This window comes from Candoia aspera, chromosome 3, assembly GCF_035149785.1.
Source record: "Candoia aspera isolate rCanAsp1 chromosome 3, rCanAsp1.hap2, whole genome shotgun sequence".
In the NCBI taxonomy this organism is placed as follows: Eukaryota; Metazoa; Chordata; class Lepidosauria; order Squamata; family Boidae; genus Candoia; species Candoia aspera.
In genome coordinates this window covers 139,995,750-140,067,838 of record NC_086155.1, presented here as the reverse complement: position 1 = coordinate 140,067,838, position 72,089 = coordinate 139,995,750, and the positions used below count along the sequence as shown (strand labels likewise).

Here is a 72,089-nt window from a genome sequence, read left to right as displayed (position 1 = left end):
TTTGTGACTCTTGTACATTTAATTCATCTCCAAAATGAGCACATCTCATTTCTCCAAATACACTTGTCCCTTTTTTCCCCTGATAGAAATCCAGTCTACAGGTAGCATGTAAAATGCCACTTGTCCAATTAATAGTTAAGATGCCTCTCAGCTTATAAGAATGACTGAGTGCTGCTGTTCAGAAGTCTGGCTTTTTAAGTGACAAAGGCTGGTCATCCTTTATATAGCTTTAGTTAGAAACCAATTTGCTTCCTTAAAAAAATGGACATGACCTATGAGGTTAAGTTGAGACAAAAGAGAATGACAGCAGCCACTTACACCTTGTAGCAAGCACCAAAGTTCCTGTCATGAAGGAAACCTCTGCGTCACCATCACTATAGAAACCAAAGTAGGGATACAGTTTCAGAAAGGATTGTGAAGCCATGAACTGCAGCTCTGGTAGGTTTTTTCCATTCATTCTTGAAAACATAAAAACTAAATGTAGTGTTAACCCTTTTCAATAATCTAGACACGGATGAGGTTCAGGATGATTCCATCACAGCTCTATTCATTATTTCAAATAGCTCTATGAAAGTGCATTTATTTATGGATGTGATCATGGGCAAAACTAATGCCTGAGCTTAATGAAGTTGAATATTTAAAATAGAGGGCAAAGAGTTCTGTATGTAAGTTCACATACTACACTGAAAGAGCTTGCTAATCACAAAGATATTTTCATGCAGCAGGAATAATTGATCAACAGCATAAAGGCTTAGTCAAGTGTAGCTTTGGGGCAGACAATTCTACCTGCCCAGTGGTAGAAAAACTGCTGCACGACAGACTGCTGCTGTATCCAAAGGCCTGCTGAGTTTGTACCGGCAGGGTGGAAATGAGAAGGGAATGGCAATATATCAATCTGTCTATCTATCTGCCTTTTTATCCTTCCTTCCTTCCTTCCTTCCTTCCTTCCTTCCTTCCTTCCTTCCTTCCTTCCTTCCTTCCCTCCCAGTGTAGATCTGTTGTTATTTACCACATACATGTTTCTGTGAAAGCTACAGATCCTGTGATCACTTGGATTATTAAGTATTCTTACCTCTTACCTTATTAGATTTGGGATTTTTATCTTCTGATGGCTTTGGCATTCAGCTGGGAGTATTCAAGATGCTGAAACTGAATTGCAGCTTTGTGGGCCTCAGGCTAGGGTTCAGTTACTTTGTATCATCAACAAACTAATGTTATAGTTGCCTAAAAGAATTGTAAGTTAAAAAATAGACAAGAATTATTTAAAATGTTGTGATAGGCCATGTAAACTAGGAGGGAATCAGGTAATACTGGCAATTGTTTTAAGAAGGGTTGGGGTTTTAAAAAATCTGTGAAAGTTTTGGAAAAAGTGAAAAACTCTGCTTCCAGGATCTTCTCTTTTTTTTTTTTTATACCTTCTGGACTACTGGTCATGCTGTAAAGGTGGAATAAGTTTAGTTCTGGAATATGAAGGCCTTAAAACTGTACAATGAAGCTATTAAGGGTATAATTTTGAGTAACCAACTGGCATAGGGGAAAAGGGCTGCAGTATTTCTTTATTTATTTAATCTTATCACTGGAGGAAAGATACAAGTGTCTGTATTTTTATCCAGTAGGAGTAAAAGTAGAAAAAAGGCAATTTTGTAGAGGAGTATTGAGATTACCTTGAAAAAAGAATGAAAAGGCAGTTATATAAACTCCAGCTTAGCCCTGAGAAGGAGGAGGGGATGAAAAGGAAACTCAAACTGCCCCATCTTGATTCTGTTTGGTATAAGAGCAGGGAGAGAGAAATTCTGTCAGGCTTTCAAGATTCTGTTATTGTACCCTAAAGTAGAGTTCCAATAGTCCTTGGGGAGTTCATTGCCTGGCCTGGCCTACTTCAAAGAGCTGACAAAAAGCTCACTATCAGGAAAAACAGTGCTGCATGAATTGTGCTAAGACCTTTCCTATATAGTGATGGAAAGAGATAATGGGAACTGTAATGCATCCAAAGACCATGGTATTAGGGACTAGATCCTTTCAATAGTTATATTTCTTGACTTGGATGAGGATCTGTGTTAGCATTTATTTATTTAAATATTTTAAAAACTTTCCTCCATGTTGGGGTCTCTATATTTGAATTCGCATCCTATTAATGTGGCTTTAATGGTGGTAGGTCAGCCTCTGTGCCAATGTTCGGTGTTTGTATTATCTTCCTCCATTCTCCAGTCTTCCCTCTGACAAGAGTTTTGAGTTATATAAACTTTGCCATGATGAATAGCCTTATTTTTGAAATTCATGAATGGGTGAACAAGATCTTACTGGAATCACTTAACTATCATCCCTATCCTGAAAGACCCTGAGGCTAGGCTGCTAATGGTCAATATATATTCATTCTCATTACTCTTGCTAACTAAGCTATTACAGTGGTGAAAAAAATCCTTTTCAGGCAGCCTAATGGCTAGTTTACAAAATGCTACAATTTTAAGCTCTAATGTCTGATTTTGGAAAATATACAATAAGGCAGAATTATCTTCAGAATATGAATTAACAAATAGTACAACTTTTGGTACTGTAAATTCAAATTAATCTGTATATAAATAGGGATACAGAGACAAAGATACATCACTTTTTATCTGTGTACTTTGGTATACAAGTAAAGGGTAAGGATAGGTTTCTTTTATTCTTTTGTTTCATTTGGAGCCTTATTTTAAAATTCTCAGTTTGATATCCCATTTATTACTCAATGAATGGAACTATTTCAGTAAGATCTACTTGTATAAATCCTTTTTGCATCAAAGGTAGCATTTGGTCTGAATTTAGCATGTATTTTTGTTTTCATTATTGCACAGGATTCTGTGTTGGGGTGTAGCACATATAGATGTTATACATAGTAACAAGGAGTGACTTAAACTGTTGATTTGCATAAGGAGGCATAGTTTATTAGATCATACCTAGTAATTCCTTCACTAATGCACCCACCCATGCTTTAGTCACCTTCATTTTGAATGGAGTATTCTTCATTATCCTAATGTTCTTCTTGTCAACTAACGTCAGCTTAGTTTGCTAACTTTTAGGAATGATTCAGCTCTGGTATCTCATAGGGTTCTTATCAGTAGTGGGATCTTATATGTTAATTTTTTGTTCTCTTATTCAGATAGATGTTAGTCATGAGAACAGACATGTTCTGATGTTTACATCTCAATTGCAGAAACCTCCAGGGCTGGAGGTTGTGATATACAAAAATGTGCAAACTATGTTGTTCCTTTCAATATATGTCTTCTTTTTAAAATGTTTGTTATTACTTTGGAACTTTATAAAATATGGGTGGAGAACTTAATCTCCAGGGATATCCTGACCAGCCCTTACTGCCTGCTTAGCTATACCTCTTCATAGCTGTTGGGGTTGGATAAAAAGTCTCACATTAACATTAAGTGCCATGAAGAAATCTTTTCCTCCCTAGATGCAACCCCTAAATTTAGTTTTTCCTTCCTAAATTGTACATACAGTGCACAAAAAAATCTAGCTTTACTCTCTGTGTTGTACAACTACATCTTTATGTAGGTATGGGTGTAGTTCTTATGTATGCAAATAGGTATCTGTGTGTGGCTTTATCCCATCCAGTTATCCACATTTGCTTTAGTCTTTGGAAAGTTACTATGATAGAAGGATTTGTACCTCTTATAAAAGGTGTTAACAATCACAGAGCCAACAAGCAAGTGAACTTTAGAACTGCATTTCTGACATTTTTTTAAAGTATCTTTCTGTCTGACATATTCAGGATTTAATGATTTTCAGAAGCAACAGTGTCTTCTAAACAGATGTTAATATATGCAGTGCTATTAGTTTTAAGACAGAACAAAGTTTTGGGGCATATATAACAACTGTCTTTTCCTCACAAGAAAGTAATCACAATTAGCTTCCACACCCCTGGATATGCAGTAAAAGCAACTTCAGTGGATAGCCAGTCAGGAACTTGTCAAGAGGGCCACTGTTTTCTCTAAATATAAAGGAAGGCTAAAGAGAGGAAAAAGAAATCCTTAATATACAGACTACATGCCTTGTAGATTTAAGGCTCCATTCTAAAGCCCTGTAAGGGTTGAGTCTGACTCTGAGGCTGAGGAAGGGGAAATCGAAACCTATGCTAGGCAAATCGGGGAAACTGAAACTTGGAGTGATTCAGCAGAGCAGGAAAGTCCTGAGCAGCTGATTGGCCAAAACTAGGAGCTGGATTCAAAGGTGCCAGTCAGCGCAAGGGAAAGGTGAGCCAAAAAGCGCGCCAAGCAAAAAGAAGCTCGATTGGTTCTGGAGGAGAAACACCACGAAGGGAACAAGATAAAAAGGAGCCAGCGCAAGGACCAGGTTGCCAGAGATAAACGTTCCACTGAGCTAACAGCTTCCTTAGGAGAAGAAAAGCCGGCACCATTCTCGGAGCCCTGCCCTGTAGCGGCTATGGAACCAGAGCCTTTTCAGCCTTCTGAACCTTGCCTTGCTACCTTGCAGCGAAATCCAGTCAAGTCTTGCCTTACCCTTTTCCTCAAAGCTCAGTCAAGTCGTACCTTGCTGTCCTGCCAAGAAGCTCAGTCGAGTCAAGTCCTGTGGCCTTGTCATGAAACCCAGTTGAGTCAAAGCTTGCTGCCCTGTCACGAGGTCCTGCCAAGTCCAGTCTTGTCATCTCACCACGGAGTCCACTCGAGCCTAGCCTTGTCACCTGGTTGTGGTCCATAGCTGCATTTTGCCTTGCAGTCTTGCTGTGTCCTCCAATTGAGGCTGGTTCAGTCGCGTTGCTGTCAGTTTCTGCTGAGTCCTGTCATGCCTCCTTGCCTCAGCCTCCAGTCGAGTCCTGCCTAGCCACCTTGCTGTGGGTCCCAGTCGAGTTCTGTCCAGCCACATCACCTTGCTCTCCAGCTGAATCTAACTTTGCTGTCTTGCCAAGCTCTCCAACATTGCCCAGTTGGGCTTGAATTGAATTATTAATTTAAGGACAATTATTGATTGTAAATAGTTCTATTGTAAATAAAGAACTCCATTTTACTTCCTACTCATCTCATAGTCTAAACAGAACAAACCCAAATGAGAAATATGACCTCCCTACAAGGTGGACATAAATAGGTGTAATACCAAAAAATATAGATACCAGATTGGATCCAGACTTGCTCATCTGTGAATGAAAGAACATTTCTCTTTGTAATGGGAACTGGGATCCTGTAATGGTATGTGGGAATGACCTTGAGAGACAGGAGGAAGAGCCACACCCTAGATAACCATCTTGCAAAAGGTATCTCAGCCCACAGAAGTAAAAAGGGTGTGGGAAGCATCTCAGAAGGGACCCTCCCTAGTTTTCTGGGAAGTAAAAGTAAAGGAGAAGATGCTGATGCTAGGGAGAGTGGAAGGCTAAAGGAAGAGGAGCCAACCAAGGGCAAGATGGATAGATGATATTCTAGAGGTGACGGACTCATCCCTGGGGGAGCTGGGGGTGGTGACGACCAACAGGAAACTGGCGTGGGCTGGTCCATGAAGTCATGAGGAGTTGGAAGCGACTGAACGAATAAACAACAAAAAAGTAAAGGAGGGGAGAAGTGCTTTCAGACTTTCAGATTCAGTTACTGTAACCTTACAATAAAGGTAGTGTTAGTCCTCACAGTTTGTGCACCTTGTCTGGACTACCTCAAAGGGCAGACAGATCCAACAGAGACTCCCCATTGATTAGGGGACCAGGCTGGCAATCTTCTTATATTATCCCTTTCCCTGAAACTCCCCTTGCCAATATCATGCTGTCCTGAAAGGGCTCTCAATCAATGGGATGTAGTGTTTGGGACTGCAGAGTAAAGTTAAAATCAAAGAAAATCACCAGCCTTTTCCCATCGCCAGTGGAACTCTGTTGGGTGCAAGTCTGAGTCCAATCTATCAGATGTAAGAATCAAAACAGGAATTTCATAAATGGCTTCTATTTTGTTTAATGACAGAACACTGAAAAAAATACACATGTGAATAATGAAAGGCTGCTGTTTTCAGTCTTGGGATTCAGTGGACTAAATGTATTTAATGTTGATACATATAGCCAATTAAATTGTGACTGTAAAGTCTTGTGCTAACATTTTTGCTATTTCGAGTGTCAGACTAAGCAGGGCAATTCAAAAGATGCCATAAAGATCTCATTGATTATGGTCTCTATTCTTAATTAAATATGTCCAACTCAGAATAGGTTCTTCTGAATCTACAATTGCTGAATGTGCAACGCTCAGCATAATAGCATACACGCTGGGATATGAATATACAGTTTGGAATGGCCAAAACCATTTAGGTTTCACTTTTTAAATATCTCATAAAGATATATTCTTATCATTGCCATTGTCAGAAATATTTGTCTTTGTTTCTCTCCAATGCAACATTGCCACACTGCTTCACATAAGCTGCTAAAGATCTGCTGCACACAGTTTTATAGAGAAGCAAAAGAAAATTCCTCAAGCCTCTAAGTAGAGGCAGATGAATAACATGTCCCCAATTTGCTTTGCCAACATGATCTGTCTGTTACCTGATAGCAATGTTAGTCTTAAACTCAAGACCAGTCCAGATTGTGAAATGTAAACGAATAAAAATAGGCAGAGATAAGAGTTGGGAACTGTAGAAAAGTAGAAATCTCTTTTTTAAGCTGGAAAGGTTAGGGGCAGATAAAGCCTTGTTACATGTTGATTCTGTCTTCACCCTTTAATATGGAGATTGTGAAAGGGGATTGAAGGTGTTGTATAGCTCCAAATAAAAACCTTTCCTGAAGGCCTGCAAGCCTCAAATAGGATAGCTTGCTTGCTTATGTATGGCTATATGCATGTGATTTGCATGCTGTTCATTTCCAAAAAGGCTCATTTGAGAATGAGCTAAACAAAAAGCATTAACTCCCCTCCCCACCACACACAATGACAACTTCCTAGCATTGACACATCAAGAAATACAGTCCTAGCAGCAACAATGACCCACTGCATGGAAGGGTCATCTATATGATTGATCCCCACAAACTTTCTGGGACAAGCTGGTCTGGTGGCCACATACCATTTCTTAATGTTATTTTCTAAGAATGCATCTTCTTTTCATGCTTAGTTCCAGGAAACTGATGCAAACTAATGTAATCTGACAGGTAATTTCTGCTGAAAAGTACCAAGACCTAGATCCCTTTAAAATAGAGGTGGACAATTCACAATACATAGCCTGCTAGCAAACCCTGAATTCCTTGTTTTGGTGGGGTGGGGGGAGGAAGAAAGGGGTCCCAAGATTATGTCTTTGAAAGTTTTCAGTGTGACTTTGATATATTTTTTTAATTTTTAGGGGAAGAAAAATAATATTCTTGGACTTTTTTTAGTTTAGATCAAGTGTTGCATGTGAATTTATAGAAACAGAGTACGTTAAACCTTCAGATAGCTTAGCATACCTAAAACAGAAGAGATTGCATCTCTTTGCATATCTAGAAAAAACATTCTTAGCATATTTAATTCAGAAATTCTGCCTGTCGCATGATGCTAGGTCCGCCACACCTCTATATTCTATGATCTGCAGCTTCCAAAAATATTTGGAAGATATTGATAGAAATTTGAAAAATAAATAAATAAATAAATTTCCCTTCGTATACAAGGAGCAGCCCCACCCTGTAACTCACCCAATCCTCTTGCACAAGGCAGAGCTCTGTAACTGCAGGACTACTGTATTTCTGGAGCAGCCACCAGTAAATAAGGCGGGTGGTAGGATGGCATGTTGTCTTGTCGTCTCATTGGAGCTTTTTGTGCAGATTGTCTCTTTTGGTCTTTCACTTAGAATGGATTAACAGCCTTTCTCAACCTTTTGACCCTGGAGGAACCCTTGAAATATTTTTCAGGCCTTGGGGAACCCCTGCACATTCAGGCTCAAATATAGGCCAGGAGTTACAAAAGTACTATATTCGTTTTGTGTGCAGGCCTGTCTATATGCACTAACAGTGTTCTTAAACTAAAAATAAACAATGAAACTTACCTCTTTAATGTGAAGTTGCCCGAATTTGAAACAATTTTTTAAATAAATTGTGATCTCCCAGGGAGCCCCTCGTAACCTCTCTTGGAACCCTAGGGGTCCACGGAACCCTGGTTGTGAAACCCTGGATTAAGAGAACTATGTTGCTACATTCAGGTTTTGGAAAGGGGACAAGTTATTTTGGGATAGTATGTTTTTTCACTGCAGGTTATTCATAGAATGATATTCTTTCTAACGCTGCCCAGGAGTCTGCAGGAAGCAGATATAACCAGGATATATACATCTGAACAAAACTTCATAGTATTCAGAGATCTGAGATGTAGTGACAGAGGTGAGAGTTAAGAACCAAAAATTGCTTAAGTATCTTGCTTGTGACTACCTTCTCTGTTGACTGAACAGCTCAATTTTTTAAAGTCGTTTTGCCTATGATTACATGATATTTTCACACCATTTTTAAAATGATTTTTTAAAATAAAGAATTGCTTGCTTGTTGTATTGCAATCATTGTTTTGTTGTTTTAGACCACATGGATCTGTATTAGATGAAACATGTGAAAGTGATGCTTGAACTTTTATGTATATTTTCCATCTGAGAAAAGGAATTGGTAACCCCTAAGAGCCACAGAATCTCATGTAGGGATGAGTGTTCTTAGATGCAGTGAGGCAGAATATGAATCACCTATCCTTCACTGTACAGTATAACTCTTATTATGAGGTAGATGATCACTGAACTGAATATCTATTGTATACCACAATATTCTAAGGTGCATTGAGCTGCCCACAAGCGAAAAGGTTATTTTGTTGTTTATTCGTTTAGTCGCTTCCGACTCTTCGTGACTTCATGGACCAGCCCACGCCAGAGCTTCCTGTCGGTCGTCAACACCACCAGCTCCCCCAGGGATGAGTCCGTCACCTCTAGAATATCATCCATCCACCTTGCCCTTGGTCAACCGCTCTTCCTTTTGCCCTCCACTCTCCCTAGCAAAAGCATCTTCTTCAGGGTGTCCTGTCTTCTCATTATGTGGTCAAAGTATTTCAGTTTTGCCTTTAATATCATTCCCTCAAGTGAGCAGTCTGGCTTTATCTCCTGGAGTATGGACTGGTTTGATCTTCTTGCAGTCCAAGGCACTCTCAGAATTTTCCTCCAACACCACAGTTCAAAAGCATCTACCTTCCTTCTCTCAGCCTTCCTTATGGTCCAGCTCTCGCAGCCATATGTTACTATGGGGAACACCATTGCTTTAACTATGCGGACCTTTGTTGTCAGTGTGATGTCTCTGCTCTTCACTATTTTATCGAGATTTGTCATTGCTCTTCTCCCAAGGATTAAGCGTCTTCTGATTTCCTGACTGCAGTCAGCATCTGCAGTAACCTTCATACCTAGAAACACAAAGTCTTTCACTGCTTCTACATTTTCTCCCTCTATTTGCCAGTTATCAATCAAGCTGGTTGCCATAATCTTGGTTTTTTTGAGGTTTAGCTGCAAGCCAGCTTTTGCACTTCTTCTTTCACCTTCATCATAAGGCTCCTCAGTTCCTCTTTGCTTTCAACCATCAAAGTGGTATCATCTGCATATCTGAGATTGTTAATGTTTCTTCCAGCGATTTTAACTCCAGCCTTGGATTCCTCAAGCCCAGCATGTCAGATGATGTGTTCTGCGTACAAGTTGCATAGGTAGGGTGAGAGTATACAGCCCTGCCATACTCCTTTCCCCATCTTAAACCAGTCCGTTGTTCCGTGGTCTCTTCTTACTGTTCCTACTTGGTTGTTATACAGATTCTTCAGGAGGCAGACAAGATGACTTGGTATCCCCATACCACTAAGAACTTGCCACAATTTGTTGTGGTCCACACAGTCAAAGGCTTTAGAATAGTCAATAAAACAGAAATAGATGTTTTTCTGAAACTCCCTGGCTTTTTCCATTATCCAGCGGATATTGGCAATTTGGTCCCTAGTTCCTCTGCCTTTTCTAAACCCAGCTTGTGCATCTGGCAATTCTCGCTCCATGAATTGCTGAAGTCTGCCTTGCAGGATCTTGAGCATTACCTTACTGGCATGTGAAATGAGTGCCACTGTTCAATAGTTTGAGCATTCTTTAGTGTTTCCCTTTTTTGGTATGGGGATATAAGTTGTTTTTTTCCAGTCTGATGGCCATTCTTGTGTTTTCCAAATTTGCTGGCATATAGCATGCATTACCTTGACAGCATCATCTTGCAAGATTTTGAACAGTTCAGCTGGGATGCCATTGTCTCCTGCTACCTTGTTATTAGCAATGCTTCTTAAGGCCCATTCAACCTCACTCTTCAGGATGTCTGGCTCTAGCTCACTGACCACACCATCAAAGCTATCCCCGATAGCCTTTGTTATCCTTCCTATACAGGTCTTCTGTATATTCTTGCCACCTTTTCTTGATCTCTTCTTCTTCTGTTAGGTCCTTGCCATCTTTGTTTTTGATCATACCCATTTTTGCCTGGAATTTGCCTCCAATGTTTCTAATTTTCTGGAAGAGGTCTCTTGTCCTTCCTATTCTATTGTCTTCTTCCACTTCCGTGCATTGCTTGGTTAAAAATAATTCCTTATCTGTTCTGGCTAACCTCTGGAATTTTGCATTTAATTGGGCATATCTCCCCCTATCACTGTTGCCTTTTGCTTTCCTTCTTTCTTGGGCTACTTCTAGTGTCTCAGCAGACAGTCATTTTGCCTTCCTGGTTTTCTCTTTCTTTGGGATGTATTTTGTTGCCGCCTCCTGAACAATGTTGCGAACTTCTGTCCATAGTTCTTCTGGGACCCTATCTACTAAGTCCAGTCCCTTAAATCTATTCTTCACCTCCACCGCATATTCCTTAGGAATATTAGTGAGCTCATATCTAGCTGATCTGTGGGTCTTCCCTAATCTCTTTAGTCTGATCCTAAATTGTGAAAGAAGAAGTTCGTGATCTGAACTACAGTCAGCTCCAGGTCTTGTTTTTACCGAGTGTATAGATGTCCGCCACCTTTGGCTGAAAAGGATGTAGTCAATCTGATTTCGGTGTTGTCCATCTGGTGAAGTCCATGTATAAAGCCATCTCTTAGGTTGTTGGAAGAGAGTGTTTGTTATGCAGAGTGAGTTGTCTTGGCAAAATTCTATCAGCCTATGTCCTGCTTCATTTTGTTCTCCCAGGCCATGCTTACCTGTAATTCCAGGTGTCATTTGACTGCCCACCTTAGCATTCCAGTCTCCTGTGATGAAAATAACATCTCTTTTAGGCGTGTTGTCCAGTAGGTGCTGCAGATCCTCATAGAACTGCTTCAGCATCTGTGGTTGGGGCGTATATTTGGATCACTGTGATGTTAGATGGCTTGCCCTGAATTCGAATTGAGATCATTCTATCGTTTTTTGGATTGTATCCAAGCACTGCTTTAGCCACTTGACTATGAATTATGAAGGCTACTCCATTTCTTCTGTGGTCCTCTTGTCCGCAGTAGTAGATCTGGTGGTCATTTGATGTGAAGTGGCCCATTCCAGTCCATTTCAGTTCACTGACGCCCAAAATGTCTATCTTTAATCTTGACATCTCCCCAATAACCACATCCAATTTGCCCTGGCTCATAGATCTTACATTCCAGGTTCCAGTGGTGTGTTGATCCTTAGAACATCGGATTCGCCGTTCACCACCAGCACTGTCGGCCGCTAGCCATCCTTTCGGCTTTGAACTAGCTGCGTCATCACGTCTGGGGCTTGTGGAACTCATCTTCTGTTCCTCCCCAGTAGCATTTTGACCATCTTCCGACCTGGGGGTCTCATCTTCCAATGGTATACCGACATATCTCTGGTTGTACTGATCCATTTAGTTTTCATGGCAAGAATACTGGGGCGGGTTGCCATTACCTTCCCCAGGGATCCCATTTAGTCTGACCTCTCTGTCATGACCTTCCCCTCTTGGGTGGCCCTTCATGGTTTAGCTCATGGCATCATTGAGGTGCTCAAGCTCCAGCACCATGACAAGGTAACGATCCTTTGCTGAAGAGCGAAAAGGTAGAGTGTAGTTAAATGTAAAAAAGTGTAGTTAAGAGAGAAATAAGTGAAATAAAATAATGGATGAACCTGGAATACAGTGGCTAATTTAAATCAAATTTGGATTTCAGTAGATCTGTAAACATGGCAAAGTGTTGGCCACTTTACTTTTCTTTTTAATGATGATGATGATGATGATGATCTTTTTCTGTGGAGAGGAAAAAAGAGATAGTAGAAGCACACTACAGTTGCTTTCCCAAGGTTACAAGTATCTTAGTGTGTGGAATAATAAAACCCAGCTGCTTTTTAAGAAATACATATCTGAAAATGTGAAATAGTATAGAGATGTCACCTACATGTAAATTATTTCATGCTGACCATAAGCCCTTCCTTAATCCCAGGGTCAAGCTTGGGCACTGTTAAAAAAGCAGTGAAATCATGGGAATGGCCTACTGATAGTTTCTCCTTCCCTCACTGAACTGGGGATAAGGAACGGAAGTAGAACAAATGCAGTTAGACTGATTTAACTTGACAGGCTAGACTCCTAGTATGTTCATTTTTGTCAAAATATGGTCCACTTTATTATGCAATGCTTCTGAACCAAAACTGATTCTCCATGCACCCACTTTCAAGTGTTCCTGTATTTAGTAACTTTCTACACATGTAGTTCTGTTGTCTTGGGCTACTGAGTTAGGGTTACCTGATGTCTGGCAAAAGGAGGACATGTCCTCCTTTTTGTCCCCGTATCTTCTGTCCAGCAGGTCTAGCCTTAAAACCAAATATTGTCCGGCCTATTGAGTTTCTAACAAGCTTATCTCTTCCTGAGCAGCTTTTATCTGTGAAGGGGCGCTTCCCTAACAAGAGCTAACTGCAAGTTAACTAGCTCCCTCTGTGACCTTAATTAGTTGATTAGAACCCTTGGCCTGTTTATGCTGCTGCCTGAAATTGACAAACCCTTAATCGGTTAGGCACTGAAGGCTTTTGCCTCCTAACCTCTCTAGCACATTCCTGCAATTGAAATACCAGTCTTTCTGATGCTGGAAAAAAATACTTTCATATACAGTACATGTAGGCCTAAGTACTCTCCCAACCCCCCACCCCATTTTTCACTGTAATTTTTGTCACGGATGCTAAGAAAGTTAAACAGTTAGTGTGTCCTCCATCCCACCCCCCACCCCCCCATTTGTCCTCCTTTGCCTGTTCAGATATCTGGTAGTCCTACACTGAGTTAGGCTTTCTTCTCTTTGACTGGCATGTTAAATGTGCCCCAGAGCTGGGGGCCTGAAAGTGTGAAGTATGTTTAACAGCAGCACCATTTGATTTGTCTGCGTTAAGCTCTGGTGCATAAGCAGCACTGTGAAGGTAGCAATTCTGTTGCTCTGTAAAATTTAACTTACCTGCTTCCATTGTCTTGGTGCAGAAGAAAGCTGTTTAGGTTTGCTTGGGGAATAATCAGATATATGCAGTGATAAGACACACATATAAAATAGCCAGTACCTCTTTTATGTACACCTGGTTCTTATATTAGTGAACTTTGTTTTTAGAGTCAATTTTCCTTCTGTAACACACTATATTATATGGAGGATATTTGCATTGGAATTTTTAATCCTTCAGAAAAAGTTTTTGGCAAAATTAATATAGTTTTCTAGCTGTAAAAATCAAATGTATGTAATGATACTCTACTAAATAATTATAAACAGCTATAATATAAACCATCATCATAAATTAAATCCACAAAGAATGATCTAGACAAAGGTAAACACATTTAAGTTCTAGTAGTTTCAACAGAGAAAAATAATGTAAGTATACTGTTGGAGAAAAATCTGTGTGATGGATCCATCCCACTTGCAACTTGCAAGTTTTCTCTCCCTTCTTAAGATGAGGTTTCTTTTGTCTGCTCAAGCAGGACACCAGAGGACTTCAGTCTCCAAACACTTTATGAAGGGTTTGCAAAGCCAGATCAGGCACACATGGATGTTTTCAGTAACATTCCATGAGGAGACTCAATAAATAGGAAATGGGGGTGGGGGTGGGCTATTTATAATCAAGCAACAAGGAAATATAAAATTTTAAGTGTGATTGGTTACAAATTAAGTATAAAAAGTCAAAGTTTTAAAATAGACCCGAGTTGCTATGCTGTACCCATTAAATGTACTGCTAAATGGTAAACTTGGACATGGTGGCGCTGCGGGTTAAACCGCTGAGCTGCTGAGCTTGCCAACCGGAACGTCGGTGGTTCGAATCCGCATGACGGGGTGAGCTCCCGTTGCTAGTCCCAGCTCCTGCCAACCTAGCAGTTCGAAAACATGCAAATGTGAGTAGATTAATAGGTACCGCTTTGGCAGGCAGGTAACGGCGTTCCGTTTAGTCATGCCAGCCACATGACCACGGAAGTGTCTACGGACAAACGCCGGCTCTTCGGCTTTGAAACAGAGATGAGCACCGCCCCCTAGAGTCGGACACGACTGGACTTAATGTCAAGGGAAACCTTTACCTTTACCTAAATGGTAAACTATAACTTCAGCTAGCTCTAGATGCTCTGACTAACTTCCTCCTATCTAACCATAAATACAATATAGAAACTACTCTTATGTACCTACTTGCTTCTAGTGCTGGCTAAATATCTGCTGCTACATGCTAAAACATTTATTAATACAGTATTTAAATGGCTTAAATTATTTCATAACACTAAATGAAATCATTAGTTCCTAATACATTTTAGGTTGGCAGGACTGGCCCAAACTTTTTACGGAACATTTCTGGATATCAGATTATTATATTATTTATATGTGGCATGAGTATTATACAGTGTTATTTTACTCATTGTTGCTTAATGTGCTTTTATTTATTTTAAAAAATCATACATCAGCTTAGGAAGTGGCATTTGTCTTGTTCTCTCATTAGGCTTCCAGATATATAACTTGTAAAAATAATTATTTCACCATTTTTTTCTATACCATACTGAAGAAGACAAGGGTGCAAACCTATTCTTTTATGTCAGGTCACCTTTAAGGGAAATCAAATTTTTAAGAAAGTGACTAACGTAAGCTTTTAGCTAAACCTAGAGGCAAATCAGTAACTTGATACTAAAATGTCATTCTGTTGCGTGTTCAGGAGAGTGAAGTGAATAATAGAAGAGAATTAATCCACCCATCCTCAGTCAGGCATCCATCTGGAATGCAATTTTCCAAATTGCTATACATTAAGATTTTGCTAAGGAAGACTACATCAACCAGCCAGGAATTTGAAGGGCATTTTAAGCTACATGCACAACACTTTATTTTAAATACAACTTGTAGTATTCTTGGAGCTACACTGCAGAAAAATCTTTGAGAATCAGCTACAAGTAACAAAAATAATGTGGATAATATTTTATAATTTTATTAAAAGTTTTAAAAAAGAAGATAAAAATCAATACAAACTAATGAAAAGTAAGAAAGGAAAAAGAAAAAGAAAGAAATCAGACAGAAAGCTAAAAAATGCAAGAAAGGAAAATAGTAAAAGAAAAAAAGAAAAGAAGAAAAAAGATACAAAGAAGTGGTTTCTGACCTTCTTTACAGCAGTTTTAAGTACAATTATAATTTTACCTCTTTCTCTAAAGTTACATCATGTCTCTCTTCTTTCTATAATATATCCTGTCTAATCATCAAAACTATAAATCGTAAGTTCATTTTTTCTGTTTTCTGCAAAAAGTCCGTAAGGGGTTTCTATAATGTGGATGATCTTACCGGCATGTCATAGGGCACATTATGGTCTTATAGGGCACACCGTAAATAGTGATGGAGCAATTGTCACAGGCTTGTTAAGCCTCAGTATTGCCATTGTTAAGAGTAGTCCTGGAAGATACTGAAGTCTTTCCTTTAGCTATAAAATGTAAGGGGAGTTTTATAGCAATAGGGAAGCTTTTATTCAGAGCAATTTGCCTGGCATTATTTAACTTCTAAGGAGATCTCCCAACAAACTACTGAGTAACCCCAGGACTCTGTGAGACAGAATTTGAAAAACTACATTATTAAATGCAATAATTAGAGGGAGGGACACATTAATTGAATCAAAAGCATAAATTTCATTTTAGTGACCAATGATTAGCACTGTGGCTTTGAATCCCTACATAGCTTTTTTTAACGAAAGCAGAAACAACACTGAAATGAGAATCAGTTTAAGTATTCTTTTTGTCTCTCTTGGATCAAACCCAGTAATATAGCAGACTTCAACTTATCCCATAAACATTCCATAATATTGAATAAAATCAATAATCTGTCTTTTATTAACAATATATCAAATTCCTTCCCATTTTATTTCACCATACCTACCTGCCAGTTTCATTTTCATTTCCTCTAAAGATGTATCTTTCATATTGCTTAGAAAGTATGAGTTATGAATTCTTTCTGTACAAAAAGTCTACCCAACTGACTTGCTTATTTCAGTTTATGGCAGTGTCTTCTTATCAGTAGGTATCTTTAGTATTGCAAAAGTGGATTAATGCAGCAGACCAGTTATGCTTTAGAGTTTACTATTTCTATAGATGCCTTTACAATGGACCTGCTCTGTGCAAAAACCTTCATATTGTAGTAGGCTAGTTTATGCATGCCCAAGCATACTAAATCCTCTGGGATTCCTCTTGTAGTAACTTTCCTTCTGAGCCTATGTAATTGATCAGTAGATTACACTTCATTCTTTTCAGCCATATCTTGTTATTTATGATGTTGCAGACTTTCAAAAGAGTAACTGGTAACAGACCCTTTCAGATTAGTCAATTATGGTAGAGTATTACTTTACTGGTCTAAATTTTACAACAGAACCAAACCTTAGTTAATGTTTGCTATGTTCTAGAATACCTTTGTTAAGCAAATAGTATGCATTGCATTGAGAAGATGTTTGTGCAAAGGAAAGCTACCTGAATTTTAGAACAGATTTGGTAAAATTATGCAACTGGAACTGTATATAGATTAGGATACTGAAACCAAATGAAAGATTTTTGAAGATCCAGTGCATTAAGTTATTATGATCACTTTTGTTCAGTATAAACATCAGGATTTGTTTTATGAGAGTGATGACAAAATTATGCCTTTCGTTGACTTCTGACACAAAGCTCATTTTGTATAGCTGATTGACAAATGCTTAAGCAAAAAAAGCAGAGTACCAGTGCATTAAGGAACTAGCTCAGGCAAGACTTTACCATGAATGAACACTGGCGAACTAATAAAGCTGTTGAAGGCAAGTGTTAATCAGAAAGATATGAAATGTTTTCCAAAAAAAGATTTATGAAAACTGGCCTTAATATAGCCAATGTCTGCATAGCAGCAAAAGACTCTGTCTCTGTGTAACAGAGGAAGAAATACATTTCAATAATCAGTAATTAATATCAGAGAGAAAAACTCCCTTTCATTATTTTCTATCAGTTTTCTTACAAATTGCTTTACACATTATTTCAAAGAAGAAAAGAATAGTTGGGATATAGTGTTCCTGTACTTAGAAGGTGGCCAAAGGATACTGTATGTATGAAGGTCTTGTCTTTCATTATACAATTATCTCTCCTTTGTTTCCTATGATTCAGATAAATCCCAAGGAAACATATTATGAGGGAGCACTTTCATGTGGGAAAGTTTTTTTTTTCTCCAGTAATGGTAATGAGCAGTCCTGTCTTTAAGAAATTATTGAAGAATTTCTGCTAACCCTGGAGAAATTTGGCCAAATTGCCTATCTAACTTTTCTGCTGACAAATTTGATAGAGAATTTCAAAAGGCCATTTATGATTGCCCCTATTTATAACAACAGACTGTAACATTGAAGTAGAACTACAATTACCACAAATTCTATTTTACCTATTGACAAGGGAATGATTGTACATTAGGATCAACTTTCTGTTCCTCACCTGTATTGTTATTATTCACCACCTGTTGCCCTTTTGTGAATGGAATATTCATTATATATATATATTCTGCATAGAATGTCTTCTCTAGAAAGGTTCACTTAGCTCCTAACTGAATGAGTGTCTGACAACAAATACAGTCTTCTAGTATATTAACAGGTGGTTTTAACATGTTGTTTTACATGTAGTTGGTGGGTATGAAGCAGGATTTTATTGCTTCTCTGCATTTATTCATTTATGATTGTCATTGCATGTTTATTATTTGGTTTTGGTTTTCATTTGTCAGCCATTTTGAGATAACATATTGAGCATAATAATACTGTAGTCATATCTGGCAATTCACAAAGAATGAGAAGTCAGCACAATATTCCTCATATTAGAATATTCAGTAACCTACATTCAGAAAGTATATGAATAGCCTGTGCTTACATTATTTAAGCTGTACAAAACTTGCTTTATGTTGGAGCATTATATTAGTTTACTCAAGGTTTTTGTTAAAAAGAAGTAAAACAAAACGGACATAATCTAATCATAATGGACATAATCTAATAATATTCAACCAATATTTCAGTAAAGATATAGACAGAAAGACCTGGAAATTTAAAAAAAATCCACCAGAAAAATATTTCCAAATAGATATGCTGTAAGTTATTAATTTTGGTGTCAGAGGAAAATTCTGAGAGTGCCTTGGACTGCAAGAAGATCAAACCAGTCCATACTCCAGGAAATAAAGCCAGATTGCTCACTTGAGGGAGCGATATTAAAGGCAAAACTGAAATACTTTGGCCACATAATGAGAAGACAGGACACCCTGGAGAAGGTGCTGATGCTAGGGAGAGTGGAAGGCAAAAGGAAGAGGGGCTGACCAAGGGCAAGGTGGATGGATGATATTCTAGAGGTGACGGACTCGTCCCTGGGGGAGCTGGTGGTGTTGACGACCGACAGGAAGCTCTGGCGTGGGCTGTGCCATGAAGTCACGAAGAGTCGGAAGCGACTAAACGAATAAACAACAACAAGTTATTAATTTAGATCACCTCTGCTTGAGTGATTCTGTTGCATGCCATTATTGTTTCCTAAAACATAACTCCCTCCCTCCTGAGTAGAAAAGTGTATTGTGTTTGCAGCCCAAAGCTGCATACAAATTACTGAATGGTTATTCTGCCAAAGAAAGGTAAAAAATGGCTATAGTAGATTTCCAACATGGTACAGAGAAAGCACAGACTTACATTAAGGAGGACCACCTGTGGAGTGAACATATGCCTGCAGCTGCACTTAGTGATAATGTTGATTTAAATCACAACCTAAACCACCCTCCAGATTCTGCTTTGAATTGTTTACCTGAAGAGAAACACAGGATTCTATTTTATATTGAGTACATCTAGATTGGCCTTCTCCAATCTGATACGCTCTAGATGTTTTGGATTGCAATTCCTAGAATCCCAAGTAGCATGAATGTTGGCCATGCTGACTTAAAATTTTTGATGTTCTTGCCCAACGCATCTGGATATCATCAGAATGAGCAAGACTGGTCTACCTAAAATTAATTAGTTACTTATTATGAAGAACCAAGTTTCTTATAGAGGTATACCACTGTTAGGTATCATCATTTAGGGACAATGCATCTTTGTATTTGATTAGGAATTCTTATTCAAGAGGAATGCCCTCTCTTCTCAGGTGTACTGTATTATTCTGGAGATAGTGAATGCAGCAAATCACTGTTGCTACAGGAAGTACTTGGCTAATTTCAGTTATTCCCCCCTGATGGTAATTTTTTAATGTTTTTAATGTTTCTGGTTTCTGTCCAATAGTTGCTGCATAAGGTGTTTCAAGTATATCTGTATCTCTCTCTATATATTTCAAATACAGTTCTCAGTTAATTAAATATAATATGATATGGCTTGGGGCATTGGGAGCTAACAGTTAACTGGATATGAAATTTCCAGATACCGGTAATGGTTAGCACTAGTGCCATGCAAAATCTGCCAGAACAGTATGTGAAGTCTGCTATAGGGACCCCACTTTTTTTTTTTTTTGAGGGGGGAGTATAACATTTCCCAGTACGGGCTGAAGGATTCTAGCTATTTCTCTTTCCTGGTCATTCAATGTATAGCAGCTAAATGCAAACTTTTTGCAATGAGTGCATTGATATATGCGGTCAATGTCAAATAGGAAATACAGTAAAATAACTAGGAGTAATGAGAATGTATAAACAAATGGTTTATGTTGTTTCATACTGACACATATATGACACTAATCCAAGAGCCAATGCCAGAGGCAACTGGAGTATATGTTATGAACTACTTGAGGTATTCCTTCTGGGACTGCTCATATGGTATGATTTCTGTCTCACTGCTTTCAGACTGACTTCACTGATCTATTATGAACCATAGCTGTGTTGGAAGAGGTAGATAATGCAGGGGAACTACTACTGAAGATGCAGGATTAAGTGTCTTTTACCAGGCTATTTAAAAAGAAGTAGGTTTATAAAATTCACGTGAAAATAAACTGATTTGATGATGTAAGTAATCAAAGGCTAATTTTAAATACTCTTTGCAGCAAATGTATGATCTATTGAGTAGTGTTTTGATATCTTTAATCTAAGCACTATTTTGGGAGTATAGATTATACAATTTGTAAATTTAAATGGAAGTCCCAATAGGGCATAGACCTTGAACTTTAATCACATTATTAAATTACATTGGATTCTGAGCCTATTTGGACAGAATGTTTTATCAGCCTTACAAATATCATAAAAATAATGCTAATGCTAATTTAATAAGTCAGTATAGGAATATTATGCATTATACTGTATATACATAGCCAATCCATATCAGATGAACAACAACACAGATACTTTACCCCTCTGATTTTAATAGTTCTGGGTTGTGCCCATGACAGATTGATAGATGGACAGAGAGATAGATATTAGATAGGCAGGTAGGTGGATAGAAACATAGATTCATTCATACATGCAGTATTAGATTTCATGTTCCAAGTATGCAGTAGAATTATTGGTAGCCTTAGGCAAGCCACCACTTCTTATTGTTACTTCCTCATTTTTAAAAACGCATTAAGAATGTTCTGTATGGATAAAGAGATCAAAACCTGTATACTATAGAAATACTGAATAAAGATTTGATGCACGTTTGTAATTAATAGTAGAAAATACACCCAATTCTTAGTTTTATTTGCAGTGTTATCATTGCGTTAACTCTTTGCATGAAATCTATTTACATTTGAAATTTAAAAAAAAGATATCTGAATATTGTACACTGAAGAAAAATATGAATACAGAGAGTATCTGGGTGTGCAAGTGTAATTTTGTTACTGATATTTGTGTTTTTCCACAGTGTGCCTCTTTTGTGCAGCTTTTAGTTAAGCACTAAGCTATAAACTAAGAGGTCCCAGGTTTCCAGTGCCTTTTACTATAAACTAGCCATAGTCAAACCACTTATGCTTACCTTACTATCTTATAATAATTGTTATTTATTTATAAATATATATGACACTCATTTTAGTGGCTTTAAATGGCTTACAAAAGTAATATAACATACGTAACATTCTAAAACCATTTAAAAATTCTAAACCTATTGTTAAAACTAAAGCCTAACACCCCTCTAAAACCAGCTCTAGTGGCAAGTTATACCACAGTATAGTCCTTCCCAGAGAAAAGACAGAATATGCTGTTGATGCTAGATACACTCTGCAAAATGTGCCCTACTGAGGACTGAAGAGGGTGTGGTGCTCTATACAGGAATAAGTGATGCTTCAGGTAATTTGGGTTTAAGATGCAAAAGGATTTGTATACCACAGTGAGTATCTTCTATTGGGCTTGGAAATCAATTGGCAGTCAAAGCAGTTTTTTTAAACATAGGGGTTTCATGATATTTTACAGATGCCACTTGTCATGTATTCTTGGCCAACTGCAATTTCCAGACCATCTTTAAGGGCTGCCCCATGAAGACTGTAGTGCAGTAACCCCAGGTTAATCCACAACTGGATAATCAGCTGAAATTAATAAAAGACACCTCCCCCATTTGCCATTACTGTTATGCATCTGGATGTACTAGTGCTGGATCCCGGAGAATTCCAGAAAAACCAGAAAGCGCATACCACTGGAAAACAAGGACTCCAGTCCCTTGAATAAGCAACAACTCTGTCTTATCTGAATTCAGCTTCAGCTTGTTCTCCACATCTTAATCTCTGCCCCCTGGAGATTCTTGAAACATCCACCCCCAAGCTTTCAGGAAAGGAGAAGTATAGTTTTATCTCCTCAACATGCAGGTGCAAATGAGCTCCAAACCGGCAAATGAGCTTTGGTAGTGACTTCAGACAGATATTAAATGATGTGGGAGACAAGACAGAATAGGATAATTTGCAGGGGGATAAGCAAATGTTTCTCAGGATCACCTTCTGATAATACCCAAAGAGATAGGGCACTCCCAACTCCCAGCACATTCCAGCCTGCTGAAAGCACTGACTTGCTTATCCAGATGTTTTAAGGATTCAGTGTTGCATAAGTGAAAGGCAGTTTGCCCAATGATTCCTCTGTTTTCTTTCCTCCTGTGCCTCCTATCTTCCAAAAAAATCTTTCCTCAGGTTTGAGAATTTAGCAGAAATTGTGGGCCATAAATTATATCCCAGGCTGTCCTGATGCTTTTGGAACTGTTTTCGCTTCTTAGGAAAAGAAACACTAAATTAATCTCTTCTGCTTCAGTCTGATTAAAATCCATTGCATTCAGGAACGAGCATCATTATGGCAATCCTTTCTTCTCACCCAAAACATTGTAGTTTAAGATATTTGTCCTCAAAAATTCCAGTTTTAGGATAGCTATGATGCTACTGTAAAAGGAAACAATAGCATTAACATTAATTGAAATGCCATTTCTTGGGTTTCATCTATTTATTATCTTATGAAGCTTATTTGGCCTTTATACATCAAGGGGCAGAATTTCCAGTATTTGTTGGAGGATGTGGACATTTTCCTTCCAACGTTACTTGTATTGCATGATAGTAGTTATCTGTTGAAAATCTAGATTACTAAATCAGAATGTAAATTAGAATGAGATAAAATTTGTGCAAGACAAACATTCATTTATCCACATTTTTATGCTATGTCTTGTAGGCAGAAACATTTTGTTGTTTCTGTTTGTGAATCCCTAAGCTGGAAGCAAGGCATGGGCACACAAGTAAATTATTTCTTTTTTTGAAGGATATTTAAAGTAAGTTTTCCTCTTTTTAAATGCTATTTATAAGAGTAATAGAGAAGAAACAGGCAGGCAGGCAGCTAGCTTTCCCTTTTCTGTTACTGGGAAGTGAAAAGGGATGATTAACGAGAGTTGTAGACAATGTAGTAGAAATGGAGGGAGGGGGGTCCATAGAAGTTAAACAAAAGTGCCTTCAAAAATTTAGAGTATTCCCAGGGATCTATAGTAGAACCTCGATTTGCCTGTCTACCCTTTCTAGTTTTGATTAAATTTATAAACACAGCACCACATATTTTCATGAGATTTTGTAGCCCAGGGGCAGAATGAGATTGACTGCACTGAAACTGTGAGGCTTGTGAATTTAAGGCAAGGGACAGGGAGAAATAAGTGCCTAATTGTTTTTGTGGAGCGATTCTAGGACCTCCTCTGTTCTGAATTACACATGGTTCAACTCTTTGACCTAACCAAGTTAGGCAGTGCCTGGTAGATCTCCTAAAGCTGTGCTGAAAGTTTCTATCAATGGCATGCTGGAACATTATCTGTTATGTGAGATGTGTGCTAACAACCCTGCTAAACTACATTAATTACTACTGAGGCCCAGATTTGTGGCAGTCTCAATTATATTTAACCCACCATCCTGAGGCTCACTTATTGTTTGGAAAGGCTGAACCAAAGGAGTTTGGTTTGTTGAATCAAAATTTAATGGTAATATTTTGTCATGAATTATCCTTTTTAATGCTTATATTTAGTATTACTTTTTCTTTCTTATCTGTGACATGTTAGCAGTTTGATACTTGCTTAAAGGAAATGCAATAATAAAATGCCACAACAGAATCAATTTCATATTTGTTCATTTTTTTTACATGTTCACAATGTATATCTTATATTAGGAAGCAATTCAGACATGTAATATTATAATGATGTCTATACACACACAATGTATTTGATATATCACCTGAAGAACTCTGCTCATTGTATGTTCTGAATATTACACTTTTTGCTTTTTTGATGTGCCTTTGAATCAGTGCCTTTGACTCCTGGTGATTGCTAGACCAGTCCCTGCATGTATGGGAACTTCAATTATTATTTAGAATTTTTGCTTTAGTTCTTTTGTTATAAAAATAGTTTTTAAAAAGCTGATATCTACTTCTCTGTCTGATCCACATGCCACCAATCTTCAGTAGTGCTAGCAGGTCACTTTCCAAAACTGAAAATCCAGGAAGGATGATCTGTTTTATATTTAAATTTTATGCATTTATTGAAATGAATTAAGACAGAAGCCAACATAACTGTTTCTGTTTACCATTATTTTACTCCTGAGAATATTTTAGGGATTATTCCATTCTTGGAATCAATTTATATCTAATTAACTCATCTCTTTTAGCTATATAAGATCCCAAAGCTACATGAGATTCCCAGAGTTCATGGTGGATGAATCTACAGAATTTGTTTGCTGATGTTTGAAGCAGTTGCTCACTTCAAGCACACCTGACGTTGTTCATTTTAAACTCGCAAAAGAGACAATATATGCCAGTCTGGGTCTAAATCTGAAGTATGCGTTTCCTAACAGGAACTAGAATTCTGTCACTGCAAAGTCTGTCTTCAGTTTTACTCTCAGTCTGCATGGGGACTGCTGTCTGGAAGTGGTAACTTTAAATCACATTCTAAGCGAGCTGATGATCTCTGTTGTGAGCTTTACCAAGCAGATAAGGGTAGGAAGACAGCTCAGAGCTCAGCTTGTTTACAGCCAGACAGGAGAAAACAGGGAGACACAAATGTGGGCTGACGGTTTCATGAAGCACAATTGGTTGACTGCAGATTCAATCTGACTGCCCTCAACTGAGCGATGATCCGTACAGTATGCAAAATTCACTTTCTTGCTGGTTTGTGCCCACCAGCCTTGTAGCAGCTTTTGCAGAACCCCTGGGCCATGGCTTTGAGTGGAACCAGAACTGAACACAGCTTTGTTGTACCCAATTTCTTCTGACAACAATCACATTATTTTAAAAACTTCATTGGTTTTAGTTGTCACTGGTTATATATAAGGGATTTTTTGGGTGTAGTGGTGGTGGTGTAAGTATAGCTTTTGTAATCCTATTGCAATACTAATAGTTTGCACATAGACATTATAGAGTGTCTTAAAACCCATTTTACAAAACAATTATGTTATTCCAATGACATAAGATCACTGGATTTACAAAAAGGTATTTAGTTACTTTTTTTGCTATTTCAAACTATATAGATTGGCTCATCCTTCAAAATAATGTGTCTGACTTTTTTTGAGTCATCATCTTTGAGGATTTGATGCAATGAATGGAAAATATGTCACTGTGTCCCTTTTAAAATATGCACTGTTGATTTAAGAGGAAAGAAATGAAAATAATCATTAGATAGATTACATTATTATTATTATTATTTATTTGGGAATAATACCTTCATATAGCTGAGGCAGATTGGTGAGTTCCAGGAATGGGTTGTTGAACTGTCATTCTCTCTCCAGCAATCACAGGTAATATAGAACTAAGTTTGATTGATCATCATCACCATCACCATCACCATCACTATCACCACTACCACCACCACCACCTAGTCAGAATGCAAATAAGCTTATACTGCCTCTTCTTTTTTATTACTCTTGATGTACATATATTTACCTTATCCATGTCATAATATATTATAAAAAATGTGGGAAAAAACTCAAAGGACATAATTTCATATGACAAAACTGTGGTCTACTGTGTGTATGTGTGTGTGTGTGTGTTTATTCCACCAAGATAGCCAAGCTGGTTTCAAGTATAATCTTTCTCATTGAATGGGCCCAAATTCTGACTGGTAGTTGAATCTGTGTCTCTTAAAAAAAATAAATTTCCCTGGATCAGTACAACCAGAGATATGTCGGTACACCACGGAAGATGAGACTCCCAGGTCGGAAGATGGTCAAAATGCTACTGGGGAGGAACAGAGGATGAGTTCAACTAGCCGCAGACGTGATGATGCAGCTAGCTCAAAGCCGAAAGGACGGCTAGCGGCCGACGGTGCTGGTGGTGAACGGCGAATCTGATGTTCTAAGGATCAACACACCATTGGAACCTGGAATGTAAGATCTATGAGCCAGGGCAAATTGGATGTGGTTATTGGTGAGATGTCAAGATTAAAGATAGACATTTTGGGTGTCAGTGAACTGAAATGGACTGGAATGGGCCACTTCACATCAAATAACCACCAGATCTACTACTGTGGACAAGAGGACCACAGAAGAAATGGAGTAGCCTTCATAATTAATAGTCAAGTGGCTAAAGCAGTGCTTGGATACAATCCAAAAAATGACAGAATGATCTCAATTTGAATTCAGGGCAAGCCATCTAACATCACAGTGATCCAAATATACGCCCCAACCACAGATGCTGAAGAAGCTGAGGTAGAGCAGTTCTATGAGGATCTGCAGCACCTACTGGACAACATGCCTAAAAGAGATGTTATTTTCATCACAGGAGACTGGAATGCTAAGGTGGGCAGTCAAATGACACCTGGAATTACAGGTAAGCATGGCCTGGGAGAACAAAATGAAGCAGGACATAGGCTGATAGAATTTTGCCAAGACAACTCACTCTGCATAACAAACACTCTCTTCCAACAACCTAAGAGACGGCTTTATACATGGACTTCACCAGATGGACAACACCGAAATCAGATTGACTACATCCTTTGCAGCCAAAGGTGGCGGACATCTATACAGTCAGTAAAAACAAGACCTGGAGCTGACTGTAGTTCAGATCATGAACTTCTTCTTTCACAATTTAGGATCAGACTAAAGAGATTAGGGAAGACCCACAGATCAGCTAGATTTGAGCTCACTAATATTCCTAAGGAATATGCAGTGGAGGTGAAGAATAGATTTAAGGGACTGGACTTAGTAGATAGGGTCCCGGAAGAACTATGGACAGAAGTTCGCAACATTGTTCAGGAGGCGGCAACAAAATACATCCCAAAGAAAGAGAAAACCAAGAAGGCAAAATGGCTGTCTGCTGAGACACTAGAAGTAGCCCAAGAAAGAAGGAAAGCAAAAGGCAGCAGTGATAGGGGGAGATATGCCCAATTAAATGCAAAATTCCAGAGGTTAGCCAGAACAGATAAGGAATTATTTTTAACCAAGCAATGCACGGAAGTGGAAGAAGACAATAGAATAGGAAGGACAAGAGACCTCTTCCAGAAAATTAGAAACATTGGAGGTAAATTCCAGGCAAAAATGGGTATGATCAAAAACAAAGATGGCAAGGACCTAACAGAAGAAGAAGAGATCAAGAAAAGGTGGCAAGAATATACAGAAGACCTGTATAGGAAGGATAACAATATCGGGGATAGCTTTGATGGGGTGGTCAGTGAGCTAGAGCCAGACATCCTGAAGAGTGAGGTTGAATGGGCCTTAAGAAGCATTGCTAATAACAAGGCAGCAGGAGATGACGGCATCCCAGCTGAACTGTTCAAAATCTTGCAAGATGATGCTGTCAAGGTAATGCATGCTATATGCCAGCAAATTTGGAAAACACAAGAATGGCCATCAGACTGGAAAAAAACAACTTATATCCCCATACCAAAAAAGGGAAACACTAAAGAATGTTGAAACTATTGAACAGTGGCACTCATTTCACATGCCAGTAAGGTAATGCTCAAGATCCTGCAAGGTAGACTTCAGCAGTTCATGGAGCGAGAATTGCCAGATGCACAAGCTGGGTTTAGAAAAGGCAGAGGAACTAGGGACCAAATTGCCAATATCCGCTGAATAATGGAAAAAGCCAGGGAGTTTCAGAAAAACATCTATTTCTGTTTTATTGACTATTCTAAAGCCTTTGACTTTGTGGACCATAACAAATTGTGGCAAGTTCTTAGCGGTATGGGGATACCAAGTCATCTTGTATGCCTCCTGACAAATCTGTATAACAACCAAGTAGGAACAGTAAGAAGAGACCACGGAACAATGGACTGGTTTAAGATGGGGAAAGGAGTACAACAGGGCTGTATACTCTCACCCTACCTATTCAACTTGTATGCAGAACACATCATGCAACATGCTGGGCTTGAGGAATCCAAGGCTGGGGTTAAAATTCGGAAGAAACATTAACAATCTCAGATATGCAGATGATACCACTTTGATGGCTGAAAGCAAAGAGGAACTGAGGAGCCTTATGATGAAGGTGAAAGAAGAAAGTGCAAAAGCTGGCTTGCAGCTAAACCTCAAAAAAACCAAGATTATGGCAACCAGCTTGATTGATAACTGGCAAATAGAGGGAGAATATGTAGAAGCAGTGAAAGACTTTGTATTTCTAGGTGCAAAGATTACTGCAGATGCTGACTGCAGTCAGGAAATCAGAAGACGCTTAATCCTTGGGAGAAGAGCAATGACAAATCTCGATAAAATAGTTAAGAGCAGAGACATCACACTGACAACAAAGTTCCGCATAGTTAAAGCAATGGTGTTCCCCGTAGTAACATATGGCTGCGAGAGCTGGACCATAAGGAAGGCTGAGAGAAGGAAGATCGATGCTTTTGAACTGTGGTGTTGGAGGAAAATTCTGAGAGTGCCTTGGACTGCAAGAAGATCAAACCAGTCCATCCTCCAGGAGATAAAGTCAGACTGCTCACTTGAGGGGATGATATTAAAGGCAAAACTGAAATACTTTGGCCACATAATGAGAAGACAGGACACCCTGGAGAAGATGCTGATGCTAGGGAGAGTGGAAGGCAAAAGGAAGAGGGGCCGACCAAGGGCAAGATGGATGGATGATATTCTAGAGGTGATGGATTCATCCCTGGGGGAGCTGGGGGTGTTGACGACCGACAGGAAGCTCTGGCGTGGGCTGGTCCATGAAGTCATGAAGAGTTGGAAGCGACTGAATGAATAAACAACAAACACCATCAGGCCCAGGTTTGACTACTACTTGGGAAAGTCATGGCCAAAAAAAAATAGGACAGACTATAAACTGACATATTTTAATGTAATGTCAGTGTATAGATAATAAAGATATATCTTGTATATACTGAATTCAAAAATTTTCTTCAGTCTGTTTCTTAGCTGGGCTTAGAGGCCACTCCAATTGCTAATAACTCTAAGTGTCATACATTTTGGACATTAGTAAATCAGGTTAAAAATATACATGAATAAAGTAGTTGAAAAAAACCTCAACATATATCAACATAAAATAAACTTGGGGAACATCCCTTAATTTATCAAAATGCAAAATCCAATAACATTACAACAACCCAATCCTCAAAGCCTGCTGAAAGAGTCACACTTTCACAGCTTTTCTGAAAACCAACAGGGTAGAAGCAATTTGGATTTCAGAAGAAATGCTCTTCCATGGAAGAGGGGAAGCAGTGGGGAAGACTTGCTTCCATGACCCCAGTAGATGACATTTGCTGAGTGAAGGATCACAGAAGAGCCCACTTTACAAGAGCTAATTGGACACACAGGTGCTGTTGGGAGTAGGTGGTCCTGCAGATGCCCATGTTCTGAGCCATGAAGACCTTTAAAAGTGACCACCAGCATCTTGAATTGCACCTGAAACAACTGACAACTGGTGCAGCTTTCAAAACAGCAACATTATATAGGCAAATCAAGATGCACCTCAAGATGAGCCACTGTAGTTTAGCTTCTGAATACTCTTCAAGGGCAGTCCCATCTAGAGTATGTTGAAATAGTCCATCTGAAAGGTGACTAAAGCATGAGTGAAAGCCCCCCGCCCAAGATGGGTCATAACTGGTTCACAAAGAGCCTCTTCGGGTCAGTTGCCAACAGCACATTGAGCAAGAGTTGTGAGTCCAGGAGGAGCTCCAGGTTATGGCCGGTTCTGTAGGTGGCACAGTGCACCATGCAGAACTAAAGACTGTATTTCTCTGGAATCAGATGTCCTCTAAATTCCAAGACACTCTGTCTTGCTGGGATTGAGCCTAAATCTGTTTCATCCCATCCAGACCCTAACAGACTTCAGGAACTGGGGCAGCATTTCAGTGACTGCAGCCCCACCACTTTCTGAACCACCTCACCAAGAAATGGAAGGCTGCATATTGGTCAATAATTATCCAGATTTCCTAGGTCTTATCCATCCCATGGCAGTAATTATTCTTACCCAGGAATGTGTAGCCCATTGATGAATGGCATTTCAATCCCATGTAACATCACATCTGATTCTTTCCAATCTACTTTATGCATATCAGCAAACTTATGTGGATTTCATATTATCAAATGGAAGGAATTTGGTAGGACCTATGCCTTCTGGGATGCATTCCTGCAAGCCTTATTTTTTTCTGCTCAGTTCTAGCAGCTATCATTTGTATATTCAAACCACAAAGTAATAATAATACAATTTAAAAGTAATGCCCTCAAACTCATGATGTGGGCAGCCAGGCTGGGAATAAATGTTAAGATAATTTACCATTCTTGTGTCCCTCAGAATCTCTTTCTTGCCTGTCTGTTTTAGCATATCTATAATTGCTTTTACTTCACCTTGGTCTGGTTTAAAACATCTTTGCCTAGAATTTCTCCCAGATATGTACTGCTTGAATTTGAAATCAACATTTGCTTTTGAGTACCAGTTTTAATTGACAATCATGTTCTTTTTCTGTGGTGCCCCATATCATCCATATATATCATGGTTCCTGGAATGCCTTTCATCAGTTGTTACATGATATGATGTAACTTCAAAAGCATAGCACAACCCAAACAGCATGTATTTAAATCTGTATCAACAATATGGGATATTAAATATACATAAATTCAATAAATTTGAATAAATAAAATAAGTAGGTGCTTTCTTTGTCCATTGATATGTCCAAAACCTGGCCAAACCATGTCAGAAAACATTTTTTTTCATCTGCCAGTTGTGGTCAGAGTTCCAGTCATTGTGAGATGTGATGATGCTATCTTTGAATACACTTGGGGTCCAAGCAAATTCTCAGTTTTCCATCTTTTTGAGAACTCTTAATCATGGAAGGATCTCATTCAGTTGGTTTTTAAATATGGTTAATAATTTCTCTTGTTTCCATTCTGCCCAGTTCTCTCTTCAGTTTGATTCCCAATGCTACTGGCACATTTCTTGTTGCATGGACTATGGTTGTACATCTTTTCTAAGAGTAATGTGATCAGTTATTGGAAAATACTCAGCACCATGAATGACGTCTTCATAACTGCTTAACTATGGAGGTATACTTCTACAATGTCTGAGTCAACACTGTTTACTATTTGAAACTTTTCAGATGTTTCTAAGCCCATGATAGTTATTTGTAGATTTTGCATACGAAGTTGCAATTTCTGTTGCAATTCAGTGTAGCTATTCAGTGTAGCTATTCAGTGTAGCTATTGTATCTCTAGCATGCCACCAGTCTGCATGGGAATTCAGCTTCACTTCTGACACCTTATGTTATTTATTTATGAAGAGCCAATGACACAAAAGGTGAACTGACTGCATTTATTAAGATCAGCGTTGAACTCAACTCTTACCAGGAACAAGGAGGAACGTAATTTCTTGCAAGGAACATGCCATTATTCTCCATAACGTAGATAGATTCAACTTTTGTAAATACTAACTTCTTAACTGGGAGGTGGCTGAAATTAGAGTCCAGCAGTGTGCTAGGAATTATACTTAGCTAGTTTTAAATTTTGGTGTCAGATTATTGCTTTTTGCATTACAGCTTAACAAAATGTCTTCTATGGCTCAACTGAAATTATTTCAAAATATTGTCTTGGTGCATTGTTTGGGTATTAAGCTAAGCAAAGATCAATTATTACAAAAAGGCATGACATCAGATATGCCTTGTAGATGGGGCATCAAAAAGTATGTATGTCTGAATACCTTTTGAAGTAGTAGACAGCTTCTGCCTTTTAGGATCTACCATCAACATTAAAGGAACAAGGAGTCAGGAAATACACTGCAGACTAGCAGTTGGTAGAACAGCCATGAAGGCCTTGGAAAATATATTCAGATGCTGTGATGTGTCCATACCTACAAAGATCAGAATCATGCAAGTAATGGTATTACTTGTGACAGTCTATGGAAGCGAGCATTGATGCTCTTGAACTTTGGTGTTGGAGAAGACTCCTGAGAATGCCATGGACAGCCAAGAAAACAAAAATCTATTTATATGGTCATTAGACTGAACACCAACGTGACAGCACATAGTCAGTCGGTCAATCATCGACCAAAGAACTGAAGACTCAGGTCCCAATTTTATCATCACAACAATATTGTGTGATAAGTATGAGTATTGGTAAAAGCTCATTTAATCTGACAACCAGACACAGCTTCATTGCATTAGGACCACATGTAGATAAATAGAATTATGCTGTTTGTTGAGTTTCTTGGGTGATTGAAGGTAGGAATATAAGTTATCCCAGATAAAATCTGATTCTAACTGGGTAACCTCAAAATGTCTTCCAAGACTTCTCCAAATGCATTTTTTCAGTTTGATTTTAACTGATTCAGCTTTTTAGAAACATCATCTTGTAAAATTAAATATGAGTATAACAGAGGTTACAATCTTACCAGTGTCTACTTAGAAATACACTCAGCAGAAAAAAAGTACATTCCTGTGTCATTTTATATGTGACTGCAGCCTTGATCAGTCATTGCAGTCATCTGCAAGAAAAATCATGTATATTTATGAATGGGATTTCAAATACTTATTTTTTTAAAAAAAATAATAATAGAAGCCCCAAGGATCCTAATTCAGATGGAGACTTTGTTGCTGAAGAGTGTTTGCTTAATCCTTCCCAAGCCAACCCCACCTGCATTACTATTTGACCTATCAGATAAAATTACAATTAAAATACATGAATGGCCCTCCTCTCCATCAATGGTGCGACAAATAGTAACCAGGGAGGGAGATTTTTTTTTACCTAAAACATTTGGAAGAAAGAGTTGAATAATTTCCCTTAGTTCCAATGATCTATCCCTCCCATCATTCATAAATATTATTGAGAGATCCAATCCATTGGTCTCTTCAATGAAATCTAGACTAGCCTTGTGTGATTGCCTCAGAATCAGAAAAAGTTCACCAATTTGCAGCAAATCAAACACCAAGGTTATTTTAAAATCTTGCATTGTAAATGTAGGCTAATGTTCAATATGATATGTAAGACATTAAAGACATGAGTTAAGTATCAGTCTTACTTAAACGTGTTTGAATTGACTGTTGATGATTACTCTTATCTCTGAAAGCAACAAGAATGAGTGCCTTAATATATAAAATTACCAATATCTTGAAAGCTTTTAATTTTTAAAAGGAGAGATTTAAAATTATGCAAACAATTTTGGCAACTGTAACTTATTTAAGATACTAAGCATCATAAGCCTGATGGTACTTTGAAAGTATTTGGAAATACCAAACTTTTAAAAAGAAAATGTTAACAAAATTGATGTTTTTAATTCTGAGGAATCAATTCTGCTAGGGTTATGTTAATTTCAATATGCTGTTAAATAAGATTTCATTTAGGCCCTAAAGAACATTTAGCAGCCCCACTAAGGAGAGGGGAATAGTTTTGAGGTGCAATCTGGGTCACCTAAAATGTATTATAGATAAGACACAGATGTGAAGGGTAGATAAGTAGTATGCTAGCAGTCTCTAGTTTTGCTGTGCTTTTGGCAAGTTGCTCTCAGTAGGTCTTCTTCCCAGAGTTGTTCTAACTCCTTCTGACTGACCAATTCTGAGCACTTATTTACCCCGATTTGAGGTTAAATGCTCATATTCCAGAATGAGATCAGTGGTGTGCTGGAGCCGGCTTGTACTGACTCACAATGAGCTGTTTGTTAAATTTCCAGGAATTTTGCAAGACAGTTGAGAGAAGAGTTGAACTGTGATGCCTAGCACACCTATCAGCTGTTTGGCAGCTAGTGGCAAGGTGTGGTGTGGCAATGGAGCATGCAGAACCAGTTGTTATACGTTCATTAGTACATCATTGCATGAGAAAATTGTAAAAATCATAGGTAACCTTATTAATCCAAACCCCAGATGCCATTAAAGTGTTCAGTAACCTTACAAAATGATGGTGATGTAGGTTTTACAGTGTTGATGGGAGATGTGTCATAAACTTAAATCCATTAAAGTGATGTTATTCCATTAAATTCTATTAAACAGATATAAAATTCAATGTTGTACATTAGGATTCATTTTATTCCTAATGAAAAAAATACAAGCAAACTCTTTCCATAATAAGCACTTGACTGAAATGTGAATGATCCATGGTGATAACCCAATATCTACATTAATTCAGTAGAATTGTTCATGAGAAAGCCAATTTTACTTCTAATCAGTTAAACGCAATATAACATACTGTAGGAGATATATTTTATAGAATGTTTCCAACCAAGGAATAAGCTGACCCAGTAAGAAACTGTTCAATGCAGTGAAAAAATATACAGGATACATTTGTGTTTACAGTCCATGTTTGCATTCAGAATGTTCTAGGTTTAGTCACTGCTATTTTCATATTGGGCTGGCAAAATTTGTGCCTGAAATCCTGAAGTACAGTTAACTTCAAAAACACTCAACTAGATGAACCCATGATCTGATGCAATAAAGGGCAATTTCTTCTTTTCCTGTGTAGTGTCTCTCCCCTCCACCAGATGGTGGCAGAATTTTCTATATAGCAACCCCCCTGCTTTCCAATCTGCCCATTCCCCATGCCAATAAGTTTGTTTTTTCAGAATGTTAGATAAATTTGCATTCTGTCTCATTTCTTAGTAAGCCTTGCAAGAAACTGTAAGGCTCATCAGCAGCATTATACTAATTTTTTAGTTGGAGGGTTGAAAGGTGGAAAGATAATGGTTTACTTAAAGTCCCTTGCTGATTTTGCCAGTTCATTATACAATTCAGGATTATTTTTCAGTGTAGTCCACTGATATTACCTCTGCCACTTATCAATGACACAGTTTTGCACATTTGTGATCTGTGATTTGTGATTTGCTCAAAGTGGTTATGTTGCATCATCTTCAATTGCCCCAGCTTTGTCAAGAAGGGATAATCTACCTGTGAGTATTTAATGTGAGCTTCATTAAGATGAAGGTAGCTTTTAGGCTGAGATCTTCAGTGAAAATGTTATTGCGGTGCACTGTGATGATTAGCAGGTAACTCCAATCATGGAGGGAGGGAGTAAAGGAAGCTATGAAATTTTCAAAGTAAAAGGGGTGCTGACAGGTGAGAGCTCCAAGCTCAACTTTCCCTTTGGTAGGCTGTCTTCATTACTTTATAAATGCTAGAGACAAAGAGGCAAATAATTCACTCTTGATAGCATCACTGCAAGCAATTTTTCTTCCTGGCCAAATATCTATGATTGGAGATCTAAAAGGTTCTGGAAATGGATGACAGTAAGCCAGAAGTAGGGAAAACAATTAGCTAATTCCATCTGTACACCCTTATCTTTTAACAATGAGGCCCCTCACCCATTAGACCAGAGCCTCCTGTTTTCAAATGTCATTTGAGCTTCAGTGAAATAATGTGATCAGGTCTCACATTGAATGAATATGTGTGTGTGTTTGCGTGCATCTGTTTTTATCTAGTTTTGAGCAAAACCAGGAAACTTCCTGTTATTTTTACTACATTTCTCAAAGATAGTGATTTGGATTTTATCAATAGCTGTTTGATTTGATCTATAAATGTTTTAATGTAACTGGACCAGTAAAAAGAAAAGAAAATACAAATATATTTAAAAGGTTAAATAAACACATCTTCTACTGAATGCTAGATCAAAAAGGGTGAGGATTCTTTGTGAACTATAATTGATGTATTTTTTTAAGTGAAGAATTTTAATGTGACCTTCATCTGGCATTTGTTTTAACTTTTCTTCTCTTCTTCTTCTTTATTTTTTCCACTTCTGTTGTTCAGTTTAATATTTGACCCCTTTAGTGGAGATGTAAATGAAATGACATTTCAGTGCTGTCCCATATTTAAAATACTGTGTTAGTTGTGGTTCTTAAAGGATGATCTACATTCTTAAGCTCATTTATTCATTTAACAATTTCCCTCCAGAAGTTCCAACAGAAGGCTCTGAAACAAACTAAGCAGAAGAAATCCAAGTCGTCTGACTTTCTGATGGCTGAGCTTTGCTCGATGAGTTATTGCTCATAATTTGTGTAAGGATTAATTAAATAATTACAGACAAATGGCTGTAGGCAAAATTTTGTTCCTGCTTGTCAGAGTGCAGTTTGTAATTATTTTAATCATTTGTCCCCCTCCCTTTTTAAAAAAAAATAAAGAGTTAATTTTAACTGAATTCTATTTTGGTGATATTTGACGCTGATACCACACAAGTAAATGAATGATTAGAAGGAATGCTCTGCTTGTCAGTGTCTTGGGTACTCTTTTGACCTTATTGCTTTTTTCTTCTCCAACAGCAAAAGATGAGAAAGTTCCGACTGAAGGCTATGAAAACCCAGCTTTTACTGGTATTTCAACACATCAGACTTACAAGGTGGGACTTATTAGACATGACAAGCTGACTAGCAGTCTAGGAGCTCACCAACAAAAACTCAGGTTGCGAGCCCAAGCTGATCCAAGAGGTGAGCCTTCACTCTTGATCATCGTCAGCCTGAGTGACAATGGTTATGTCGTTGATCTAACCCATCCTTTCTGTGCTGCTTCAAACATTCCATCATGACTTTCTTCCCCTAATAGGTTGTCCTAAAACCTGCTATGTTGAAAGTGGAAAAACAACAAGATTGCTGAAAATGTAATTCTTTGGACAACTGTTTTTTATGACCTCTAGTTTCTAGGGAGATGCATGTTAGAAGAAGCTTTGCTGAAAGTATCTTCCTCTGTACTGCACTGCTGTGTAAGCTATGTTAAAAGTAAAAAAGACTGGAATTCAACATGATAAAGGGCAGGAGATCTTATAATAAAATTAGATAGCAGGTGCCTTCAAAATGCTGTTTGGCAGCCAAGGATTATCCCTTTAATTTATGAAATATTTTATTCTTATGTATGCAGTAAAATAATACATTATAGGTATAACTGAGTTTTTGTTGTCACTGTAATAGTTCTCTACATATCTCCATATTGGAGCTAGAGGTGTTGAGGTTGAAAGAGACTGGATTATTTCAGGCAATCCAATTAACTTCATTGCTAAAATGTTTAAAAATAAGAATCATCATAATTCACAATTATATGGCACAGTGAATCTTTGCTAAATGCTACTCAATACAGTTAGACTTACTATGAAGGAGGTTTCAGATTTTCAGCAGCCTCCAGCCTCATCAGTTAGTATATTCTGCAACTCAGAATATAATGGCTGTTTTGTGAAATAAAAAAAATTGTTTGTGCCAAGGTGGGTGGTGTGGTGTGGTGAAGCAGAGCTGCTAGACCATCTGCCAAAAAGAAGCAGAGTTACTGTACTGTGGGTCATCTCCATATTGTGTTACTCAGCTCTGTGAAGCCATCACCTCCAGATTCTCTCAGCTTCTTAAGGCTGCAGCTCTGGCCCGCTTGGTCCACATCTTTCCCAGTGGGAACAAGAATGGGATAGTGAATAGTAAACTCTACATCAAGGCACTTCCAGAATCATGAAGCAGTGACTTCTCCATAGGTGGTATTCTGATAGGAAAAGCAAGGAGTGAGCAGAGCTGAGAGGGCCACCACCAAAGGATACCAGAAACATCTTAAAATAGTAACTTAATTAGATACTGATTTTCTCAGCCCTGGCTTTTCCTGATGAAAAAGATAAAGGGAAAACAGGGTTTGGAAACTACCAGTGTGAAACTGCTCCCAGCCTGCTGCCTTCTCAGCTATCAGAGGGAGTTTAGTTTAAAAAGGTAGAGAACTTTATGAAGGTGAGAACTTCAGTGAGATCATCACAGGCTTGATGTAAAGGCCTGAAGACTGAATTTGGAGTGTAGGTAAAATATTTCTTGGTTTTGGCCTGAGGGGGTTAATCAGACTCATGGAGGATCATCTGTGGTGGACAGTCAGTCCATTTAGCTGTGGTGGTAAGTGGAACTTACTAATAGTCAGCTACAGCTCTAACATAGAACTACAACTTTCATTCTGTTCCAGCCTTAACCATCTTCTGCACTGCATTTAGCCCAATTATTCTAAGGCAAATGTCTTACTTGATATGCATTCATCTTATGAAACTGTTCTACTATTGACAAAATGACAGATTTTTAAATTACAATTATTCCTTGTCCATTTGGATCTCTCTTGGTTTTAAAAATATAATAAACTGCTTAATAAAGGCTAAATGATCTAATAGGATTTATTATTGGGCTCTATTAATATCATGAAGTATATTTTTTAATTCATCTCCAGCAGGTCTTGTACTGGCATGATGCCATCTACTGCGTGCAGTTAAAAAGTTACCAGTAGAAATTTCCTGTACAAGGAACATTTATTGCACAAACAGCAAGAGATGTAGTCTGTTTTTCAAGCATGGAAGTGGACAAAGAGAAGTTAGAGAGGGCAGAAATTTGGGAACTCTCTACCTAGAAAGGAACTGACTTTTCCTATGTTCAGGAGAAGACATTTGTACAACTGAACGAAGAAAGAACTTACATATAATATATTATTGGGAAAATTATACCAGGATGCCAACTGCTGCAAAATGCATTATGTTATCTATGTTTCATTTCAATTGACTGCTGTAAGTTAAAAAAGTATCCAACAATGCAAATGTGAATTGATTCAAGGCCAATCTATTTAAAGACCTATTTGTATGTATGTGAGTACTGATCAGGAGCATGGATAGCACTGAAGAACCTGCATCACCATTTTCTCTTTTAACATTCAAGTGAAATATTTTGCCAACATCTGCAAGAAAGCACGTTCTCACACTGCTTTGTGCGAGAGGAAAACAATTACACCAAATAAGGTAGACTAGCTCTGTTATTGCGGTGCACAAGACTTTGATTACATACTGCCAAGATTCATACCAGCCTAGTAGTTGTTGACAGATAAAGTAACAAAAATGAAACTCATTTATTTTTTCTTTATTGAGACCTCAAGGTAAAGCAAATTTTCAGGTCTTGTACTTACCGCATGGCAAAAATAGACCCTGACAGTCAAAGTGTGCCAGTTCAGAAATCTAAATTAAACCTAGTTTCATATCAAAGTTTCATTTAGTCTCTGAGAAGGAGCTGCTGCCAGCATTACTTTTTTTTTTAAAGCAAAAGTAAATATACTGTTCCTACAGTATTTCTTGGCTTTGTTTTCCTTGCCATCTCTCTTTGATCCTTCAGTCGGTGTCTTTGGGTGTGTGCTTTCATTTTCATTTATTTTATCTGTGGGAAGACTTTTGAAAAATATAAGAGCAAATTCCCTTATTTTCACATCCAGATGTGTATCCCATTCTCATGGATGCTAAGATATTCTTCCATTTCATTCCTGTAATAAAATAACAAGAGAAACAAAAATTAGTGTTCAGAATAACTTAAGCAAAACATAGCTGACTCAGTTGTGAAGCTTACAACTGCAGTTTGGTACCACTGCAATCTTTTCTACTTAACAAGACAGGATACTTCTGCTTTGCCTAACTATAGTATCCCCATGATTGTAGAGAATTCTTAAGCAGGGCCATTGCTGCACCGAGAACAGTATTCACCTTACACCAGCAGTTCCCACATTACATCAGCAGTTCCCACAATAAAGGGGGTGTCCACATGGATGGAAAAATAAATGCAAGAAGGGTTGCATCTTTTCAATTCATACCTTTGATCATCACTACCATGGAAAGCTGCTTGCAGCTCAAAGAGTTACCCCGCCACCCATACTATAGCAATCCCCTTATAGATGGAGAATAAGGGTATAATTGGTGCCACCTCTCATTCAATAATATCTAGTGTAAACGTTAGCCTGCCTCTACTTCTCTAAGGATACCAGGAGACCCATTGCTGGAAAATAATAAAGAAACCAAGCCTGTTTATCTCGAAAAGATAAGAGTTTGTGTCAGCTGATGCCGTTCTCTCTCTTCTTAAAACGAAATATAAATTTCATTAGTTCCTGGAGCACTATGTACGGCCAGCTATGGAAATGGAAACTGCTATTCCATCAAATTGTTATGTGGATGCTGAGCCCAAGTTAATACAATTGCTGCTCAGATTAATGAGGCAGCATTCACAGCATCTCCTCTGTAATTAAACACTTCCATGGTTGACAATAGTATTAAAGATGCACCAGATGTTGAAAGCTGAGTGGTGAAACTTAAAACTGTTAAAATTGAAGGGGTCACCTGTGAAACACAATTTTCTTAACAGTTTCTTTTAGAGCCCATTGCCAGAACAATTTTGGTTTAGGAGTAGGTTTAGATAATGTTGTTTTAATCAACCTATCATCTACATTTGAGAATTTTCTCATTAATTTCTGAGCAAAAATAACATAAACTGAACTTGTTTCCAAAATTACCTTTTCTGACCTTCCCTAGATGATAATTATGACACCAGTCAGCTTAGAAGACTTTGTTTTTCCCCCCCTCAAAAAAATATCTTATAAAGTGGTAGCAGGAATGCCCCTCTTGCGTGCTAGTGTTGGATTTCAAAATTAACATTTTGGTTCATGTGCTTCTAATAATCACTGACCCTTACTTCATGTACTTTCCACAGGAAATGAATGCAGCAGAAATTACTTTGACCCTCTGATGGATGAGGAAATAAACCCAAGGCAGTGTGGGATGGAGGTCAGCAAAGAAGGTGAGGGAGAATTAAGTATGTAATTTTTGTGTCAGAATATTCTTTCCCGTTCATGAAAATGAGGTGACAAAGATCACAAATTCGGTTCCATTTAAATATCCAGCTTATAATTTAAATTATAGGTTTTAGCTGCTCTAAATGTGATGGGAAACTTTGGGAGTCTTTGATGAAGGACAGTGTGTTAGTGGACAGATAGAACAAACAAGTCTGAGCTACATTTGTTCTGGCATCCTGTTTACAGGTCTGCTAAGCCAAGTTTCTCAAGTGCAGTTGAAGAATGGAAGGGGGAAATGCCTATTAAGCATGCTAACTCATTAGAAATATTTAAAATACACAGTCAGACTAGGATAACAAGATGTGCAATATTGGCTTGGCTTTGAACAAAGGTGCTGTGGAACTAAATGTATTATCATTGTGTGAGTTCATACTTGGATCTTTTGCTGAGAAAAAGAAATATTTTCTTTGGCCTTAAATCCTGCTGTATGAATGGAATGCAGAGCAAGTAAAAGGATCATATTCATATTTCCTTTTAAAATATTTCTTTTTGTGGTTCACTTCAAAAATATGGGCCTTGTTACATACATTTTAAAAAACACTTTGTTTTTTTTTTTAAAAAAAGAATGTTAACTACAGACATATATAAACAGCCATCTTCTCTAACCCAGCCCCATTTGAGATGTACTGGACTATAATTTCTAGAATTCACCAGTCTGATTGGGAATTCAAGGAACTGCAGTCTATTAGATCTGGAAGATCCTAGACCAGCGAAGGCTGATACTGAAGAAAAAAGAATCTCTGTTAGATATGTCCAGATACATATATGAACAAAGTTAATATATGAGTGTGTCTGTTAGTACTATTTATTTGCTCACAATTATTTATTTAACAGCAACAGTTATAATGGACAGAGCTACAACTACCTGATCTCCATTACTGATTGCTGCTTTCTTATAAGAAGAGCCTAGGGCTAGGCCTTGCCCCACCCCCCCAGAACTGGCCATAGGGAAAGGAGAAGAACCACTGGAAAACAGGGCCTCCCAGTCTCAACCCCCTAATCTGGTCCAGAAGGATACGAAGGATACAATGGTATCGAAACATGCCAAGAGATCCAGGAGGGCCAGGATGGATGTCCCACCCCATCCTGAGTTCTCAAAGGTATCCACAAACATGGCCAATGCCATCTCAGTGCTATAACCTGACCTGAACCCTGGCTGAAAAGGTCCCAGACAATCTGCTTTCTTCAGAGATCTCTGAAGCTGAGTGGCCACCACCTTCGCAACAATCTTCCCTAAATGAAAAAATGAAAGTTGTTCAACATGGTTGGATCCAAGGATGGCCTCTTGAGAAGGGAGTGAACCACTGCCTCCTTCAAGGCAGGTGGAACTACACACTCCCACAAAGAGGCATTAACCACTGCTTGGACCCAACCACTTGCCACCTCCCAAGAGGCCTTAAGTAGCCAGGAGGGTCATGGATCCACAGCACAGGTGGCAGAGCTCATAGCAGCAAGGACCCTGTCCACTTCCTCAGGATCAACTTGTTGAAACTCTTTCCAGGTAACTGAGCAAAGACATGTCTCAGTCACTTCCATAGGACCTGTCCAACCGGAGTCCAATTCAGAGTGAATCCAAGTGATTCTATCTGACAGATGCAAGGGACTTTATCTGACAGCATGCGGTTTCCTGAGCCCTCCTTTCCAAGGAGGCATCTGGTCTTCTGAAACAGGACCACTGGCCAGCTTTCTGCAGATATAATAAGAGCATGAGGATAGTATGTGTATATTTATATAATAATTCTAAGAATTTTGATTATAATGGTAAAATTTAATGCAAACTAAACTTAAAGAAATAAGAGAATAGAAAGAGTAAAAAGTGCAAGAAAAAAGAAAAAAAGTAAGAGAAAAGTAAGAATATAATAAAGTGAAAAGAAATATATAAAGACTTCTGGGGGAGGTAATAAAGGACTTCTGGGGGAGGTATGGCAAACTGAAGACGGTTCTGTGAAAGCCACGGCAAAGTCCAAGGAACCAGTGAGTAGACTAGTTCCTTGGAACCTCTCTGGATAAGGGGAGGATGGGAGGTCCCTCACATGTGCTTCAGATGGCTGCTTCTTGCAAGGAGACAGCAGGACAGCAGTTTTTCACAGGTTGATTGCTGGAAGATGGGATTAGCCATCTTGCTCGCAACTGCGGCAGAAACTTTTAAAGGACACTAAGTTTGCAAACCTCACTTTCTAATCACTTTTGGAAATTGCTCATTAACTGCTTCTAAGCTATTAGAGACCTTCAGAATGACAAGACTGAAAATGCCAGGTGAGTTTGCCTTCAATACTGAATGAAAGAAAATTTTAATCATAAGCTTAAGAATTTAAAGAATCTGAAATAAACAGCAAAAAGCTAAATAAGATTTTGATCTTAGTATGAGGATGGCTTCTAGAGCAAAGAAGAAAGACTATCATTCTCTGAATGCAAGAAACACAGGGTTGTAAATCATCATTTGGTTACTGCTTCAGTATAGCTGTGTCTCCTTGTTTCATACTCATGATCTCCAGTTATGCATTTACTTTTTTTTTTAAATGGAGTTATATTTCCCCGCATTTCCCTTCCTTGTAAGTTATTTTCTGCCAATTCTACAGCCATACAATTCTTGTAGCACTTAATGATCACTTCCCTCTATTTAAATGCTTTATTATGTAGCTTCCTATGAATTTTAGCTCTCTGAATTATCCAGATCTATTTGATTTTACTTACTTCTTTTAGCACTTACGAAGTCAGACGAGAGATTCCTGTATGACAAACTGGTGCAGTTTCTAGATGAAGAAAAAAAAATGATGGTGTCACGTGGTAAATTTATTATAATAAAATTTTCATTCAGAAGATGAAGCATGCATATTTGTTTCATTAATATAAAGACAATGACTAAGAGCTGGCTTACTAAATATTTATCCATAATTAGATTTCTGCATATCAGCCTTCCTAAATGGATGCCCTCCAATTATTTGGATTACAGCTTTTATGATTGCCAGCCATTATGTCCAACATTTCTAGAGGGTAATCAATTGAGAAGGTTGCATTTTACAATTATTCTGCCTAGATAACTAGACTTGATAACTAGAAGTTGAAGTGTGAATTACTTGCTGAATTTGTGAGTAAAATACATGGAAGTCCTGCCTGTGGTGTTACATAAAAGATCATTCATGAAAGCAAATCTTATCTTGCAGATACTGATGATACATGAAGTGATGACCATTTGTGTATGAGAGTAAGCCAAAATTAGTATAATAGATAAAAATTGGGAAATCAGAGCCCATGGAAGTCAGAGCACAACAGAAAAAAATAAAATTTCAACTTAACTCTATTTAAAACAGTTTAAGTAGATGAATTATTCAGTGCAATGTTTATAAAACAGAAGTCAAAATGGAACTGGCTTTTTTAAACAGTATTTTATTCCTCTTTTCAGAAGAAAAAGTATCTGAACAATATTAAAAGTATAGTGTTGCATCAGTATTAATAATAATAATAATAATAATAATAATAATAACAACAACAACAACAATAATAAAAAAGTTAAATAAATATGTCTGGAAAATTAAACTGAAAACAGAACAATTCCCCTGAAATTCATGATATTGCTCAACTGTTCTTCTTTTGCTCCTTTATCACAAGGAAGGAGGGAGGGAGAGAACTAATTCAACTGACGTTGAACACCTAATTCCATAACTTTTACATAGAAATACAGAATTCGAGACTTAGAACCACACAGCAAAGGGAAGTAAGAAACCAAGCACAAGTTCCAGGTTTGATGTATTACCTATTTCCATAGAAAGAGCATACTCTTGAAGCAATTGATCTTCTCTCTGTTTCCTGGGATCCTTCACTACTTAAAGATTCCAAAATATTAATCAGAGGCTGCTGGAGAGATGGAAGACTGCTGTTTCCAGCGTCAGTCCAAGGACTTCTGCTGAATCCTGTACTTTATTTTTAAAGGACCAATCCTTTTCTGTTTCCAGCAGGAGGAGGGACTGGGGTAATCTGTCACTATATGTGATGAAGAGCTATGTCTCTCACTCATGGGAGAGTGAGATATGGCTGGCAAGTAAACTATATTCACAACAATCCTTTTTCAGAATTTCTGATTATACAGGCAAAAGATTCTAAATCCAGATTTTTTTTAAAAGGACAGGGATGGTATCCTTGACATGTACCTTAATATAAATTTAATCAAGGAGAAGGATTAATAATCATGCATGATCATACATGATTTAGAGATTGAATAAACCGTATCAATTCAAGGTGTAATGCTGTGGGGAAATTCAAAAAAGTCAAACCCATCTCAAATATCTATGGTTCCTAGAATCCATATCAAAAAAAGAAGAGAATGGATTCTGCCTACTTGGGGTTAAAGCAAAATAATAATAATAATAGTAATAATCAGTTAAATATCTGATATAATTAGAAACTTAACACCCTACATAAAGCCACCCTGTGTTGGGTACACAAAACTTGGAAGAACAGACGGTAATCCACAGGCGAAAGTAACTGTTCAATCTTGCCATCCATATTTAACAAAGAAACAAGTCTCTTATCAGAATATGTATTTAGGATCCTGGTCCAGCTTGGATAATATTTGCCTTATTAAAACTAAGTAAATAGGAATTTATTTCAAAAAGCATCACCATATATGTCCAATAAAATAGGATTTTAAAACCCAGTCCAAGTTTTGTACCAACTACCTGGCCAGAGATTTAATTGTAGTGATAATTTCTTGAAGTGAAAGAGGTAAAGCAAGATTATTGACCTGATTGTGTGATTATCTCACTAATGATTAAAAATTGGAACTATACAATTTAGAAACAGAAAAAAGAAAAAAAAACCCTATCACTTCATAGGTCTGTTATCTATGTATACAATTCCCTATGAACACTTCAATAGGTGATACTATATTATGTATCTTATTTTATATATAACATTTTATTAAACTTGAAAAACCTTAATTTTTTAAAAAAAACTTAATCATTTATGTATGAACAAAATAGTATTATAACAATATAACAATATATTACTATATATGAAAGAACTAAATAGTTAAAAAAAGAAACCTAACATATTTATATACAAAATTATGAGCTAGAAGAAAAACCCCAAGAAAAACTAAGAAAAGAAAATCCTATATTAAACAACCTAAAATCAAAGCAAAAAAAGAAAAGCTTTCCCTAGGAAATTAAAAAGAAAAAGAGTCCCCCTATAGATAGGAAAGCAAAAATATTATGTATTAATCTGTTTCATTCTGAAAGCCAATAACTCATTATAAGTATTTATTTATTACAAAAAAAAATCACCTTCTGATTTACAGTCAATAAAAACCTCTCTCCCATTCCATAATACTTTTACCTGGTATAGTGTAATAAAAATTTTGTTCTGGAAGCATAAAGCTCGTTAAGTTCATGTTTAGCAGAGGCCAAAAATCCGTATCACACTGAAAATGAAAGGAATAGATAAGGAGGATAATTCAGTAACTTCCCCTTTAAAAAAGTAACTTTAGTAAAATGTTGTTTCTTTTTATATACGATATTCTGATTTCAGATAAATGCTCTGGCAGCACCCAATACCAAAAACAGTGACATAACTGTTACTATTAATTTAGCTAGTTAATTAGTTAAATGTATATGCCACCTTTCCTTTAGGAGCTCAAGGCAATGTAGATAGCTCTGATGTTCCCCACAACAACAACCCTGTTAGGTTGGGGTAAGAGAGAATGACTCAGAGCACTTCCTTGGCTGCGGGGGAGCTTGATCTGATGGTGCCAGTCCAGCATCTTTGCCACTACACTGGTTCTCATGAAAATAGCTCTTAAAAAAGTTAAGATGGAGTTGTGGCTGCACAAAGTCCTGTCCCTTTTTGATGTACACTGCATGGGTGACACATATAAAAATGGGGCAGGGCTCCAATTGTGTGGATACCATCTTGCTTTTTTTGATCTTCCCTGCAGACCCCTCTGTAAAGAGCCAAAAATATATAAGTATAATAGTATACTTATAGTATTATAAAGTATATTATGAAGTATAATAACTTCAGTGAAGAGTTCTCAACATGCCAATAGTTATTGGGATTAACACAGCTTCTCCAAGATGCCCTCAGTTTGTATCTCAGTTCACTCAGTTTGTATAACTCTCTTTTTGCAACAGAGACTTCTCTTTAGTTGCTGAGATGCAGTGGATCAGCAACATCAGAACTTCCATTCCATATGCTTCTGTCCCTTTTTCTTGTTAAGACCAGGGGTTAGAGAGTTGAGTCAGATGACAGGAACATAAGGTAGTAACAGTAAAGTGCTGCAAATAATTATATGGAGAATTAAAGCCAGTATGTAAGGTTCACACTGCTTTCAGCCTTACCCTGAGCATATTCTAGTTTGTCAAACCCACCCCAGTACCTACCTTGTATTACACAATGAGAGTTTTCAGCCATATTCTTGTTTCTAGAAATGAAGGTTGAAGAGAGAGATGATGAAGATACTTTGGATTCTGCACGGCCTGTCAGCTGCAGTAAGACCTCTGATCTTTGTGATGAAGTTGCAGATGAAGACATTCTCCCTTACATTCAGCAGTTTGAGAAAGAAGTTCATGATGAAGTTATTCTCCTTGGCAATTTTCCATTCAAACAGGTCAGAGTGGAGTATCAATAGTCTGATTCATGATTTGCTTCATAACTGGTTTTACCTTTTTACATCTGACATAGCCAAAGTGATTTTAAGGTCTCTTCCACTTGACATTTGAACAATTGGGGATCTAGAACCTCCATGCAGTTCCTGGCAGCCTTGAGCATGGCTCCCAAACACATCCACCAAAGTGTAATTTTTTAAGGAATGGAAAGAGGAAATTACTAAATACATAGGGATTGTTCATATTAACTTTACTGTTTTAGTCAAATACCTGTATTGTAGTCTTACCTACTTCTTTGTCATGGTGCTCCCTAAACCTTGGAAATAACTCTTGTTTTTTGCCCAAAGAAACAAGGAAGGGAAGGCAGGCACTGAAAACCAATGAGCAGAGAGAAGAGAATCCAGATTGATGTGTTTCAGATGCACCCCCTTTTCAAGGGCAATATAAAAAATAAAAGATACAAAAACATTGTGATTTTTCTACAACAGAAAGGTCAAAATATTTCACTGCTTTTCAATTATAGTTAATAAATGGTTGTACTAACCATTATATGGAAGTTATCAAAAGCATTATAAAAACATTCAAATGTATTGCTTGATTAATCTCCATAATTCTAAAATAGGTATATAGCCAGAAAAAGTACTAGTGTATATTCATGCTACTAAAGATAAAAGTGAATGGCTTTATAATCAATTGCTATTGCTTAAAATATTGTGTATTCTTTATTACATAATGGATAACGATAGTAGTTATAGAATTTACTCTTATGACTTATTTTAATTTCTATGAAACTAAAAAGGACTTTTGCTCTCTCAGTATTGGCACACACTTGTATTGATAGCAAACCACTTATCAAGAGATTAGTGATAAGATCCTTACCTAAAAATCATGGGATCATGTTCTCAGAAACAATGTACATTCTTTTATATGAAGGATTTTCTTGACTTGGCTAAAAATCCTGACTAAATATCTAAACAATATTATTTTTTTTAACTTAAATACTATGGTTAAAGCATAACAAGGTGGGTTTTTTTTGTACTCTGGCTTTTAATCATACAAAAATGAATTGCAGTCAAGCATAAGAATATATAGAGGGTTACTCAAAAGCATTCTAGGATGGAATTTACCCTGTTTCCACATTTTTGAAGAAGAACTAGAAATCTGGAAGATACAGGGATACCAAGCAATGAATTGTCCTGTCATATAACAGGACCATTTTTTGTTCTTTTCATCCACTAGATCACATTCCTTGCGGTTACTGCATTGATTGTTGGTATTCACTTAAAATGTGTTTCATCAACCCTCTGGATAAAGATATCCTTTACAAGGATTCACTACACGTATAAGGATGAAAGTAGCTCATAAAATGCTTTTGCCCCAGAATTCATGTGGACAGGACTACCAGATCCCTTCAATTACAAATTGGGTTACATTTAGGTAACATCAGAAAATGAAGAATAGGAGCCCAATTAGTCAGAGACTTTATGGGTTAGGGTTATAATTCTATAAATGGGCTTATACCACATTTGGATTTGTTTTTCTTAACATAAGGTCTTAATATTCTAACACTTAACCATCTGTATATGAGAATAGATTTTCAACTGCTTGGATAGAAATTACTGTAATTTCTAATCTTACTTTTATACTGTCCTGATTATTGCTGTTGATAGTTATATATTCCTTGGATTTTAACAATGATCAGTAGTTTTTAAAATAATATATTCAGTTATTAAAAACTTGATTCTCTCCCTTTTTTTGCCCCATGTCAGTCAAAGGCCAGGTTTGACTATGTGCTTGAAAAAAATGGTGCTTCCCCCGTTTATTAAGCAGTATATAAGAACAGGGTAGATCATTAATGGGTTTTCTAAAGCAGAGATGGTTTCAAAACATTGAATCAATTGGAATTGAACTCCAGAGGGAAACTACAATTTGTACTGCAGAACTATTAGCTTTTATTGTCTGTATTTACAGTGAAAACTAATGCATGTGTTATGGAATGTGTCTCTGAAGGGAAGGGTGATGTGGTAGATCTTGGTGGTGCTGCTGGTTCTCAGGAAGGAGGGAGCACATTCCAAGGAGGTGGAAGAGATAAGCGGACACACAGTCCAGGGAGCAGCAGTGGGAAAACGAAGAGGTTCAGGATAGCCCCGTCGTAGAGTCTCCCAGGATATTTCCCCTCAGGTCAGTTAGAGTAGCTTTAGTCTGGCAAGATTCTGTCTGTACGGTGGGAGCACATAAAGAACTGGAGTTTGAATGCACTTACTCTTCATTGTTCTTGGGCTGGGCCTGACAGCATGCCTACTTAGAAGAAGCTCTATTGAATTCACTGGGAATCAGTTTTGAGTAGGCAAGCGCATGATTGCACTATTTAAATGTGATACCTTCTATAGATTATTTACAGCACAGCCCCATCAGGAGACTTATTGCAGTGTACACCAGAGCAGAATATAAACATTTCTGGTTCCATATAATATTAGGAAATTTAATAAAGATATTTAATAAAGATATAATCCTCCGACTGGATGGATATAATAAATAATCCATGACGACTGGGGAAGGCAATGGCAAACCACCCCGCTATAGTCTGCCAAGAAAATGTTGTGAAAGCGGCATCCCCCCAAAGGGTCAGACATGACTCGGTGCTTGCACAGGGGACCTTTCACATCACATAATCCTCCCAGTGGTATACAATCTTAAATATGAACAGAAGTATTTAAATGAATAAAAAGGCAGAATCCTCAGTTTATGGCCTTTTAGAAATTGTGTGTACCATTGATATCTTTGTACCACGACTTATTAACTGCTGCTTGTCTACTTTCTTATGCCAGGACCCACTGCAATAGATAGCCAATTGTTTCTAAAACTTTATCTGTAACTACAGAATATCTTTCCTTAACCGGCAAGGGAACATTTGAATCCACATATTATAGAACATATAGAATTTAATTAGCTCTTAATAGTCACAATTATCTCTTCAATCATTTAATTGGGTTTTTACCTTTTTATGGTACTCTAATTGATTTGCCAGTTGCCTTCAGGTGGGAACTCAAAGGTATGTCATTACTTACATGATACCTTAGGGGCATCTACCCACTGTCCCATTCATTAGGCTGTCAGCTCCTTCCACATTTAGACATACCACCCCACCCTTTACAAATATAAAATACATTTGGAGACAAAGTAATATAACAATAAGGTTCTGCTAAATACACATTGTCGTGATATTGGCATTAAACAGCACTGTGGATACTGTTAGTGTATGTCTTTTCTCCTGACTAATCAGTGCTGCATCTTGTGGAAGTCTTCATAATATATTCAGATGATCAGGTAGTTAGCTGGATTTATCCTGTTTCATATCACAGTGGATTTGGAGAAGGTATTGTATTCCTTTACTCCCCTTACATTGCTTAGGCTCTCTATTTACAAGGTAGCTCTTCCAAATATCTTGGCAATTTAAATGACTTTTTTGACCTGTAATAGTTCAGTGCCAATGTGATTTATATTTCTAAAAAGAATGTATTATTCATTCCATTTTTATCACATCTTCCAAGGCATTCAGTGCCAGTTCCTTCCATATCCAGTTATCTCCATTATGGCCTAGCAAGGTAAGATAGGTTATGCTGTGATAAGTAATTAGTTGAAAATCGCCCAGTGATTGACTGACTGAGGTCTCCTTTGTCCTAGTCTAGTACTTGTTGAACTAGATAACCCTGAGTCACTTACCATTCAGACACAATCTCCATTTCTCTGGTGGGATGCGCTCCCATAAATCACGTAACGCTGTGCCCTGATAGTATTTGTGCCTTAGTTTCAGACTTTTTTTCCCCACTCTGGGGAAAACACATTTTTTAGGGGGAGATACCCAGGTTTTTGCAGCTACCTCCTGTGAATGCAGTGAGGGAAAGAAGGAGACATGGCAACAAAGCAGACCAAAAAGTTATAACTGTCCGATCACATTCTACTGCAGTGCCTACCCATTTTCCTTTTTGGGAATCTTAGGTTGTAAAGCAACATACGGTGTACAATGTAGAAGATGATCAGAATGCAAAATGATGTGAGACCAACAAGTCAGCCAAATGAGTGGACCTGGGGTCAGGATAGCATTGGCTGGCAGATGGTAATCAACAATATGTGACAAGTCTCCAACTCTCAATACTGACGATGTAACATAGAAGTTATCTTTCAAGATGCATAATTCCAACTCATGTTTTCTGTGATAGTTCAACTGCTGGTGGAATGAAATAATTTGCAGCTGCTTGAATAGAACCATGGCATGGAAGGAGTTTTATATATGTGACACTCCTCTTTCTTACACACCCATGTATACACATATTCTGAGTTTATGTATTTTATACTACCTTCATATCAGATAATTAACTTGTCTCAGAATTTGACAACACCTTGAAGTATCTTTTCAGTCTATTAAAGACAAGTCTATATGTGATATGAGAGATCTAATTATGAATTACTGTCTCTAGTTGAAAACAGCCTTTGGGACTAGATGGGATGATCTGGATCATAACTATGGTTCCCACACTAATCTTTCAACTTCTATCTTCCTCCATGGAAGGTAAGGTATCCTTTGTTCCTGATTTTCCCATGCCTTTCCTTTATAATAACTAGAGGAAGAAAGATTTTTGAAGGTAGGCACACATTACAAAGAGTAATTAAACCTATACAATCCAAATTATCTGCTTCTGATGTAGTTGTTTTCAACAAAAGAAAAAGATGTTGAATAGCAATTGCAAATTTTTGCACATCTTGTTTGGTTCTGAATTTCTTGCAGAAGCTTAGAGAGACTTTTCGGGCCCAAATGTGCTAAACCACAATTTTCATATTAACAAATACATTCAGCAATGAACGATCAGCAGATTAAAAAGTAGCAGCTACATGTGTTTCTTCGTACTTATTTTTATATATTTTATTTATTCTTACCCTTTTGCACATCTTGCTTTTCTTACTGCCCTCACTAATTTCCTACCTTCGAATCCATTTTTCAGTCTGCAAACATGCAAACCATCATTTCTGTGTCATACTTGTACATTTGATAAAATTAACCCCCATTGTGCTTTGCACATGTTCCAGTCAATTCCACACATCTGTTCTAGTGAATTCACTAGCATGGCTGGCTGGGGATTTCTGGGAGTTGAAGTCCACACATTTTAAAGTTGCCAAGTTCGAAACACACTATCTAAACTCATCTAGCTAGTTTCATAATACTTGTCATGAGCACTGATGGTGAGCAGGAGGGGGCCCCTATCCAGAGGGGAAAATGCATGCGTAGTAGTGAGTTGAGCAGCCATTCAAAGAGACACAGATCAGACCCGCCTTGATTTTGGGGGTTTATCTGTCTGAGTTTTCCCATGCTTCTTCAGTTTGTTAGGATATTCTGTCTAATGTAGCAGTAATAAAACACTAGAGACCTATTCCTCATCTCAGCGTGGTTCCTGACTGTTAGGACAGTACTGCTAGAAACCTTCCTGTCTTGGTCTTCCCTGCTTAAATAAGCAGGGTGCAACTTCCTCAGCAGCATCTCACAAGGTAGCATATAGTACTACAACCCTGATATACAAGTTGCCTGGAAATGCACACGTGCTCTTAGGGAAATGGGCAGAAGAAGAAGATCTTAAAAAAAAAAAGCAATAGGAGAGGCTCAAGAATGCTTAATTTGCACTATGCTGGGCTGTAACACAATGCAGGCTAAGCTAAATCAGTAGATTTCTAGAGTTGGCCATTGCTTTATTTATTTGAACATGGCTTCTAGACACTTAACATGAGATAAGGAATCATCCTTCTTGTTAGTTTGAACTCTGTTTTCAAGATGGGAATGGGAAAGTCAAGTGAAGTCAGTTCTTATTTGCATTGTCCTGTCCTGAGTGTACTCCCCCATTTGAGACTGGTGCGCAGCTGTGGTCAGGACGGCCTTTGCACAGGCTCATCTGGTGTGCCAGTTGTGCCCTTTCCTTGATTGGGAGACCCTTCGGATAGTTACTCATGCCCTGATCACCTCATGACTGCATTACTGCAACATGCTGTTGATGGGGCTGCCCTTGAAAGCATCTGGAAGCTACAGCTGGTTCAAACTGCAGTGAGAGCAGTAACAAGCATTTTTTGTTATGCCCACATGTTACCACTGCTATGTGAGCTGCATTGGTTGCCAGTCAGTTTCTGGGTGCAATTTAAGGTCTATCTCCAGTTGTTTTTGCCTGCCTGGTACATTCCGGCAAAGTGGGTGTGCTCCAGATCCCCTCTATTAAATGGTGTCCCCTTGTGGGACTGCGGAAAGGTGCCTTCTCTGTCATGGTCCCTGCCCTTTGGAACAGCATCTCTGCCCCCCGAGATACAGACAGCACCCTCTCTCCTGGGGTTCCATAAAATTCTTAAGACCTGGCTTTGGTCCCAGGCCTGAGGTTAATATATTTACAGGGCACCTGTTGTGGTTTCCTGCTGTTGTTACGACTGTTTTAGTCTGTGCTGTCAGTGTTATGTTTTTAATTGTTTTTACTGTTTTGGATTTTGTAAGCCACTCAGAGTCTGCTGAAGTGGGCAGTTATAACAAATTTAAATATAACAGTAACAGCAATAATAATAATAATAATAATAATATCATAGCCAAAGTATGAATCAAACTACAGTTGATGTTATTTATACAAGTGGAATGAATGTGTCTACATTAAAAATCTCAGTACCCACTGCGGGATTCTGAACAGCCTCTGAAGTGGTTAGATACTAGATCCTGGATACGCATGTTATAGAAATGATGATGAAGGATGTCATGGAGGAAGTGTTGGTTTTTATATCAAGGAGGATGTAAAAGCATAACACATTAGAAGACACTGAAGACTCAGTCCTTCTACAAAATTAATATTGTTGGCAATAACTAGCCAGATACATAAATTGAATATAGGGATATGCAGTTGCTAGCCTGGTCAAAATTCAGAGGGTAAAGAAATCAGGGAGGCATGAAAATGCAGTGTAAAAAAGGATCAACCAAATTTTGGACTTGGCCTAAATTGGATGGATGGATACTACTTTATAATAGCCAAAGGACAGCCAGAATTGTATGGCTTTCTGATAATGTCCAGGAAGTTGTAACAGTTCAGAAGGTTTCCTTCAAGAAATAGAAAGCTGTCCTTATGAGAAGAACAACCCCTGGCAGAAAAAATATAAGATAATGATCAGAAATGAAGAAGCACATGGTAAACAATAACAATAGCCATTACAGGGAATAATAAGAATGTATTTAAATATATTCCAAGCAGAAAACAAGCTTAACAATTAGGTGATTAGATTACAAAGGAGTTTCAAGGGATCCTCAAGGAGAATATGGAGATTGCTGAGAAACTAAATGAATTATTTCCATTTGAATCTACAGGACAGATATCTGAGACTGCATTGCCTTTCTTTGGACAGAACTGGAACAAATAAAGGAAATTAGGATAGAATACCCAGTTTCATTGGTTTAGGATGTTTATGGTTTTAGAATTTTATATAGTTTAGTTCCACCTATCAACATTTTATTTAAATGCTTATGTTGCTTTTAATTACTGTAAACCTTTGTTAGTCTCATGATTGTGGTGAGAGATAGAGAGATATATAGATAGACAGATGTAGTAAGACAATCTAGGATATCTTGAAAGACTACACCATAATAAACTACTGGATCCTGATACATCAATCAAACAGTTCTTAAGGAACTTAAATATGAAATGTGAAGAGCAAAAAGTTGTAACTTGTCATTCAGATCAGTCTCCATGCCAGAGGACTAGAATGTAGCCAATATGATATCAATTTTTCAAAAGGCCCCCAGTGGAGATCTGAAAAATTATGTGTCAGCAAGCTTAATAGGCAAATTGATAGAAGTCGTAATCAAAATAAAAATAAGTAGATACATAAAAGAATAAGCTTTACTTAAGGAAGATCAGTGTAGATTCCAGAAAGGTAATATTGCTACACCAACATTTTATTACTCTGAATAGCACAGTGAAATGTGTGGCACTAAAATGTCAAAATCATGCTAAGGATGATTAGAAAAGGGGTTGAAAAATTAAAATCTCAACATTGTAATGTCCAGCTATGAACCAAGGCTATCTCAGCATTGTTTACAGTTCTGCTCATCAGTGTTGAAAAACGGATAGGATAGAGCTGGTAAAAGTAGAGAAGAGGGCATCACAGTGATCAGGAGCTTGAATATCTTTCATACAAAAAGCAGATAGAATGTTTGAGACTCTTCACCTTAAAAAAAGGTGACTGAGATATTTAAAATCATATATGGGAAAAAGAATGTGGACCAGGAAAATTTCTTCTACTTCAAAATACTAGGACTAGAGGCCAGTTAATGAAGCTATTTGGAAGGAGATGTAAAACAGACAAAAGGTGTAATGGTTGCCTATTCTAAAACACTGTCAGACTCATGAACAGGAATTCAAAGATATCTGATTTATTAAAGAATAGTATGCAGGATCACAGAGAAAGCTGAGAATGATGAAAGCACGCCAAATTCAAACTAAAAACCCTCAGTGCAAATGAAATCCCTCCCCCTGTAGAATCTTCCCAAGTTCACAATCCCAGGTGCTCCTAACGGTTTCTGATGATCTGCGGGAAAAGGCCTTGAACAGATAACATAACCCAAACACATTCCATTGTAATGAATTCAGATACAGAGCTTGGTACAAGGTTTCACAGCAGCTCCCTCCCAAACAGAAACACGTGTCAGCGCCATGGCGTGTGAAATGTTACGATGTATAAACTACATTGAAACAGTGAACATGACATACTGCCCCCCCCCCCAAAATAAAGAATACATTAAGCAGCAGGCTTCAAAAGGTAAGCAAGGTGGAAATGGTGAACTAAATCAGGAGCATTAACATGGTGGGTAGACACCCATTCAGGATGAGGAAAGTGTTTCCATCAGACCAAATACTGAAGAGTGCCTCAAAGCTTGCAAGAATCAACAATGTCCTTGACTTCAAAGTGTTGTTGGCCGTCAATCATAATTGGAGTGGGAGGAAGAGGTTGAGGGTGCCAACGTGGTGAGTGGTGCACAGGCTTAAGCAAGCTGCAATGGAAAACAGGGTGCAAGCATTTCAAATTGTGAGGCAATTCCAATTTAACAGTAACTGGATTGATAAGACCAACAATAGGAAAAGGACCAATGAATTCGGGAGCAAGTTTTTTAGAGGGTTGAGGTGATTTGATAAATTTAGTAGATAGATACACCTGATCCCCAACTTTGAAGTCGTGTTGTAAAGAGCGATGCTTATCAGCTTGAGACTTGTAAGCAGCTTGGGCATCAGCCAAAGCTTGCTGAATGACTGGCCAGGAATCAGACAGTTTAACAGCCCAGTCAGACACAGAACATGTTTGGGAAGGGGTCTGTGGCAGTTCAGGGATGGGAACAAAGTCGTGACCAGAAACCATGCGAAAAGGGGTTTGTCCAGTACTTAGATGCACAGCATTGTTATAAGCAACTTCAGCAAAAGGTAACAACTCCACCCAATTGTCCTGATGGTAGTTAATGTATGCTCTAAGAAACTGTTCAAGAGTGGAGTTCAAAATCTCAGTAAAACCGTCAGTCTGAGGACGGGAAGATGTGGATAGTGCCAATCAATTTTAAAAATGATTTCCAAAACTGGGAAGTAAACTGTGTCCCATGGTCACTGACCAAACAGAAGGGGCTACCGTGGAGGCCGTAGATATGGAGGAGAAATAGGTGCGCCAATTGTGGGGCTGATGGGATGGATGCACATGGAATGAAATGCTCTTGCTTGGAGAAAAAATATTTTACAACCCAAATTACAGTTTTCTTCTGACTGGGAGGAAGATCCACAATAAAATCCATAGAAATCTCATCCCAGGGACGGGATGGGCTGGCCACTGGCTGTAGAAGCCCCTGTGGTTTCCCCCCCCCCCCCTTTCATTTTGACATGGCACAAACAGGACAGGAAGCAACATAATCTTTTACATCATGTCTCAAGGTTGGCCACCAAAATTGATGACGAACCAAATGCAAGGTTTTGACAAAACCAAAATGTCCAGCAAGTTTATCATCATGGGAATGCTGCAAAACATCAGCTCTTAAAGTTTCAGGCACATAAAGGCGGTGTTCCACCCACGCTTGACCATTTTCAAAAGAAACATTATCTCTATTAGCTAGCAACCAAGTGTCAGATTTCAGTGCCTGGAGAAAGTCCTTCTGTAACTGACAAGGAACTTGCACTTTCTGCTTCCCAGACTGGGCTTGGGGTGGGGTTGCCTGTGCACGGGTCTGGCTCCGAGTGACAGCAACCAAGCCCAGTTGTGGTTCAGTGTGAACAGTCCCAACTACATCTGCCACCTGGTCAAGATCTTGAGGTAAACGTGACAAAGCATCGGCCAGAAAGTTTTTCTTTCCCTGGATAAATTTTAACTGGAAGTTAAAGCAACTGAAAAACTGAGCCCAGTGGATTTGTTTAGGGCTGAGATGCTGGATGGTGCTGAGGGCTTGCAAATTCCTGTGATCGGTCCAAACCTCGAAAGGTCATTTAGCGCTTTCAAGGAGGTGATGCCAGGTTTCCAAAGCAGCTTTTACAGCAAACACCTCCTTTTCCCAAATGTGCCAACGGTGTTTGATTTCAGAAAATTTCCTGGACAGATAAGCGCAGGGTTTTAAGTGATTTTCAGAATCCCTCTGTAACAAAATAGCCCCAACTGAGGAGTCAGAAGCATCAACTTGGACCACAAAGGGGCATTCAGGATCAGGGTGCTGTAGAATAGGCTCAGCAGTGAAAAGGGTTTTCAACTTTTCAAATGCTGCCTGGCATTCAGGCGTCCAATTCAGCACGGCCCCAGGCTGTTTTACTTTGCGTGTCTCCCCCAAGCCCTTGGTCTGGAGTAAATCAGTGAGGGGCAAGGCAATCTCAGTGAACCCCTGGATAAACTGGCGATAATAATTACTGAACCCGAGGAAACTTTGCAATTGCCTCTGGGTGTGGGGACGTTCCCAACTTAGAATCGCCTGAATTTTTGCAAGGTCCATCTCAATACCCTTGTCAGACACCCGATAGCCCAGATAGTTGGGTTTTGTGAAACTCACATTTGGAAAGTTTGGCATAGAGTTTGGCATCTCTAAGTTTGCGTAACACCTGTTTGAGGAGGTGTTCGTGTTCCTCCTTGGTTTCAGTGTAAATGAGAACATCATCTAAGTAAACCAGGACCCCTTTAAACAAATGATCATGTAAAACTTCATTAATCAACTGCATGAAGACTCCAGGTGCCCCTGCTAACCCAAAAGGGAGGACTTTGTACTGAAACGATCCTAGTGGGCAATTAAAAGCAGTTTTCCACTCATCCCCAGCTCGTATGCAAATGCGGAAATAGGCTTCGCGAAGATCAAGCTTGGAGAAAATCTTGCCCTTTGACAAATGAGCTAACATGTCCTTCATGAGCAGGAGAGGGTACTTGTTGACAATAGAGATGGAATTTAACCCTCGATAGTCTGTACAGAGTCGAAGCGTGCCATCTTTCTTTTCCCAGAATAACACAGGAGCCCCAACTGAGGAAGTAGCAGATTCAATAAATCCCCTTGACAGATTTTTGTCAATGAAGTCCCGTAATGCCTCAAGCTCCTTCTGAGTCATCAGATAAACTTTAGGCTTGGGCAATTGAGCATTGGGGACCAACTCTATTGCACAGTCAGTTTTCCAGTGGGGGGGGGGTGTAGCTGATCTGTTTCCATCTCCCCAAATACGTCTGCAAAGTCTTGGTATTGATCAGGCAAGCCTTCTAAATGTGGCAAGTTAGGGCGTGGCGTGGCGATTGCTGCCCTTCCAACCCCCACAGGTGCAGCTCTCTCCACTGTAGGAGCTTGGTAAAAACCATCTTTAAAAGTCACAGTTCTGTGCTCCCAGTTTATATAGGGGCTTCAATAGGTCAACCAGGGGATCCCCAGGATTACCAAGGGATTGCCAACAGGTTCTACAACGAATTTCAAAGTCTCACGGTGGCTGCCCATTTGCAATGTGACAGTTCCAGTGAAATGGGTTGCTGCCCCCACCCCCTGCTGTTGAACCATCCAACTGTGTGAAGATCAAAGGCTGCTGGAGGGGGAAGCTAGGCAGGTCCAAAGCAGCAACCTGATCAGGGTGAATTAAACACCTGGAACACCCAGAGTCCACCAAAGCCCATACCTCTGTAGTTTTTGTGCGGGAACCCAATTTCACTTTTACTGCTAAAGTGGGACAGTCAGCACTCACAATAGCATCTTCACGCCCATCCTCCTCCACCTGCCCGCAGGCGCTCTTCATGGCAGGTGGCTGGCATTTTCCGCCGGCTCCTTAGAGTCATCTTCAGCCTCTCCCGAGAAGTAGATTACTTCCTCAGCATCGGCTGTCCCCTTGGCTGCTGTCATCCACCACAAGGGTGTGTGTGATTTGGCTGGCGGCTTCCCCACTCGATCTCCAGCTTTAGCTTTTGGGCAATCAGCTGTTCGGTGGCCCTCCTTTCTGCATTGGAGGCACTGACCCCTCTCATAGTGCCAGTCTCTCTCCTCATCCCAAGCTCTATAGCTTGGCCGGGCAGCAGTCGTAGGACTTCGGGGTCCCCACATGGTGGCGGGTGGTTGTTCAGATTTTCTAGTTTGCATGAAGGTATGCTGAGCATGCTCAGCCTTGCCTGCCAGACAGATCCAGTTGTACAATGACTCTGGGTCGTCTCTACACAACGCCCACCATAGGACATCCCAGTTGAGTCCCTCTTTAAACTGTTCTATTAAGGTTGACTGAGACCAGTCTGGGATTTTCCCAGCTAGAGCCTTAAACTCTAGGGCGTAATCAGCTATGGACATTTGGCCCTGGGTAAGATCCGTCAGTGCCTTCTTAGCTCTTGCCTTGGCCAGAGGATCCTCAAAATGCAGCTTTAACGCCCACATGAAATCATCGAAATGATCAAGTGCAGGGGAGTCAGCATCACTTAACTGAACATACCAGTCAGCCACTCGACCCTTCAACTTGGTAGCAATGGAAGTTATTTTAGCCTCTTTGGAAGGGAATTATGCTCCAAACTGCCTCATATAACTTTTAGCATTAGTTAAAAAGAAAGATAACTTTGTTGGATCCCCATCAAACTTGACCGAAAAGTCTCTCACCCCCACTCCGGTTGGAGTGGAATCGGTAGCCACTTGAGTGATTGGGCCCCAGTTTACAGTAGCTTTCCCTCTTCGGGGTGGGGACACTGGTGATCGAGCCCTGCGGGGTGGAGATAATCCCGGAGCCGTCTCCAGCCCCGCTCTGCCGGTGGTCCGGGTGGGAGGATGGGGGATGGTTGCGGGAAGCTGGGATATCCTCCCCGCCTCCCCTGCCCCTCCAGTGACAGAGACAGGTTTCTTAGCATGTACTCTATCAATTCTATTTTGGCCTCCATCACTCTTAGTCTTTCAGGGGTTTGAGATTCCTCCCTCCCTCGCATGTTCGGCTTTCTCTCTATTGACACCGTAGTAGATTCTTTGTCTGGGGTTAGTGGGAACCGATACTTCCAGGATGCCCCTGATGTCCCTGGCTGGGGTTCCCCTACTTCATCCAAGGTGATCAACTCTGTGAGCAATTCTCTGGTTGCTGGTTGCTCTGGCTCTTCCCCATCGTTAGATTCCTCCACATCAGAATTGGAACTCGATCCATCCCAGGAGTCTGAAGGTTCTGGGGTGAGGTTCAGTTCTCCGCTCTTGACCATTGACTTGGGCATCAAGCTAGTCGTCTCCTCAAGTCCCCTGGTCGTGAGCTTGGACTCAGCCATCATTAACTATTTCCCCTTGCAGGAAACTGATCTTGGTAGGAGCTAACGGTACAACTTTGGGGATCCTCAGCTTTATGTAATGGTTGCCTATTCTAAAACACTGTCAGACTCATGAACAGGAATTCATGATACAGAGCTTGGTACAAGGTTTCACAGCAGCTCCCTCCCAAACAGAAACGCGCGTCAGCGCCATGGCATGTGAAACATTACGATGTATAAACTACATTGAAACAGTGAACATGACAATACTTCTTCACACAGCACATCAAAATTTTTGTAATTAATTAACAAAAGACATGATGATGGTCACAAACTGTAAGGCTTTAAAAGTGGATTAGATAAATTGATGAAGGACAGATCTATCAAGGGTTATTGGTTTTGAAGACTCAGTGTTACTTCTGGGTTGGGGGCAACATGCCTCCAAATATCACTTGTAGGAGACAGCAGTAGAGAGGTATGACTCTGTTGTCTGCTTATGAGTACACAGAGCAATCTGGACACAGTGAGAAACAAGACAGTGGATTAAGATGGGCTTTGGCCTGATCTGGCAGGGTTGTCCTTAAGTGTAACACATATAGACTGTATTTATCCTTTCTTTTCCAAGAGAAGCTGCCCCCCCAGGTGGAAGTTACCTTTCATGGGTGGGGGAAGGAATTTAATCAGAGCTATGGGATGTGTGTCTAGCTTCCATGGATGCCCACAAGGGGCAGAAGGGGAGGGGCTAGATGATGACACATGTGATAATGCCATAACTTACATAGAGTCAAACATTGTGACACAAGGTTGAAGCTTTAGTGGATGATGTCACCATGTTTGGTCTAGTGGTTAAGGTGCTGGGCTAGAAACCAGGAGTCTATAAGTTCTAGTCCTGCCTTAGGCATGAAAGCCGGCTGGGTGACCTTGGGCCAATCACTCTCTCACAGCCCAACTCACCTCACAGGGTTGCTGTTGTGGGGCAAATAGGAGGAGGAAGGAGTATTAAGTATGTTCGCCACCTTGAGTTATTTATAAAAATAATAAAGGCGGGATAAAAATAAAATAAAATAAAATACATTTTGACATCACTGCAATTTGTTATAGATACAGTTAACTAGTCAAAATCTTGCTCTACAAGCTCCTATCCCTGCTATTTCATGTTTAGAAACAAATATAAATACTTTATGTACTTCCTGTTAGAATATCATGTCACCTGATAGAGACAATGTTTTAAGCAGTTTACACTGGGTAATGTTTCCATAGCTAAGATGGATCAATATTCTTATAAAAATTTTAAATAACAGTTATAATAGATATGCTTCTTAGAATTTAAAAACTTTGTGAAACTTTCTTTTATATAGGGTTTAAAACATAAAGACATTTTTCAAGACAGAACGTTCAATAGAAGACTTCCTAAAGTATTTCAAAGGTATGAACATTTGGGCATAGTTCCTATATAATGGTGCTGTATATAAATTAAACATTAGATGAAAATTAGAATTCCACTCAACGTATTACTATGGCCATTGAAAGAGTATAAATAGAAATATACCTGTTGCAAAGGATCATTTTGTCTTTTAAGAAATAGGATGTTTTGTTTTGTCTATGTATGAGTACTGAGGTGGTGGGAAGAAATCAGTAGCAATTATTTTGTTTTTCCCAGAAAATTCTGGTTTTGAATAGTTATTTGAGAGGATCACTATTAAATACTTTGACAAAACAAGGATAGTGATTGAAACAAACTTGTGAAAAGTATAAAATTGGAACAAGCTATTTTATATTTATAATTTTAAAATGTGAATCACTACATTTATTTGTTTAAAACCTTTATCTATATCTATATCTATATAAATTAATTTAAGGGGGCCATATAAATACACAGACAAGCACCAGCTGCTTTTCCCCCTAGAACAGGTATTGAAAAAGACATACAAATCTTTTGATCTTCCTCCCCTCCAGAGGGTTTTTTTAAAATGACCCAAAGTTTGAAAAGACATTCCGTTCCATGGCATGGAATCAAAGAATAACAATTCAATTTTACCCATGTCTAATCAGAAAAAAGCCCTATTGAACACAAACCCAAATAAATATGCACATATACATCCAGCAAAATGTATTATTATTGTTGTTTATTATATTTATATCCCACCTTTGTTCCATGGAATCAAACAGAATGAATTTGGGGGAGCAATTATTTCACCAACATGTTTCTCCTTGAATTACTAACTCATTATTTTCACCAATTTTGTTGAATTGCTGCTTTCCTTCAGCCAAACTGTTCACTACTCTCCAACTTCTAGCTATGTGAAGGAAAGAAAGAGAAAAATGTTGTATCCCTAAAAGAGATCAAATGGGGTAATGAAAACTGTTTACCTTCATAATTGTGTAATAGCTGCTAATAAAGGCAATAGATACAGTAGTTTAAAAGTAATAAAATCTACAACAAAGTGTATTTAATTTTAAATTGAATTGCAAGCAAATGGGTGTCCTAATGAACCCCTGTGTCAATGTAGCTCTAACCAAATTAAGTGAAATAATTTCCATCATGAGCAAACTAAATAAGTACAAAGTTTCAAACCAGCCATTCTTCCTGGGAAAAGAGATTTTCGTGGATGATTCAACTGCGGGAATTAGATAGGAAAGTTCACAATAGAAGCTGCCTCTGTTCCAGTTTTAGGGCAATTAGATTAAGCTTTCTTTAACCTTCAGGTCAAGGAAGAAAAAGATGCTACAGAATCCTGGGCTGTTTATTTTGGGCAGTGTTTCCCTTACTTCAGATAGCCAGCCTCCCACCTTAAAAGTTGAGGCACACTTCCCTTTTACTCTTGTTCATTTTTAATTTTTGTATTTATAATTGAATCATATTCAGAGACAGCCTTCTCTGACAGCTAATAATTTTGGGATTGGGTTTGATTGATCCAGGGAAATCCTGGGCAAGATCTAAGTACTATACTAGTCTTACTGTTGCTTCCGGATAGTATCTAATATAATATATTATTTCACACGATAGAGTCAGGGCAAAGATTTCATTATTTTGTAAGAAAATGCATTATTGTAAGATTGGTCCCATATCTGATGACAATATATCCATAACATGTCGGAAGCCCTCCATGCTAATTTCATCACATCTAATCCTCACAAGATGGGAGCAGTATATAAAGAAACAGAAGCCCTGCTTAAGCATTCATTAACCATATGATTGCAATTACATGATGGGGCTATATTTTTTGGCTCAGCCAGCTGTGGAGTATCTCTATCAGCTCCAGCCCCTCTGCCATGCAGATGTGCTGAAGCACCTCCAGCAGGTAGCCTTTTGTATGGCTATAAAGTTCCCTTGTAATTTAAAACTCTGTTCTAAATGGGATATTGAGCTTATAGGAATATAGTGCAATCACATAAACAAGATCCTGCCCCCTCTGTCAAGATGTCCATTTGGTTTATGGGAAGGAGGTTTATTTATTAGATTTTTATCTCATCTTTATTTTTGATCAACTCAAGGCAGCATACATATCTAATGGTCCTGGCTCCTATTTTCCCACAACATCCCTATGAGGTGAGTTGGGCTATGAGAGAGTAACTGGCCCAAAGTCACCCAGCTGACTTTCATGCTCTAGATCCTGCTAGAACTCAAAATCTCCTGGAAAAACTATGCATGTGAAAGACCCAGCTGTCTCATGGCATATGCTGTTGGCACACAAAGGTAAATTTGATGCCTGGGAAAGTGGAAGGCTGCGTTTGTCTCCTGCAAATTTATTTATTCATTTTAGAAATTTATAAGGCTGCCCAATTCTATAACAACTCTGGGCAACATACAGTAAAAACAAACACACAATTAAAACAGAACCAACCACAACCCCCATCCCAGTGCAGAAGAAAAACAACCATTAAGGGATTTAAATTAAATTCATCTCATTGTCTCTGCGGCTGTTCCTCTTCTTAGAACCTTTTATATAACAATTACAGACTTCATCTGCATGTATTTAAAAGTTTAGGAAATAACAGAAAAAAACACTCCCCCACAAAACAATTTCAAAAATAAAATCTGAGTTTGAAATATTACAGATAATTGTCTTCATACAATTGCTTTGGATAAACCTATCCTTCTGTTGATTAAAACCTAGATTTCTGAATTAGGTTCCTATCAGGAAAGTTTAAAAAAATAAGCTTTTCCACCTCCATGTAATGTTAATATCAGTTAATGCTGCTCATTCATTGGCTAAAAACTAGTGAGAAAGAGCAACTGGCAATTTTTGGAAAACCAACAGGCAAAATGGTGACTACACATATATTTCAAGCCCCAGAAACGTTAGAGATTCACTGTCACAAACCAAGGAATAATGCTCCCACTCTATATCCCCAGAATCAACATCCTAGAATGCTGGCAGCGGGCGTGAGATTTTGCCCAAGCTATGCTATGGTTTGCACAACAGATGATCTGTTTTTGCTACTCTGGCTTTTTTGTGTTAAATCCAACATTTACATGATTGTAGCCTACTAATTTTTTCACATCAGTTCAGACACAGATGTATGATGCTGTTACATGATTTTTTTTTTCCTTTGCCACTTCTCAGGAAATGCCCCTCTATTTCAAATGCATAGTTCAATCCACTCCACTCCTGGATTCTCTATAACATATTTAAGAAGCGCAAAGCAATGCAGGCAAGTTTCAAGTCTCAAGGTTACCTTCAATTTAGGCATATTATTAAAATTTCCCCTTTACATTCCCTTTGTCACTAAAGCAAGCCAGAAAGTCAGGTGTTGGAAACTGCCTCAAATGCCTGGAAAATGAGGGCTGCAGCCAAACTTCCTAACCTTGCGGGAGTGAATCATGATTCAACTGGAACAGCTGTTCCTTGCCAGAAGGTAAGCAGTTTTGGTCTCCCTCTCCCTCTGTACGTGTTTTCAAAGGTAAATTGCAAAATGACTAAATATGATATATTGATTTTCTTGTATAGAAATATCTTTATGTAGAGTTAAAAGTCGAATCAGACTAAAGAGATTAGGGAAGACCCACAGATCAGCTAGATATGAGCTCACTAATATTCCTAAGGAATATGCAGTGGAGGTGAAGAATAGATTTAAGGGACTGGACTTAGTAGATAGGGTCCCAGAAGAACTCTGGACAGAAGTTCACAACATTGTTCAGGAGGCAGCAACAAAATACATCCCAAAGAAAGAGAAAACCAAGAAGGCAAAATGGCTGTCTGCTGAGACACTAGAAGTAGCCCAAGAAAGAAGGAAAGCAAAAGGCAACAGTAATAGGGGGAGATATGCCCAATTAAATGCAAAGTTCCAGAGGTTAGCCAGAAGAGTTAAGGAATTATTTTTAAACAAGCCATGCGCAGAAGTGGAAGAAGACAATAGAATAGGAAGGACAAGAGACGTCTTCCAGAAAATTAGAAACATTGGAGGCAAATTCCAGGCAAAAATGGGTATGATCAAAAACAAAGACGGCAAGGACCTAACAGAAGAAGAAGAGATCAAGAAAAGGTGGCAAGAATATACAGAAGACCTGTATAAGAAGGATAACAATATCGGGGATAGCTTTGATGGGGTGGTCAGTGAGCTAGAGCCAGACATCCTGAAGAGTGAGGTTGAATGGGCCTTAAGAAGCATTGCTAATAACAAGGCAGCAGGAGACGATGGCATCCCAGTTGAACTGTTCAAAATCTTGCAAGATGATGCTGTCAAGGTAATGCATGCTATATGCCAGCAAATTTGGAAAACACAAGAATGGCCATGAGACTGGAAAAAATCAACTTATATCCCCGTACCAAAAAAGGGAAGCACTAGGAAATGTTCAAACTATCGAACCGTGGCACTCATTTCACATGCCAGTAAGGTAATGCTCAAGATCCTGCATGGTAGACTTCAGCAATTCATGGAGCGAGAATTGCCAGATTCACAAGCTGGGTTTAGAAAAGGCAGAGGAACTCGGGACCAAATTGCCAATATCCGCTGGATAATGGAAAAAGCCAGGGAGTTTCAGAAAAACATCTATTTCTGTTTTATTGACTATTCTAAAGCCTTTGACTGTGTGGACCATAACAAATTGTGGCAAGTTCTTAGCGGTATGGGGATACCAAGTCATCTTGTCTGCCTCCTGAAGAATCTGTATAACGACCAAGTAGCAACAGTAAGAACAGACCACGGAACAACGGGCTGGTTTAAGATTGGGAAAGGAGTATGGCAGGGCTGTATACTCTCACCCTACCTACTCAACTTGTACGCAGAACACACCATGTGACATGCTGGGCTTGAGGAATCCAAGGCTGGAGTTAAAATTGCTGGAAGAAACATTAACAACCTCAGATATGCAGATGATACCACTTTGATGGCTGAAAGCGAAGAGGAACTGAGGAGCCTTATGATGAAGGTGAAAGAAGAAAGTGCAAAAGCTGGCTTGCAGCTAAACCTCAAAAAAACCAAGATTATGGCAACCAGCTTGATTGATAACTGGCAAATAGAGGGAGAATATGTAGAAGCAGTGAAAGACTTTGTATTTCTAGATGCGAAGATTACTGCAGATGCTGACTGCAGTCAGGAAATCAGAAGACACTTAATCCTTGGGAGAAGAGCAATGACAAATCTCGATAAAATAGTTAAGAGCAGTGACATCACACTGACAATAAAGGTCCGCATAGTTAAAGCAATGGTGTTCCCCGTAGTAACATATGGCTGCGAGAGCTGGACCATAAGGAAGGCTGAGCGAAGGAAGATCGATGTTTTTGAACTGTGGTGTTGGAGGAAAATTCTGAGAGTGCCTTGGACTGCAAGAAGACTGCAGTCCATACTCCAGGAAATAAAGCCAGACTGCTCACTTGAGGGAATGATATTAAAGGCAAAACTGAAATACTTTGGCCACATAATGAGAAGACAGGACACCCTGGAGAAGATGCTGATGCTAAGGAGAGTGGAAGGCAAAAGGAAGAGGGGCCGACCAAGGGCAAGGTGGATGGATGATATTCTAGAGGTGACGGACTCGTCCCTGGGGGAGCTGGGGGTGTTGACGACCGACAGGAAGCTCTGGCGTGGGCTGGTCCATGAAGTCATGAAGAGTCGGAAGCGACTAAACGAATAAACAACAACAGAGTTCACAGAGATGCTAGGAGTTTAGCAGGCTTTTAATATGTACATTGCTGTAGATGCAATGATTTGCTTTAACAGAGTGTCTAGACCAGTGTTTCTCAACCTTGGCAACTTTAAGATGTGTGGACTTCAACTCCCAGAATTCCCCAGCCAACTCCCAGAATTCCCCAGCCAGAAGTACCTATGACCCATGAATCCTTTGGCAAGGCTGGAGTTCTTCAAGCACTATACCCACATTGGGCAAGCAAACTGGTACTGTAGGTACGAAGGCAGATCTGCCGCTATTTAAATGAGACAGGCTTGAGATATGATGCATCTCGCATCTCCTTTTCCTACTCAACTGACACTCGCTTTGAGGGAATGTTGTAAATGCAAGAGAGATTGTGGTATAATTCCTCAGACTGGCGTTTTTGCCCCCCAGTCACTATTCGATTATCTTCCAAATTGCTGTGTTTCAGAGAGATAAAGATTTTTTATGGCTTGCTGACTTGAAACAACTAGAAGAGCCAGAAAGAGAGGAAGCTAACTGGCCATGCATAGTAATTCCATTGGTAAATGACAAAATCTTTGTTTGTGTGACATTTCCAAAATTACTGCAGAAGATTAATCTAAAATATAAAATGTCACATTTGGCATGCAAAACTATCACAATATATTTCAGTATAAAATTCATAGAGGCGTTTAATTTAGAATGTGTTTAATAACTCAGTCTGACTGCATCAGTAATCCTGCCTTGAGGTTTTAGAAACATTGTCTTATTTATTCATTCACATGATGTTAATTGTGTGTGTATGTGTGTGTCTGTCTGTATATATATCAAAATATTAAGGTTAATTCTTCACTGTTAATTAAGAATTTTCTAATTTAACTTAAATAATTGCCATTGAGATTAGTATAGTATAGATTGTGTTGACAAAAACAAAAGAGGCTTAACTCCTTCAACTGTTTTTTTTTTACACTGCTGAATGTAACTTCACATGCTTTCTATCTATATGGAAATATGCTGTTTCTCCTATTATAAATCAAAGCCAGGATTTTTTAAAAAGAGATTATTGGTCACTACCTAGGTAACAAATGTATTACTATAGTAATAGTGGAGTGATTGCTATATTATTATGTGATATATTTTACTAGTTGGTGGTATTTTATCGTATTTTTTAAATTTTACTTTGTTTTTCTCCTTTTAAATTTTGCTGGTCATTGACCGAATAAATATTATTGTACTGTATTGTATTATTGGTCACTATATTCCTTAGAGCATGCTAGAATTAAAATATGTGTATTGTGTGAAATACAAATATTTCCACTGTATACAGTGTATAGTCTCATAATGTTATTATAAGTCTCTGTAATATATTACTAATGTATGACTACTAATATGGTTAAATACCTTTGATATATCAGATAAATAATCTGAGATCCTGGAGAGATTGTAGGCCTGGGCAACAATGTCTACATTGTGCCCAGCCTCGGTTTAAAGCACAAATTCTGAAATATTTCGTCAAAGATATACTTTTTTGCATGTTATCAGATCTCCCAGGCTCAATTACTTTATTTTGAAATTAATATATAAACACTTTTTGCACCATGATTTAATAAGATAAAAGCTTACGAAATACCTTACAATACTAGAACCTTAATCTCTCTAATAACAATAGGAGCAATTTAATGTGTCCATTGGCAAAAAAATCAAGAGGTTAAGCCTTTGCTTCATGATTTCAGTACAAGTTGGGAAATGCTGATGGCAGTTTCCAAGGATGTCAGGGGAAAAAAAGGTAATACATTGGGTCAATGAATATGCTGTTTGAGGATAATTAGACCTCTAGTTCAGCATATTGTGGCGGGGGCGGTGTTGGGAAAGTTTGGTATAACTAATCCACTCTCTTTGTGGATTTTTTAAAATATATTGTGGATTTTAAATTTGTAAGCTGCCCAGAGTCACTGTGTGTGAGTTGGGCAGCCAAATAAATTTATAAAATAAGATAAATAAAAATAAAATAAAATAAAATAAAATAAAATAAAATAAAAGTTTAGGATTCCCCATATAGTCCTGATTACTGGACTGTTGACTTCAGTGGACAGAGAGAGAGAATGAGAGAGGAGAAAAATATTGTACTGACATAGAATACACTGAAAAGAAAATGGGGTTGGGAGAAGGTTCAAAATAACCTTTTCTCCCAACTCATCTCAGGCTCTTTAAAAATTACTGATTGGAAGTGTTCCTGTCTCCCACTTTTCTCCTTTAGATTAACTGGACCAAAAAATCTCAGTTTACTGAGATCCATCTCAAATGCTTACGGGGCATCAAAGACAAAGTGCCGCAAGGTAGTTACAGTCTCAAGGTTTCCATCTGTAAACAACTTGGTGGAAAATTTCTCTCTTGCTCCAAACTGGATGGACAAAAACTGGCGGGAAAATCACTGCCCGTGAGGCATAATGGGAACTTCTATGATGTGGAGATCTCTTTTGAACAAAGCATACACACAGTAAGTGAAGTTTCTTTAATACGTTCTCTTTGCTTTATGGTTGGAAAAAAAAAGCATTCTGTATTGAGCTACATTACCTTCCAAAACCGAGTGCCTTCCATGTGTGTTAGGCCAGCTCCTCTTTTTCCACGTTGGCTGGAAATTCTAAGAACTGACAGCTGGAAGGCATGAGTTTGGGAAAATATTTAATACATTTGTTTGTGCTCATAATCTATTTAATATTTTAAGGTAAAATTTGGGTACAGGCAGACTTTTCTGTCTTGTCTTACTAACACACAAATTATTTCAGTCATTAAAATAGTTATAGCAAGTAATATATGTATTACAGTATTACAAAATTACCAGATATATGAAGCCCTAGATTAAGTAGCATTGTCAGGCACGTTTAGGTTTTTGCTTATTTCTTAAAAAGTCTATGCAGCTTGTCATCTATGTAATTTGATTTGGGTAAAGTAGCTAATAATAAATGAATAAGTAGCTGTAGATAAATACATGAATGTACAGATCTTTTTCTATGTTTTAAGCTTCAAGGATGCCGATTTGTGAAAAAAAGGGAAGTATTTTAAGCAAACCACCAAATAGATAAATATTTGGAAAAACAGAAGTTGCTGATGAACTCAGTGCTGAATTGTTTTATTCAGAGTGGTGAGGGAAATGATCTTAAGAGTTTTTCATCTGTCTGATAAGCACAAACTCCCCCATAAATATATTTACTGTTCCAAATTATTTTAGATTTCTGTGAAAGTTTGTTTGTTTGTTTTTATGTGGGCCAAAGGTTTATGTTAGCTTATTGCAGTATTGAGCCCTCCCTGTAAAAAGTAGCCAGGAAGAGGACAACACTAACACACATACACACATAATATTACAAAAAACAGAGCAGCAAGGCAAAGTACATTTGATTTAACTTAAATGTAATTAATTATTATATTATACATATATCATTATTATTCATCTTGTGTTTTTTCCCTATCACATTCAGTTTTACAACTCTGCCAACAACAGCAACAACAGCAGCAATAGGGACATGTTCCAGGCCTTTAGAAACTGCCTATCACCCTGGCAATTTGTGTTGTGTACCTCTGATTTATTGGGTAAACCTTATTCATTGGATTACCAGAAAGCACAATGATTGGCCACTATGAACTGATGTGGTTGTACATTTGATGGATTTTGCATAAGAGACCTGTATTTAACCCCTCCAAAGGTGAAACACATCTCTCTGCCTATCCTGTCAAGTATAAAGGACATGTGTATCTATTCCTTGCATTAATTTTCACTATATTCCATTTTAATTTCTTTTTTGCTAGCAGCAGTCAGTCATGGATTGGGTTTCTGGCTCAAAAGCATATTTATGCTACTTGCATGTCATGATACTTACACAAAAGATCAACACTTAAGGTTTCCT

General features: G+C 38.4%; 1 protein-coding gene across 1 annotated transcript; it reads left to right on the top strand.

Annotated features, from left to right (window-relative positions):
- The first annotated feature begins 19,791 nt into the window (after positions 1-19,791).
- On the top strand, positions 19,792-47,737 carry LOC134494696 (orofacial cleft 1 candidate gene 1 protein homolog). The gene is made up of 6 exons (XM_063299942.1): positions 19,792-19,829; positions 36,033-36,148; positions 36,429-36,593; positions 40,623-40,709; positions 43,468-43,551; positions 47,187-47,737. The coding sequence occupies exons 1-6, from the start codon at positions 19,792-19,794 to the stop codon at positions 47,387-47,389; spliced, it is 693 nt and encodes a 230-aa protein (XP_063156012.1). The 3' UTR covers positions 47,390-47,737.
- Positions 47,738-72,089: the final 24,352 nt, after the last annotated feature.

Bases quoted from the DNA above. Each gene is read 5' to 3' on its own strand.
- LOC134494696 (XM_063299942.1), top strand. From the start codon at position 19,792: ATGGTTAGCACTAGTGCCATGCAAAATCTGCCAGAACA. The intron at 19,830-36,032 runs GTATGTGAAGTC...TACATTCTTAAG, and splicing joins ATGCAAAATCTGCCAGAACA to CTCATTTATTCATTTAACAA. The intron at 40,710-43,467 runs GTGAGGGAGAAT...TACTTCTTTTAG, and splicing joins GATGGAGGTCAGCAAAGAAG to CACTTACGAAGTCAGACGAG.